The sequence below is a fragment of the Rutilus rutilus genome, assembly GCF_951802725.1.
Source record: "Rutilus rutilus genome assembly, chromosome: 11".
Lineage (NCBI taxonomy): Eukaryota > Metazoa > Chordata > Actinopteri > Cypriniformes > Leuciscidae > Rutilus > Rutilus rutilus.
Genome location: NC_140216.1, coordinates 36066355 through 36138443, shown reverse-complemented (window position 1 = coordinate 36138443; position 72089 = coordinate 36066355). Strand labels below are relative to the sequence as shown.

The window sequence follows — 72089 nt, the reverse complement described above, 5'->3', positions numbered from 1 at the left end:
TATACATAAACACGCAATACAGCCAAATTGCTCCACGTCATTTATTTTTGTGGAAAGCCAGTGCAGGCCTGAGCGGCGGTCATATTTTGTACCGCCATGCGGTACATCTAGTAATTACTAGGCTACTGTTGAAATTTTATTGAAAAAAGCACGTCTTTAATAATAAAAAAATAATAATAATAATAAAAAAAAAATATATATATATATATATATATATATATATATATATATATATATATATAGATTTATATTAAAAAAAAAATGCATTAACCAAAAATGAAAAAAAAATGGCTCTTTGGTCAAAAAAGGTTCCCGACCCCTGTGCTAAGGTGAATCAATGTTTGCGGGGGAATTTTCCGCATTAGGCCTATAAGTGGTAGACCTGCGGGAATTATTAAAATACTTATTTTGAAGTATTATCTCATATTATTTATTTTAATAGTTCAAAAAGTACAATCAATGTTCCACTTTAGATTTTTTACGAATTGTTGGAAGGTGTCTTTTTAATAAATGCAATACGTTCCCAAAGTCATGTGAAATAATCGTGTTACATAATCGTGATTTCAATACTGACCAAAATAATCGTGATTATGATTTTTTCCATAATCGAGCAGCCCTAGCTGACATGCTAAATTTTTTAATCATAAAAAAAAAAAAAAAAAAAACACTATTAGAAACATCACCTTTGACTCGATCATCCAGGGAATCTTAATCTTCTCATGTGTTCCGGTGAATTTGTAAGCTGAGAAAAGAGGGATCCTCTTTGTTGTATCGTAGAGTGTTGCAAATCATATTCTTTCCTTATATTTTTGACAGATTATTTTGTAACAGTTATCCTGTGCAGCCGAATCCTTTAGAATACCAGGGATAACTGGAGGCTTTTTTTTTTTTTTTTTTAAGTCACTGCATTTACTGAATTTGTCTACAAGTGCATGAAAAACGCAGCACCAGCAGCGCAGAGACGCTCACGATAAACAGACGCATCTTTACTTCAAATCTTCACTGCTTTTATGCTCTCAAGGTCCCGCAACACAAACTGTGTCTCTGCATGGCCCTCTCTATACTTGCAGATCTGCAGTAGAAACAATGGTCTTGAACACTGATACACATTACACACACAAACACACGCACTAATCTAATCAGGGTTCCCACACCTTGGTTAACTTCAAATTCAAGGACTTTTCAAGGACTTTCCAGGTCCAATACCCTCAAATTGAAGGACTTAATGTGGGGACAGATTTGGAGTGAGAGCAAGGTTACAGAGCAATGTGTACCGTGTAAGATAACTTTAACAATGTTTCATGTGTCAAACAAAACTATGCAAAAAAGCTTTTTATTTTGCATTTATTTTTGGCCATATGACAGAGATCTGATATTGTATTTGTCATATTTCTGTTTTGCATAAAACTGAAGAATATTCGGTACATCCTATACTGTATTCTAAAATGATCTGATATTAACTTTTGCATGGATTTTATTGAAAAGAGCTTAGGCTCATGTAACCAGAAGTTAAGATATATGAATATATTGTGTAGATCCAGCTGCATGACTTAAAAGAGCCACTTCTCCCATGCTATCCACTTTGATAGATTGACAACAGGCTCTGCACTGGCCAAGTGATGGTCCTTTGGATCTCTGGCAAGTAGGGTTGCCACCTTCAGTGAGGCAAAATAAAGGAAACCCATACACGACCCCCCATAACTTAAATAATCTGTCTAATAACATCTACAAATATAATAGTTACCTGTCTACCAAGCTCAAAAAAATTATGGAAAATTATATTAAGAGATTATCCAAAAAAAAAACAAAAAAAAACAATAGGCATATAGCCTACCTTTAAAAGCACGGACATTTCGCGTCCCGTATTGAATGATGCGTAGCCTACCTTTAAATTTAAAAACGATTCTGTATTTTACAGGACGGGTGGCAACCTTACGGACAAGCCATTCTTTGTAATCTTCTTTGGTGAGCCAAATATCTCGAACCTTGCATTTTCCAGGCATCACGTTTCAGCGGTTTCAGCCTATTTTTGCAATGTTTCAAGGTGCCAGTGAAACGTTGAGGTACCATCATAGTAGTTTTGTGTGCGTGTGAATGTCATGGCAATGTACAACACTAAGTAGGCTACCTCACGCGGGAAACACTGAACGTAATGAGTAAATGCACATAACTAATATAAATCAAGCAAGCTAGTATGCATAGGCGACGAAGTGTTGGCGAAATAACATTAGCGCTAGCGGACTGGAGGGAATAATATGGAATTTTTTTCCAGAAAACTTTTTGCACAAAATAAATTCAAGGACCTTGAATTTTTTTTTTTTTTTTTTTGATTCACAAACTTTCAAGGATTTCAAGGATTTCAAGGACCCGTGGGAACCCTGTCTAATTCTGTGAACTCAAGTCTCGTACACTTTCTGAGAAACAGAGTCATGGTATCACACATAATATCAGCGTTAAGTTTCTTTCACACCCTCTGACATGCGAAACGACAATAAATATCCACAATTGCTCTAGTGTTTTCGTATCTTGCACTAGGGTGCTCTTCTCAGCACTCGAGGCCTCTTTACAGCATGCTGGAATCTTCTTGCCATGCAGTTTTAATTGTTTTCTGAATTGCTAAAACAACTCCATTCTCTGAACCAATTTGTCGAATAAATCACTGTTTCAGTAAAACATTAAACAAGTTCAGGTTAAGACACCTTTTGCAGATCTCATGGACTCTTTTTGCAAAAATCTAAACATTCTCACTCACTACATTTCACACTGTGATGCACGTGACGTGTGTTTCAAAACTCTAAACACAGACAGGCAAAAGTTAAACACAACTACAACACTGTTGTCATCGTTTACACACAACAAATCAAAATTGTTCACACTTATTTCTAATGATGTGGCCAAACCAACTGGACATACAAGTCAGTTCAGAGTGCCAAAACTGACTCAAAATGTATGATACCAACAATGGATGGAAACAATATAAGAAGGAGAGGAGGAAGTGTATGTGTATAAGAGTGAACAAGGAGGAAGAGGACGAGGAAGAGCAGATGTGGAGAATGTTGTCAAGGCTGGATCTGCTTTAGGGTTTTTCCCTTTGCCTGCAGAGACGACATTGCTTGTGACGTGACAAAGTCCTCAGGCCGGACCCAACATGAAGACATGATGCTGAAGCAGAATGAATCTCTCACTGACCTTGATTTTGCAGTTGCACAACTCTTCTGAGTGTACTTTACTGTAACATGCTCTCATTTAGAGTTTTTTAACCTTTTTGGCTTTTGCAATTGTGTCTCTGTGTTTTCACAGTATGCAAGTGCTGAATATACAGACATTCAACCGGCCTACTATACAATATTCGGTACAATACTATACTTGCAGTGCATACAGTATACAATTTATTTACCTTACTACTCTAAGTTGTGATTACTATACTTTTTAACGTAATTGCAAAATCAGTTTACTTCCTTACAATATACTTTTTTTTTGTAACTGCATGCTTTGGATTCTGTGCTCTCCATTTTTTTGATGTAGTGTCTAATGAATGATCTGTAGTGTTTATAATATTGACTCATTGTGTGTATGATCTGAAAGCAATGTTTGATTTTGAGCACAGATAAAATGATTTTAAGGCAATTGTTTGATTTTGCCAGAAAATTCAGATGTTCTAAATGTTCAGATTTGTCTGTTTAAGGTTTTGAGAAAATGATTGATGGTTTCAAGAAATGTGTTTTAGCAATTCAGATAAACTGTAATAATTATCTATTACGTTATGCACTGCAGTATGATCGTCTCTTGTAAGTTGCTTTACCAAGCGTCTGCCAGTTGAAAACATGTTCTGACACTGGTGGAGACCAGAGAGTTTCAAGAGTTTAAAGACAAGCAAAAATATTTTAGATCTTTTCAATGAAGCAAATGTGTGTGGCTTGGCTGGTTAGCTGTCAATCCCTATAGGTAGATGTCGTAACTACACCATTAAAGGGATTAAACGCCTGTTTTTTCAATGACAGCCTTTCAAATAGTCTCAGCCTCAGACGTCACACACCATGGACCGTTGGCTGAACGTCTGATGCATATTGCACACTTAACTGGAAACACTTCAGGATTTTCGAAGTCGTCCTCTGATTGAACAAAAGGGAACTGGAGCGCTGCTGAAATCCCTTGTATCCTCCGGTGATCTTGGAAGAATAATTTGAAAAAAACTTAGGAAAAAATCCAAGTCCAGGCACTCAGTGGATACAAAAAGTAATAAAAAGTCTTTATTAGAGGGCTAAAAAATAAAAACACCAACGCGTATAGGCCTCTGATTGGTTGTATTCTACAGGATTTCCGGGAGACGTGTGCATTGAGTTCTTCTCTGCCAGGAAACAAACCATCGTGTAAACGGTTTACAATTTTGACAATGTGCGCTTACCAGGATCAACTAAATGCTGGATTTTCAAAAGTATGTGAAGTTCGTGGCTCCATTGTTGCAGTAAACTTGCACAACATTTTTGAATGAATCATTTATTAGATGCACACTGGTCTGTTATCGTAGGGACATTGACTTTACATTTTTCACGCCCCTAAACATGACGTGGAACAAAACGAACTGTGATTGTGTAACAAGTGCCCTCAAAGTAAGTTGGAGCAATGGACCAGTTTCTAGGTTAGTGGAGAACACAATTAATATGGGCAGTAAATAAATCACAGAATCAGGTAAGGAAAATACAAAAAAAAAAAATATTGTACTTAAACAATCACATAAATAACATGAACCAGATTTGGAAATAAAATAATAAAAAAACAATAAAATGTATACAAAAAAAAATATGAGTACTCTGTGTTGTATTTGGTTTCCTTGTCTTATTCTCTTAAGATTTTATTTCCCTTTTATCCTTGAAACAATTTAATCTATATTATCTACTTTATCTCCGTTTACATATAGATTAAAAGACGACTTTTATTTGATTTTGCTGTCATTTGGACCGCTCTTAAGGTTCACTGTCTTTTTAATTTAGAGTTTAGGGTTATAATTCTATTTTGCTTTTAGTATTAGAACTTCCTATACCGTTTAGACAAACCAAATATTCCCTTAAACAAGGTACAGTGCCATATAACCACAATTCAACCCAACTGAAACTTATGTCATGCTGAAATGATCAATAATAAATCCAAATTTTACATCTGACTCACATTCAATAATATTCAATAAACAATACCCTCGTTAGAACTGTCTTTTGAATATCGTCCAGAAAGTCCTTTACAGCAAAAGTGTCTCTTCCCAGGTTCAGAAATCAGCATTCAATGTTTCTGGTGGCTCGCCATCTCAAATCCATGAGAGAGATTTCCAACTCAAGCAATAAACCTGACCTGTTTTACCAAAACAGTGTCATTAACATTCAATATTATTTCTTTATAATTTTTTTATCTTTAAACTGAGTGTTTAAACATCCATCTCAACCTTCATGACAAACGTATGTTACCTTGACATATTGAGAATGTGCAAATTAATATTATTCCAATCCACAGTAGTCGATTGTCGAGTTCACGACAATAGTGCTAAACCTATGCTCGTGAACTCGACAATCGATTACTGTGGACTTCGACCGAAAACAGGATGTAAATACAGGTATGGCTGGCTGAATAAACATCATTTTTATATATTTCTTTCACATCTACTGCAGTCAGATTCACCCGTGTTCACTCCGAAGGAATCACTCACATGACCTGTGCACTTTAATGACACATCAAGGATGTTAAGAGGCTAAAAGCAGGTTTAAAACTTGCCCCATTGAAGTCAACAAGGTGCAAATTTTAAAACGAGGATAACACGGTGTAGGCAACACCGATTTGTGTTGTTCTCTGTACTGACAGCACTCCAAATTTACAAAAAAATGAGCTCAATGTTAAAGGTGCTGTATGTAGGATCCAGCGGCCTCTAGCGGTGATGTTTCAGATTGCAACAACAGCGCTCGTGCTCGTGAAAAGCAATAAAGTTACAACTGTAGTCTTTCACATCAGATAACGTTAGCAAATGGTCAGCGTTAGCTGGCGAACTAATGATGTCTAACTTGAGCCAACTAAAGCACAAAATCACAATATATTTTACATGCTTTGAAGTATTGTTAGCTTACCTGTCCAAAAGGTGAAAGCCTTAGAAAGGGTCTGTTTTTATACCTAAAACAAAGCGGAGGTCTCTCCATAATTCAAACGCTCTGCCAATGTTGATCCGTGTTTTCGTCCTGAGTCGATCCGATTGACGTTTTTTTTTTTTTGGAGTTTGTGTTGGAGTCTGTGTTGTGCTGGAGGCAGGTCGTTTTTTGGTGTTATCAGACTCCATGTCGTTAGCTGCAGCGCCGTCGCAATAGACTGTAAATATAAAACGGAGAGGCTCGGGAGCGCGCATGCACGTCACATCCGGTGGATTTCGCAGAAAATCCGACCCGGAGACTTCACATAAAAATAGGAATACTGGCCTTCAGAGGTAATAGCAAAACGCGAAAAGTGGATCATTGTAATGTGTGATTACAACCCCTTCACAGACGGGCAATAAAAAAAGGATTCATTTTATAAAAAAAGTTACATACAGCACCTTTAAAATTGACCGGAGTTCTCCTTTAAACTCTCACTTCAGATTCAGAGGAACTTCACAATCGGCTAACATCCGCGATTAAATCAGCAATCATCATTCTAAAATGATTTATCATCATCAACCATAAAGTATTATAAAGTTGCTAATAACAATTTTAAATTAACAATATAAACCTTTTTAATCCCGTCTGCATCACTCTCATCTCGTATTCAACGCGTCTCTCGCACTTCCGTGAGTCATCCGCTGACGTCTAGTGTACGTGTAATTGGCCTACTACATCACATGGTCTGCGCTCAATTATCATACTTATTATTTCTATTTATGGATAGTTAATTCACAATGTTTATCAATAGATCGTTTCAACTTTTTAATGAAAACTATAACTATTAGAATATACAATTATATTCGGTAATGAAACAAGGTTGAGTTTTCCTTTGAGACGCTGTGGAACTATTTTTGCTGCTGAAATAGAACAAAAAATTCCAATATTGTGTCTAAAATTCAACTGACTTAATATTAATTACTTGTTTATTGAATTGTAATATGAAATCAGTGTCGCATTTTCAATCGTGATGGCATTCAGCGCTCTTGGTCGTGTGATGTTGCTTAACTTTATCATAGGCTATGTTATAATGTTTCATTTGTTTTCAAATTAGGCGCGCACAACCGTGTTATCGTCAGTTGCCTACATTATATATTATATTAGGCTATTGTATTCACTATCAGTCGCAACTTACTCTAAATGAATGCAGAATAGTTTTTTTTTTTTTTTTGTTATTGACGTTTTAATCAGGCTATTTGTCCGGTCGGGCAAGTAAAATTCTTTCACGTGCCCCTTCAAAAAAATCCACTTGTCCTGGACAAGCGTAAATGTCATCCACATGTAAGAGGGAATGTTCACTTTCTCATTTAGTTTATTGTTTCCAGGTATTGCTCCGGTCAGCACACATGGGCTAAAACTTTATTATTATTGTCATAGCAATGTTTGATGTATTTAGTTTCATTTTCAAGACAAAATTGATAGACTAGATGTAAAATCGGCACTGAATATACAGATGTATACTAAAACTGCAGAATCAATGGTTAAAGGAAAAGAAATGTTGCACTTACAGAAGAAAAGTAAATGATAGATTACTGTAATGTGTGTAAATTCATCATGATAACTGACGACATACTGTACAGTAACGCTCTGGCACAACACATGTGATACATGACATGTTCTCTGAAACATAAAAAACAAGCTATGGAAATCATCACCTGAGGCTCAACCATCCATGAACTCCTTGGTCTTCTGAAATTTCCTCTCCCAGTATATTTGTAAGCTGAGAAAACAGGGATCATATTTGTTGTATCAGAGAGTTGCAAACATATATCCTGAACCTACATTTTCTTTTTCTTTGGAAGTATATTTTTGACAGATTTTCTTGTAACGATCATTCTCAGAGCGTGGATTCAGGATGCCAGGAATCACCGAGGCTGTCCTCTAAAGAAAAACTCGCTACATTTATCAAAAGTTTTTAGAAGTTCAGACGTGAGGAATGTTCACGCATATTCACGCAGAGCTGAATAACAAACAAAAATAAATGTTGTAGAAAGTAAAAGTGGTTGTAGAAAGGTTAATGTTTTTTTAAAGCAAACTTTAGTTCCACAAAAAGTCTCGCAGTTCAGTCAGCCTCTGTTCTCGCACACTTAAATAGTTTAGCAGCAAAAATTATGATTTTTAATACACTGAAAAAAATTATTAATTGAATTTAATAAAAAAATGTATGGTAAGTGGTTGCACACAATTGATTTCAGCTATTTAAACAAATGCAGTAAGTTGAACTTAATTTTAGTTCAACTTAATGCATTTGTTTAAATGTAGCTAAAATCAATTGTGTGCAACCACTTACCATACATTTTTTTTATTAAATTCAACGAATCATTTTTTTCAGTGTACTCATGTTCACACATCTAAACCTGTGAATCCACAGACTGAAGTGTGAGTGTGAGTCTCACACATTATGCTCCACTACAAGCCCTGCAACATAGTCATATTTCACTAGAACTGACCTAAGCCCTAGAGTTTCCATTTGACTTGTCTTTTGTGACCTGGTCTGTGTGTTTTACAACTAATATTGGCAGTATTCATATAGCATTCTAGTATCTTTGGTTCACTTCTTGAGTTATGCCAAAATCACTGAGACGGTTGATGTGACATGTTCAACACATAAATAACCCATAGAGACATGGTTTATTTTGCTGATTTGAAAGCATTTATTTGAATGGCTTTGTAGTAGTCAAAGAAAGTAGTGACATAACAGAAATCTGTTATACTTGTTATTTCATGACAACTCTACATTTGGAAAAGATCAATAATAGCGATGTAACCAGGCCCAAAATGCTGCTGGTAAATTTCTAATGGTGGACCACTATGATTATTCCTCGACATCTGGCTCATCATCACCATCTGCTTCTAGAGGTGGACTTACATCTGCTTTTAAAAGATCCAAACAGTCACCGTTAAACAGTGAGATTTCTTTATTATATTTGCTCTTCAGAAAGTCCTGTAATTCCTCCAGGGTCTTCACACTGATAGTTTTGCCTTTCTCGTTTGTCTCATCTATGTTTTCAGCCCAGTGAGCTTGATACACCCATGTGTTGCTCGTACTGTTATAGCAGCAGAGCACTGTCCACATGTGTGAGGGAATGTTTACTCTGTTATTCAATAAATCTGGTGGTGTTTTAGTGTTCGGCACAGCTCCTGTCAACACATAGGCCAAGATATTCCCAGTTTTTTTTTTTCATCACTACAGTGAGAATTCATGATCTCTCTAACTGTTTGCTCCATGCGGCTCCAGCTGCCACCGTTAAAGTTTATGTACTGTAGGTGTCATTAAATGTACTGAATACTGATGACCTAATTTTGCGTTCTTTCTATTCAACTTTGACTTCTCTTTCATTGTCATTCTGTCTGTTTCTGTGTATCTGTACTGTTGTGCAGTTGGCATTTTCACTTTTATACATGGACAGTGCATTTATTTTGTTGATCAAAATGACTGAAATTTATGTTTTATGTTTTGTATACCCCATCACTCCTCAAACCCCACCCCATGTAATATTAGCATTTTAATTAAAAAAGGTAAAAAAAAAAAAAGAAAGAAAACATTTTCATGTAAATGAGTGTCGACATGCTGAAATGAGCACCAAGGATTAAGTTGTACAGTAGTTATTGATTTATGAGATAAATAAATCCTGAATAATGCACTATCCAGTCGGTATGTTAGAGAAACATAAGAATCTTCTCTGACATATTTTATGGGACATTCAGTGGCGAATAACCTGAGAGGTGTTTTGGGATGCTGTTCTTATGCACTTTGCTTTTATGTTCTATCTTTGTCTGTAGCTCTATTAAGTCTGTGACATGTAATATTGAGATGTTATGCCAAAAGCATTGACCAGAAGATGATTCACGTGTCATGTTCAACAGTCAGATAACGCTACCAGGGCTATATCATTTTGCAGGATTTAAAAGCATTTGTTTTGTTTTGTGTTACACAGTGGTCAAAGAAATAACCGGTGCAGAGATTATAAGAGACATATGTTTCTGTTATTCTCTCATACTATCTTCACATTTAGACAAGCTCAACTGTTAATGACTTTAAGGATCATTTAGCTGAATAACCAGGTCCAAAATGATGCTGGAAATTATTTGATTAAGAACCACCATGATTCTTGCTCATTGTCTTTATTATGTGTCCAGAGGCTGACCTATGGCAAAGTCCCTTTCAAGGAAAGTCTGTTCACTCGGATGCCATATTTTCAAAGCCTCCAGGCAGCTATTTCGGCCATACAAGACCAAGTCCTGTCTTTTGAATGGGGGGATCCTGGAATCTCAAAAACTGCTTGCCGAACTCACAATTACAGTTTTTCTCGATTGCTTAAACACTATAACCAGGCTTTTGAACTAAAATTTCAAAACCATAATGCCATTTATCAAAAAGCACACCCATTTCACTAAACTATAAACACTATTCCCTGTTTTGACACATGAGTCAAATTTGTTGAACTGTCACTGCAAAACTCTACACACAAATCCCTTCATTTCTCATTGCCTACACCATGTTGTCATGTATAAAGCACTAGCACTCAATATTGTTCACTCAAGTCAGCACAGCTTCAGCTCAGTTAGCACACAATTACCCAGGTGGAAACACTAAGAGTCAAAATTTAACACACATCAATCAGATCCTTCAATAGATAGATAAGGGGGCCCAAATCAGTTTATTGAGTTTTGGAACAATGGATCCAGAAAGACATGAAGGAAGAGATCGAGGAGGGATAAGGAGGAGGAGGAGGACGAAGGGCAAGAAGACAAGCAGTCTCAGATGAAATTCAAGCCACTCTAGTTGCCCATGTCTTTGTCAATGGTATTACTATGAGGGAGGCTGGGCTACGAGTAAGGCCAAATTTGAGTTGCTTTACCGTCGCCTTGAGAACCTTCAGGGAGGTGTGGTGGCGAACAGAATTATATCACTGAATAAGAAACAAACATTTCCAATAGTCTTTGATGAGGTTTATTTTCTTGCAAGAAAAGGCCAGCAGTCGTACAGTAACACAGAGTGATACAGAGTGTGACAGTGAAGGGAGGGCATCCTTCATCCTTTATAGTCTTGACTCCCAGAATGTTATCTTTCTAGGCCAATGATGGCATTTGGAACATTCTTAGATGTGTTCATTATTGTCTCCTTGAGTGGAGGCCCTCCTGTCACCTACCAACACTATTTACCATTCCAATACACTTCCATATTAGAATAAGGTTTGTGTGTGCTCTTTCACTGTCATATGATGGTCACACACATCTTACAGTAAATATGAAAAAAAAAAAAAAAATTGAGAGAAAAAAAAAAGAGTAAATTTTTTGTGTGTGTGTGTGTGTGTGTGTGTGTAGTACATGAATGAATAAAAATGTGCCAATGTATCCATTGGTTGTGTCTTTTGTGTTCATCATGTGAAAAGGTTTGTGAGGGGGGGAACCACAAGCAACATAACTTACCAGTTTTGGAAATGTTGTTTTGAATTTATTGCACCAGTGTGTTGGACTATGTTGTAGTGTGTGTGATTTTGAGGGCTTGTGTGTCCAGTCTGAGGGCAAAGTTTGGTTTTTCAGCCAGAATGAATGGTTTTGAGTGTAGAGCTTCATTTTGACCTGAAAATAGGATGTTTGGGGAATTGGGTGAGACGTTATGGATTTGTGTTTACAGTTTTGAGAATACGAGGCATAGTTTCAAGAAATGTGTTTAAGCAATCAAGAAAAACTGTAAATAATATATATCAAATCAGCATAAAAAAAGTGTATCTTTTCAGGCTAGACCAGCCAATGTGCAATCAGGTTTCTATGGGAACCGGAGCTTGTAACAACAGCTGAAGTGACCATGACTTTAGAAGACGGGACTATTCTGCCAAATTGCACGTTGCAGTTTCTCCCATTCATAAGTAATAGGAGTGAACCGTCTTTCTATATCTATAGTCTTTGCCTAAGGTCACTGAGCAATCCATTATGTTCAAGTGAAAAGTGTTTAATTTACGAAGATGTAAATCGTTCATTTAACTTCAGTCAATGATGTCAGTGTGTGCACATGACCAGTCCAATACAAATTCACTCCCTCATATTTGCTTATGAAAAATGTAAATGACTGGAGGTCAGTTATGTTCTGTTAGCTTTATGGAAATGAACAAACTTTGTGGACTGCACATGAGATCTTATTGTAAAACGATCGCCGTTATGAATATATCACTCAGGTGAGACTATCCTGCTGACAGATATTGAAGCTCTGAGACTGGCAAGAGCAGCTAACAAATCATTAGTATAGGCCTACTCATCTAGCTGGATCTGTCTGCTGCACTTAATCTCCAGATCCTCCTGTCAACCCTCAAGACGACCGGCATCTCAGGAACCTCAATCCAGTGGTTCAAGTCTTGCCTCTCAGGTAGGACCTTCAGAGTTGTAGGGTTGCCAAGCCCATGGGTAACCCACTCAATAAACACAAACTTTTTCTCCCTGTTCCATGGGAGCTTAGCCAAATAGTAACAAAATGAAATCCATCACATCATATAAATGAGCTAAAATGGCCACTCTGCCTTCATATAGTCTTTAAAGAGACTAAATTAAATGAATAGGCATTTGAAATCTAACAAAGAAAAAAGATAAACAGCGAATGTGCATTTCATCAGCTCTGAGCCAAAAAACTTTTTCATATTCAAATGTATTGACATGAGAACAAGCAGAGATTTGACCATGCGCTCAGCATGTGCTTGCAGTTCATTGGGTGTTAACAACAGATTTCCTCATTGGCTTTCACCATTGCTGTATATACAATGCACGTGCCAGTACAGCTTTGACTGCAGGGCCAAATCAAAAGAATCGCCTTTTGCAAAAACGAACACTTTGACAACTAAAGCCACGTTTCCACTGCAGGAACTTTCCCCAGGAAGCAGGAACTTTGGGGTGGTACTCAGGGTGTTTACACCGCAGGAAACAGGGTCTAAATGAAGTTGCGGGTAAATAATTCCCCCTCTGAAAGTCCCTGCTGGCGAAGTAGTACTTTTTCAAAGTTCAGGAACTTTCAGGGATGGGACTTGTGCGCTGAACATGTTGATTGGTTGAGTTCACGCTGCATTTTGATTGGTTGACTCCACGCAGCATTTTATTTTAACGGGCATGTATTGACCAGGGGGGCAGGGTTTTCTATTATTTTGAAGGTACCCCCGGGCGCCGCCATTGGCTATAGGACCCCCACCTGCTGTTAGCATCCCATTGACTCCCATTCATTTTGGCGTCACTTTGACAGCGAATAACTTCACATCTGAGGCGTTTAAAGACTCCATTTGTCCATTATTTATTTCTAAAGAAACACGAAAATGTATAAAAGGCTCCATTACCTTGTAGCTTCCGTTATGGCCCCGTAGAAGCAATTTTTGTAAAAATAGGCTAACGATTGCGTCATAACCACGCGACTCTCTGTCGCACAGTAGAGAATTACCGTATGGACAGGAGGAGAAGCTCGCGCGCAATCGGGGGGACGTGGAGGCAAAGTGACAAAATAATTAATCAGAATACATAGCAAACGTTTCTCCTGCTCCTAGCTCATGGACAGCTCCTACTCACACTCTCCGTCTCTGCGAGTTTCGGAAGGGAATGATTCAGATTTCTCTTTGCATAGCTACTACAAGACAGACGGGTTGCTCACGTCACATCTACGTCGTCAAGCTCAGTTTGAGTCTGCGCAGTACGCTCGACCCCCAGGAAGTAAGAGTTTCTAATTGACTTCACTTTGTCTCCGTTGAATCCAATGGGGTCACTGTGTCCATTTCTTTTACTGTCTATGGTATTGACGAGGCTCACTCACCGAGTACTGTTATCAGAATGCTTTTATTCTGTTCAATAACACAGTGTTGAACTTGGCTAACTGCCGCTTTATACTGCCATCTAGTGGCCCAGTTAGCATGGAACACATATCAATACATCTTCCCTTCTTTTTTCTTTTTTTTCTTCTTTTTTTTTAACTTCATACACAAACAATATTTGATGCTCCTTCAAAATAATGCAAATAACTCTTTATATTCCATAATTTACAATTCTTAGTTGTCTTCACTTAAATGTGAAACTTTAACAAAATTCTTCCCATATAATCTCTGCTTACCCTGGTTTAAAAAAAAAGAAAAAAAAGATCTGTTATCTGAATACATCTTCACATTTCTTCTATCAGCCTTTGTGGTCTTTTAATTTGTATTTTTGGACTTTCTGTCTGAGTCTCAACGTCTTTCTCTTTATCAGTCTCTGATAACTTGCCTTGCAGTTTTGATTGTTCACATTGCTTTGAGATTTCCAGGTCATGTGAGTCACTTTCCTTGATTCTTATGTCTCTCTGAGGCACTTTCAGCAGGTGTCTTCTGTTCCGCCTCATTATCTTTCCATCTTCTGTCAACACTTCGTATGACCTGGGTGTAGTCTCTTTTACCACTTTGGCCAGCTGTCCATCACATCTAACCCGCACTACTTCTTCCTGAGCTAGTGGACTCAGCGGTTTGGCTGTTCTGTTGTAATGCCTCACCTGCCTCTCATTCGCAGAATTCAGTGTACTCTGTACCTTGTGATGCTTCACTGATGGAAGCTTTGTCCGCAGTTTCCTATTCATGAGCATTTCTGCCGGTGAAAGGCCATTCAACCGAGCATCACCATTGGAGAATGGCCTTTCACCGGCAGAAATGCTCATCAGGCCACTCAGCAGGCCACTCCCACGCCAAGCCTACAGTTAAACAACAAGACTAGGCTACTAGTGAGTCTCCGTGACGAGCCTGCCCGGGATTTCGAGATCGCCCAAAATGTCCGGGATTCGGCTTTTGCGTTCTACACTCGCCATTCATTATGTTTACTGTGGCGAGCAGGACGAGGCGCGAGGCCGGTAGCCCCTACTACTGGCTGTAGTCTTTTGCCTCTGGCCAAAAAATCCTCCGATGACGCAAAATGACGATTTTTGCATCATCTGAGGATTTTTTCCAGACAAAAAATACATAAATCTCTCGTCTCAGGGGGATATGAGGGAGGAAAGCACGGTAATTCAAAAACACTACGGGTTTTCTACTGATACAAAGCTTAATGCTAAATCCTGAAGTATCCCTTTAAGGGTAGGTGACAGAGCAGTCGGTGGGAACTTGGTTGAACCAAGGAACAACCCCCATACAGTGCTGTTTCAGTGTTTTCCCATTGGAACACACTCACACACCACTGTGTGTCTCTGTCAGGAATGCATTGCTTACTTTTAGAGTCATCTTTGAGTAATTGATGTCATGTATTTATTATTTCTGAATTGGCTTTTAATCATTTGCTTGTGTAATTGGCATGATACATTTTTACCTGACAAATAAATGTTACATCTGTTTTATAAATGTCACAACATTTGTTACAACTACATTAATGTGAATTTAAAATGAACAGTACTTCTATAATTTATTGGTAATGTAAATTCTAACATTTACCACTGCATTTTTAAAATAAAAAGTAGTATGATTTCAGCATGAAATGGAAGTTGTGACATTATAAAATGCACTGTGAACTAACATGAACAAACAATGAACAATTGTATTTTTATTAACTAACCAAAAATGAATAATGAAAGAAAGAAAAAAAAATTGCTATAGCTATACTAATGTTAACAAATTAGCTGTTTATACAGACTTTGAAATAGTCTATCAAAGGTGCCGTTGACCGTCGGTGAGATTACATCACTTTCACCATGTTCAACATAATTTGTCACTTGTTTTTGCTGTCCTCATGTTTAGCATCAAAGTGTGTGTCATTTTGGACACAGGTACACAGATCCTGATCTTTATCTCCTGAGTTTCACTAAACAGGAGGGATTCATCACAGAGGTCAAAGTCATTAACCTGACTGCTGAAACACACACCAGGAGTGTGAGCCAACACGGCATTCCCTACACCGAAGACACCAGAGGATCACGTACCAAAACCACAACACACAGACACATACACTTTTTGTTGTGGCACAATTGGGTGAAGGTCATTTCCTGCCGGTATTGAGACTCAAACCTGCAACCTTCAGGTTACCAGTCTGATACTCTAACCATTAGGCCACGACTGCCCCACATTTGAATGTTTAAATATGCCATAGCCTCTATAAAAAGATGTAAAATGATATGTTTGTATTCTCCAAGAGAGAAGAATGAGGCTGTCTACTATTGGTTTACAAGTACATCCACAACATTAAGCATAAAATCTCATATTGTTGGCATTTAGATTTTGCTGCAGTAGATTTGCCACCTTAAAAAATAACAAAAAATTCACCATATGGACAGGACAATACTGCACTTATATGAAGAGGAAGTGTTTAGGGTTTATATGTCCAGTGATCCCCTACTGGTAGATGCTGGAACTGCACTATTATCAGAACAATATTCTCATTTGACAGCATTTATAGTTGTGCATTCTGACTTTTATTTTATTTTGCAAATGTTATATTAATAGCAAAAATGTATCATATTATAGTAGATGTTTGACCCAGAACCCCGCATGTGGACGGGTGAACTGCTAATATTTGATGTAACGGGTGGAATAAATGTGTCATTTGCAGTGTGGGTGCGGGACGGGAATCGATAGGCACAGGCGGACTGCGGGTCCGATAGCCGAGACTATTTATACTCAGTTCGGTACCCACTGATATATGCAGCTGCTTTTGAACAGTCCTGTGCTTATTTGTGTTCATCTTCTTTAGTCTGAAGACCATCAAAGGTTTCTATTTACAACACAGTTTGCTGCGTTGATATATATTTATATCAATATATATATATTTTTCATGCTGCTGAGGACGAATGGCCATGTGTACACTATAACTATTTGTTTTGGAGGCTCTTAAAAGTGTGAAATAGTATTCTGACCTTGAGTCACAGCTCAGAATAATGGGTTGAAGGGTTTAACACGGTCTGTGTTCTTGTGGTGCCATCAGCCAGTTTTGTGAACTAACATTATACTCTATATATTACACCAAGTTGTTCCCAACCAGGATTTTTTTAAGGTTAGAATTATGGCCAGTGGCAAACTTGACCCAGATGTTTCATGCTACATCTGTGGTTTTCCAAACAGTGAGATAAAATGAAATAATTTATTTAAATGTCAGTGATATTTAAAATGAGGAATGAGGATTCTGAACACTCAATTTGAGGAGATTCCCCTTTCCATATGTAAAGTGCTTAAGTACCCAGAAAAGCGTGTTTTGGAGAAGTGTTGAAACTAAACTCGAGCTTGAGACCCTGTACTTGACTCTTGCTTTTGACCATTACACAATGGTTTTCAGAGGCACTTTTTTTTTAATGGCGTATCAAAAAAGTTCAACTTTTATAAATGCGTCTCTTTACCCTGTACGTTTTTCCGTCCACTATATTGTACTCTAAAAGTACTATTGTACTTTAAAAGAAAAAAAGCGATGTGTGAACTGTTCATTCAGCGTTAGTTCTATTTAGCTCTAAACGCTAAATCTACCTCTTCCAGCGCACTGCTATCAAATGACTACTGTAAATGACATACTGTCACAAAACTATTACATTCTCATTGAATCGCAGGAAACATCCATAGCAAAAGAAAAGTCAGCCCGTTTCTAATCGGAACGCATATTGAAATGCTGGTGATGTCAGGGTACGCATGTGTGTACTTTGCATCCAGGCAGGGGTGCCTTTACATGCATGTCTTTTGTTTCACAACAGTTGGTTTGAGTAAATGACAGAGTGCTAACTTTTGGGTGAACTATTCAGGAGGGATGAATTAAACTGCGGCAGCAGCTTCACACACAAATCTTTTCTCTTGGAAACAGAAGGCATCCGTCCAGAAATCCGTCTCTCCCTCTGGATGTCCCAGACTAGCACAGTCTTCACCGGCAGGATGGCCTTTAGTCCAGTTATCAGGCTCACTGACTCCATCCTCTCGTTTCATCCAGAATCTGCAGGACGAAAAACAAACAAATTGCTTCTGTTTGGCAGCAACCTGCTGATTATTGATGTATTGTTAGTTTTAATGCAGAGGTTGTATTGTCAAGATTAATGAAGCTCTTACTCTGCTGAATCATTTAGTGGCTGGTTGTTCACCCAGACCCAGTGTCCCTCAGTGTCCAAATCATTAAGACCAATCCAGTGCGTCACTTTAACTTTAGAGGTCAGAAAATCCTGATGGAGAAAAACATGTTTTTGTCCTGTGATATATTATAATGCACATAAGGTTTGGAGCAGAGAAATGTGTAGCCTAATATTTAATGTCAGTGGGAAAACAAAATTGAATATTCATTGGATTTATTGAGAATGATTAATCAGGGCATGTTATTCTAAATCAAGTGTTGTTTGTTTTTTTGTTTTTTGGTAATCTTTAAAAATAACACTACTTTCTTTTTTTAGATATCATGCATCAAATTTAAGGCTTTTGAAATGTTTGCTCGGTGAACAAGCCAAGAACAAGATTATAACTTTCACCCAATCTTCTTAGACCATCAGAGACTAAATTTAACCATGATCATCAGCTTGAGGAAAAAAATATTTCTTTCTCTACTATTCTGTAGTAGCCAAATTTATACTGTACTTGGCATTGTGTACAGCAAATGTAGTCACACTGACAAATTGTTATGGGATGTTTCTAATTTCCAAGTAACTGGAAAAACTGCCTACCTATTTTGTTTACCTCAGAAATACATCATGTTACAGAAGTAAAAGGAATTAATATACTGTAAATGAAGTGTTGAAGTGAACACACCTGCTCTGCTTGGCTGTTTATGATCACTAGATGTCCTCCTCGACTCACACAGTGATCTCGACTCTGTGTCCAGTTCATCTTGACCATAGAGAAGTAGTAGCACTTTCCCCCAGAATAAATCCAGTTTACGGCACAAAGTGCACAACCTGTGCTGGCTTTTGAGAAAGAGAGACAATTCAGTTATTCATTATTTCACTCATTTTTAGTAACTGTGCTTATTTATAGTACAGTATGTGTGTAATGAATGTCTTTTAACTTTGCACAAGGCTCAAATCTGAAGACATACAATTTAATCTGTTCAGCTTTCTAACAGTTATGAAAAAGGAAGAAAACAAATGGTTGGAGAAATGTGTTCAAATGACTGACTTGTAATTATAGAACAAAAAGAACTGAGATACATTTTGATATGTATGAATCTGAACATTACTTAACTTACTGGTGTAGTTGGCTGTAAGTTCCTCAAGCTCTCTCGCCATGGCTGGTACAGAAACCGTTATGAAGAGAATGGTGGAGAAAAGAAAACAGACAAAGTCACTCTCATATTCATGTATCTTTGTGCACAGTTAATGTTGCTGTACTGGTGCATTAAAATATATTTTACTCACTTGTACCATTCGTTTGTTGGGCAGACAGTTTGACTGAAACACTGATCCATTCCGCCTCATCATATTTAAGCAAGGATATTGACAGGCAAGTTTGTCAGTACCTAGCCGAAATAAGAAATGATGGGCCTCGCTGTTGGTATGTTCAACTCTTTGGTGATATCCAGTGAATTTCTGTCAGTAACTATTCGTGAATTTTAACATGCAGTCTTTAAAAAAGAAATGGGATGAGATTTGCAAACGGTGTCTGTAATATTTTACAGAAAGAGTGATTTATTCGACAAATTGGTTTAGGCTTTTGAGAATTTGGTTCAGAGAATGGGATTTAGTGTTTTAGCAATTCAGAAAAACTGTAAAAAATTAAAATAAAAATTATACATACATATATATATATATATATATATATATATATATATATATGTGTGTGTGTGTGTGTGTGTGTGTGTGTGTGTGTGTGTGTGTGTGTGTGTGAATGCTAATTTGAAAGATGTATAAATAATGATAAATAATCTTTAGTTTAGCTCACATGATGTCGTGTGCATTGTGTGAAGAGTTGAAAAAGTGACCTATAGGAAACGTGTCTTCGCGAATGTAAAAAATAAATAAAATTATGGCATTTTTTTATTGGCAACACAATTATTATTATTTTATTTTTTGCCAGGTCAATAATTGCCACGTACACAGTATGTTCATTTTATTATTTTTATTTGCTTTCCTGAGAAAAAATCTGCCAACTGAAGACATATGTAAATTTATATGTAAATTCAAGACAAGAGCTTAAAGTTGAGAAAAATTTCTCAATACATGAGATGCATGTAACAGACCATAGGTAACAGACAATGGGCCCTATTTTAACAATCTGAAACGCAAGTATCAAGCACGAAATGCAAGTAACTTTGTGGGCGGGTCTTGGGCGCTGTTGCTATTATACCGGCGGGATAAATGACTCTTGCGCCCGACGCAAATCTAAAATGGGTTGGTCTGAAGTAGCTTCATTATTCATAGGTGTGGTTTGGGCGTAACGTGAAATAAACCAATCAGAGCGACATCTCACATTCCCTTTAAGAGTAGGTGCGCTTGTTCCATGGCGGATTGCTATTATAACGGCGGATTTGCCAGGTGCACACCAGGAGCGGTTCACAGCCGAGGAGACCGACGTTCTCGTCAGGGCCGTAAAACACAGAGAAGTGACATTGTATGGGGATGGGAGAAACCCACCCAAATTAGCTTCGGTTAAACAGGCCTATACAATTTTGGGTAAATGTGTAAGCTAGATTTATGCCTATTTTTTCACATCTTCATGGACACAACAATGATTTCCCTCATGTGTTAATATTTGTCCTTGTAATAATGTATGGTTTTCTAAAAATGAAAACTGCTGCGTCTGTGTGTAGATGAGATAAGCAAAGTGCATGCGCATTGTGCACACGCTACATTGATTATGGCCAAGCATGCGCCCTTAAAATTGCATATGAATAACATGCGCAAAGCGCCACTGACTTTAGACTAGGTTGTTCCTGGTCAGTGGCGGTATTGTTTTCTAAACCTGCAAAATAGCACCAGGGAACGTTTGCGCCGGAACACGCCTCCTCTTTGCGCTGAACCGCCCCCAGGGAGCGCAAGTTCATTCCGTAATTTACCAACGTGCGTCTGTGGAGGGAAAAGTCCACTGTGCGCGGGTGCAAAATAGGAATGATACATGCGTCGGTGTACAGAGTCAATTGTGCTGGGTGCAAGATAGGGCCCAAGGTCAGGATTTGGCAGGTTAGCATGGTCTAGTCGTCCCCTACTGGTGGATGTTGTAACTACACCATTGTGGGGACATAAAACACCTGATTTTCAGTGACAGCCCATGTGTATTGTGACTGAGCAAATACCAAGCTTTTAACTAATGCCAGAAGCTTTGAACTGTTCAACAGCTAATGTGAGTTTATGTAAACTCTTGAGATTAGGCAACCTGTACCTCCAACACTACACCCCAAAACTCCTCTTTCCCTTCAGTTAGTGAGATGACTCTGATATGTGAACATTTACATAAGCTTTATTAGAGAAAATACAGTTTACACATAGTCCAACAGAACATGATTACAGACACATTTCTTAATGGGAGCGCTAAAGTGGTAGAGCTTAATAATTGCAAAAGTTTAGTTTTAAATTAATTTTACAAACAGATGAAATGATAATGTGATGCTAGATTCTGCTCCGACTGAAGAAGGCTGTTATCTGGTTGTAATGTAAAATTACAGACAGTCGTTGTAAAACAGCTTTACCTGTTTCCCCCATCTTTCATTCAAGAATGTTTGCACATTTTCCAGGGTCCCGCTTCCCCCTTCATCTTGCTTTGTGTTCCGGGCCCAGTAAGCTTTGGAGACCCATGAGCTTTCATTAACACTATAGCAGCAAAATGCTGTCCACATGTAAGAGGGAATGTTACTAATAAGATAAACGGTAACACTTTAGAATACTGTATCTTACTTACTGCATAACTAATAAGGAATTATTGAGGAACTAATAGATAATTATTTATTAACACTTAAGTCACTACTGTTAACTACTAAGGAAGATGTGTTAACTAATTAGTATGTAATAGAATTGTATGATTGTGTTAAGTTTCAGTTAGTTAATCAATAACTAATGAATTATGTCATAACTCTTGAAGAACTATTATTAATTATCTATTAATTAATGTGCAAGAAAAATAACTAAGAAGTAACTACTAATGAACAGTCATACACAGTGGTTACTACAATAAAGCGTTTTATTTTAGCAGTGGAGTGGTGGATGAAGTACACAAATCAAGTACTTGAGTAAAAGTACAGATAACCCAATAAAATATTACTCCAGTAAAATGATAAACTATTGGCCTATTCATTTTCAAAATTAGCTTAGTAAATGTACAAAGGTAATTACTTGAAAAGTAAAAAGCACTGATCAATGTTTTTTATTTCATTTTCTAGCCAGTTTTAGTCATTCTTCAGCACTAATAAGAAAGATAAGTGCAGACATTTACTAGGCTATATATTGATCTGCAAATAAGCAAACTTTTTATTTAATTAGCAAAATGTATCATAATGTATGATAACTTATCTATTTTACAAAGGTTTAGATAATACCGTTAATAATGTGTTTTTTTACAGTAAGTTTGATTTGAGTCAGAAGTATGTGGTAATTATTTATTAATTACTAATGAGTTTCCTATATTCTCACTTTAGAATACTGTTCCAGGTTCCAAGTAATTCCTGAAGAATTATCTAATAATTATTTGTTAATTACCAATTAATTTCCTTATATGTTCACTTTAGAATACTGTTTCAGGTTATAAGTAGCCTAATTCCTGGATAATTATTTGATAATTATTTATTAATTACTAATGAGTTCCCTATATTCTCACTTTAGAATACTGTTCCAGGTTCTAAGTAATTCCTGCAGAATTATTTGATAATTATTTATGAATTACTAATAAGTTCCCTATATTTTCAGTTTCCCTCAGTCATTGCCTCAAACATGAATTTACTCAATGGCATTCTATGCTGAGGAAAACAGACACACACAGTACTGTATGAGGTTAGTTTTGTATGACTGTTAATTAGTAGTTACTTCTTAGTTATTTTTCTTGAACCTTAATTAGTAGATAATTAGTAGTTCTTCAAGAGTTATGACAGAATTCATTATTTATTGATTAACTAACTGTTACTTAACACAATCATAAAAATATATTACATACTGATTAGTTAACACATCTTCCTTAGTAGTTAACAGTAGTGAAGAAGTAGTTAATGAATAATTACCTATTAGTTCTTCAATAATTACTTATTAGTTATGCAGTAAGTAAGATACAGTATTCTAAAGTGTTACCGAAAAAACATTGATCAGTTGCTTTTTACTTTTTAAGTAATTACCTTTGTACTTTTACTAAGGTAATTTTGAAAATGAATAGGCCAATATTTTATCATTTTACTGGAGTAATATTTTATTGTGGTATCTGTACTTTTACTCAAGTACTTGATTTTATACTTCAATCACCACTCCACTGCTAAAATAAAACTGATTATTGTAGTAACCACTGTGTATGACTGTTCATTAGTAGTTACTTTTTAGTTATTTTTCTTGAACCTTTATTAATAGATAATTAATAAAAGTTCTTCAGGAGTTATTACAGAATTAATTAGTTATTGTTTAACAAACTGAAACTTAACACAATCATAAAATTCTATTACATACTAATTAGTTAACACATCTTCCTTAGTAGTTAACAGTAGTGACTTAAGTGTTAATAAAGAATTACCTATTAGTTCTCCAATAATTCCTTATTAGTTATGCAGTAAGTAAGATACAGTATTCTAAAGTGTTACCCCATGGGGTTACAGTGAAACAATACTTGACAAAGACACATGGCAAACATGAGGGCTTAAATTCACAAGACTGATGACTAGACAAGGGACACATGTGAACAATGAAACAATGAACCAATAAAAACATGACAACACAGAACACATGGCAGGATCACATGAACCAAAAACATGAAACAAAACCAAAACGTGACTGATAGAGAAAATAGACAATGATGCGACACAAAAACAGAAAGAAATCCCCAAACGCCTCTTGTGTTCACCAATGAATGTCACAAAATCATAATTTTTCTTCTTCCAGGAAATACAAAATGAGATTTTAGACAGAATGTCTGAGCAGCTCTAAAACTCGTGTATTATTAGTGGATAATTCGTAGCTCAAAAAAGGACAAAAATCACCAAAAAATATCTCATAGGAGATCTTTATGTTTCTCTGACATTGGGCTGCCCTCCACGGCTAACCTGGGCTGCGTCCGAAATCGCGTAGGCTACTATGTGAGTAGGTAGCCTACTACATATAGGCCGTGGGCCGGACACCGAAATTGTGAATTTCACTGATCCCTGCCAATGAACTAAGTAATTTGTTTACAGGTGGCATGTAAAAATTATTTTAAGTAGTGTAAGCATTGTTTCCAACAATGATGTGTGCACATTTGATGAAGATATCGATCTAAAATCTTAAATTTTTAAACGGGCAAATTTGTAGGACTACTAAATCGTAGCATCAGAAAACGTAAACAAATCACCCGTCTCCTTGACAACCTGTCACGTCTCCATGACAACCAGCATAGTTGATACCGTAACGTTGCTCTCTTGATAACGAAATCATATTAAAATAGGCTTTATATACTTTTTGTCTACACGAGCTGTATACTATACATTGTGCACTTACCGTCAGAAGACTCTAACGTTATTGATCACCCGTGGGTGGGCTTTTGTCACCTAATTTATTTACATAGACCGCATAACAAGGCGGGACGTGATTGACAGCCGGTATGCTACAATATGAAGTGCACATGTTGCTTCTAGGCAAAAAGCCCAATAACCTTATTTTCTCAAACAAGTTGGGCATCATTTGTTCAGTGTGCCCAGAAATGGGTTAACCTCAACACTGCTGAGAGTTTAATAGCTGAAAAAGCCATAGCAACATTTAATTTAACAGAAACCTGGAAAGACCAAGATGTGCCAGTTAATGTGGGCTTCCATATAGGGAATGCTACATGCTCTTCACTAATAAAGATCACATTGCAAGAGCATGTAGGAGAGAAAAGGCAGCCACAGATACTGAAGTTATGCATCAAATCCATCAATTCTACTAATTCTCTATTAAGATAATTGTGTATTGGTGCATCATGTAGGCTATTATGTCAAGTCAAGTATATTTGTATAGCGCTTTTCACAATACAAATTGTATCAAAGCAGCTTCACAGTATTAAATTAAAATACAAGGTTTGTTTTTAGTGAAATTTATTGATAAAATTAAATTAAATATTCCCAAAATATCCCCAACTGAGCAAGCCAAAGGCAACAAATATGTGTGTATTGTAGGTAGTTTAAAAATGTATGTTAAATAAACCTCACAATACCAGTGAATCTTAATCTTAATTACACAATGTGATTTTTAATTAATGTATATTTTAACACTTTGTATCTTAAAATTTGTATTGAAAAGCTGGACATTTAACAAGGGCAAAAAGCATAGATTAAATATAAGATTACAGAATAGTGTAAGGTTGACAATGAATTGAACACAAAAGTCATTGTTTTTTTTTTAAGAATGTTTTATTTGAAACAAAGACATTACATGGTATTCTTCCATATCTAAACAGTGAGATTACTAGATTAAAAGTAACAAACTCGGATAAACACATTCTTTGTCCCCTTTGTTCTGTCCCCTACCTGGTGTCCCATAACCATGTAGATAAAGCCCAACTGCTGCCAGAGGAAGTCAGTGATGACACTGCAGCCAAGGTTCAGGTTTTGCGTTCTGCATCAGATGGCCCAAGCCTCCCAAAAAGAGCTTCCCATCTCCTACCAGTACAAAGCACCAGTTACCATGCACAGACATGTGTCTATGTAGGAACTGCTCCGATGCTGTCTAAGGACGCAACACACAACAATGTGAGAGTGCAGCCATGGCCTAAGTGCATGTTTAAATAACATTACACTTATAAAGTTAATCTGGTTCAAGTTTCATTTTTTTGTGTGGTGTTGTTAATTCACTAAATAGCCCTAGTTAGCCGTTGATAATCTAACTCAGGGGTTTTCAAAGTGTGAGACGGGCCTCCCTAGGGGGGCTCCAAACAGTTTCAGGGGAGGATCAATGGAAGTGAAACAATATTACATTACATTACTTATTGCATTAGTTATCAAAAGGAGATCACACAGAATAGCCTACATGTGTGAGAGTTCAGAGAAACAGTAGTTTTTGGGAACTGTTTTACCCCCATCAGTCAGAAACTAATAAATGCCTTAGGACAGACCTTTGTTTATAACTATATGGTGTAGTAAGAAGTTTCAGTGATATTAGGCTATTTTGGCTAAAATGTTTAGTGTCTATGGGATCAAAAAATATAATTATTAAAAATATAATTATGATCCCATAGGCATCCAGGAATTGAGCGAAATTTACCAAATAAAATAAAGATGTGGTGGTGGGGGGCTTTGGCTGAAGGCACGCAGTCTCAGACTTTGAAAACCCCTGATCTAACGTTTGCCTTACTGTAACGTTAGCCAACTATACAAAACAAATCCCACCTGGACGTTGCCTCATGGAGATACCGTTAATACGTTGCCTACTTCACCCAAGTGAGGTGTTCCAAGAGCGTCTGCCTTCTGCCCTCCAGATGTAGGCTCCACTCCATAGACTGTATATAAAAAGCTACACTCTAAGGTCGGCTCCACCGTCAGGAGAGGAAACGCATGCAAAATATACAAAATACAATGTGCGATTAGACAGGAAACAGGAGATAACGTAAGCTAACTATATGACTGTGTGTGTTTTAGATCTCTCCCTGCCCCAACATAGCTAATTCAAACTGTCAACTCATTATGAACACCAGAAGCTGTTTAAATCATCTGTGTTGGAGCAGGGAGATGTCTAAAACAGGCATGACAACGTGTACTGTAACTTACTCCTGGAGAAGTTTGGGAAACACTGTCGCAGTACATAAGCTTTACTTCAAATAAGATTAATTAATTCAGCTAGTCTAACGTTACACGGAATTAAGGGGCTGAACGATGGAAAAAACTTTAAATCTTAACTTTATCAGTTACCTACCGTTTCCACGATGTGTGGTGCAGCCATACGCTGTAGCCAAAAATTATGTCCAACGGAGAACTCGCCACTGACCGGCCGCCGCGCCCGCGACTTCAGGTCACATCTCGCTAGCGAGATTATATCTACGTTATATTTCTAATGTGCAACAATTGACGTTGGAAACAAGCAGTAATGTGCTCAACAACAATTTCTATAGCCAGTTATAAAAAATGAACCAGTTCCCTGGAGGAGATAGATCAAATCGAAAACTAAAGGAGATTAACAGACTTGGCCCACAGCCTAATAGACGTCCCCGCACTTTTAGAAACAGGGGATTCTGTCCCCCGCACTTATTTTGACCCAGCGCCAATATTTCCGCCCGTGTTCTCTGATTTTTTACTTAGACTTGAGTGAACTAACATTCAGCCAATCACAGCGCGAATCATCTCTTGGGCGTGTCTGTCATGAGCTTCAAATCTCTTGTTGCTCTTGCGAATTTTTGTTCGTTTAGTCCCTTTGCTGTTTGGCCATCTGGGGTAAGATGCACCCCAGAAAAAAGCAGAGGACGATTACATGCTTTTTTCAAACACACACTGTAAGTATAATGTATGTCGCGATGACATGAATCACACGTAAAGTTTCATTGTTATGATTTAACCTACTGTAACGCAGTAGACGTGTAAAGGCCCTTTCACACCGGATGCGTAACGGAAAAGCGAATAGTTCGTGTGCGAATAGTTCGCGCCAAAACCCATCACATGAGCCGCGTAAACACGGTCTCTATCTCTATCTTTGATGATTAGCTTTCTATCCCAAATGTAGTTTAGCCTGCTAGCCTACACAGCACAGGACTATTACAACAACTAAAACTATCATACAACATACTCAGAGTCGTGATAACCGAGTTGGTTGGCAATGTTACGCCACACAATCATTGTCCTTGTAGTATGCGTTTGGCTGAAGCCTTTTCTGTCGTTTTCTGTCGAAACGAAAAAAATAAAAGTCGTTTTTTCGCCGCAGCACATTCGCGTTCGGTGTGAAAGCACTCATTACACAAACAGCTGATCAAAAAATAAAACCATCGCGCGAATTATTCGTGCGTCAAAATCGCGTCCAGTGTGAAAGGGCCTTAAGACAACAGAACCCGTATGGACCTCGTCACGCCAACGAGGTCATAATAAATATTGTAAATATCATAAAATATATTTATTTCATACAAATAAAGTATATACATCCACAGTGGTCTGAAAGTCCCAAGTCCTGCAGTATTTTTTTATTTTGAGTATGATTTCACAAAAATAGGTTGCTGTAAGCTACATGTATCATGGCATGTTCCCAAAATTGCCACTAGGGTGCAGTAAAATGCCAATTGCTATTCTATCTTGAATGTATTATTATGAACCAAACCTTTGGGTCACATCACCATACAGCTTTTGCTGTTCTCTGGTTGTGTTAAAATTACTGACAGTTGTTGTAAAACAACTTTACTTAATTCCCCCTTTTTCCATTCAAGAATATTTGCAATTTTTCCAGGGTCCCATTTCCCCTTGTAATTTGTAATTTGTTCAGGGCCCAGTAAGCTTTGGAGACCCAAGATCTTTCACTAATATTATAGCAACAAAATGCTGTCCACATGTAAGAGGGAATGTTCACTCTCTTATTCAGTTTATCATTGCCAGGTACAGCTCCTGTCAACACATAGGCTGAGACTATATTGTGGTTTTTAGGGTCACGACAGTAATTGCTCATATTTGTACTAGTCTGTTGTTCAATGCGACTCCATCTACCATTCCTTAAGCTCTTCTTCTGTGGAACGCTGTTGGTGAGTGTGAATGTAGATTTAGCAGTTTCTCTATCAGCTGCATGACAGACTGGAAATAGCTGACCGGCACTCACATTTGGATGTTTGTTGTAATCTTCATTGATAGCCTGATTGACGAATGGCACACGAGCCTCAGCACTTGAAGGTTCAAGCTATAGGACAAAAAATTGAAAGAGACACAGTCCATTGAACAATAAGAACTTTACAAAATAAGAGATTCATTAATTTCTGGACTGCAGATATAGCGCTGACATGCTACATTTTTTTATCATAAAAAAACACTATTTGAAATATCACCTTTGCCTCGATCATCCAGGGAATCTTAATCATCTCATGTGTTCCGGTGAATTTGTAAGCTGAGAAAAGAGGGATCTTCTTCGTTGTATCATAGAGTGTTGCAAATCTTATTATTTCCTTATATTTTTGACAGATTAGTTTGTAACAGTTATCCTGCGCAGCCGAATCCTTCAGAATACCAGGGATATCCATGGCTGGACTGGCCATTGGGCATACCGGGATTTTTCCAGTGGGCCGACGTGCTTTTTGGGCCGATACATCTCATACTCATATATACGTTTTAGGGGTTCAAGCACGAAGTGCTGAAACCCTATTGTAATTGTAAGAATTTTTATTATTATTCTTCTGCCGTAAAACGCGTCGTGCAGCCCAAACCGTAAGTGCTGGAGACTTGAAACTTTGCCAGATGGTAGTACAAAAATCGAGGAAAGGTTGACAAAGTATGACCCCGATTGGCCAATAGGTGGCGCTATAGCAAGCAAAAGTATGAAATCGCTAATAACTCCTAGACGGTTTGTCATAGAATCAAGTGTCTTATATCACTGTAATCCTTGGCTCAAGACGGTCAAAACGTATATCTCCGATTTCATTTCTGCCTGGGAAAATTTTCCGCCATTTTGAATTTAGTCAAAAACCTACTTTTGCGAACTAGTCCTAGGTTTTTCGTCCGATCGGAACCAAACCAGTGCAGAAATGTTCTCTGGAGTCTGAAGAAATCCCCAAATTGAAATTTCGATTCACGGTCGCTAAGGGGCGCCAAAATGTAAGTTGTGGGAGGAGCCTATTTGACTAAAACGACTCATCACCTATTTGACTAAAACGACTCATTCAAACGACTCATCACCACAGGTACTCACAAATCAGGCAACCAACTGGACCTGGTTTACACACGCAATTGCATCACAGACAACATCCTGGTGAGACCTCTCCATGTTTCAGATCATTTCCTCATTACTTTCAGTCTACATCTCTCTACCCCTTCACCACCAACACCCCCACCAGTCACTTTCAGGCGAAACCTGCGCTCCCTTTCTCCCTTCCATCTTTCCTCTGCCGTGTCATCTTCTCTTCCCCCACCCTCACAATTCTCATCTCTGGATGTGAACACAGCAACGGACACCTTATGCTCCACTCTAACCTCTTCTCTAAACATTATCTGCCCTCTCTCCTCCAGGCCAGCACGCGCTACTCCTTCTAACCCCTGGTTATCTGAGGTTCTTCGGGAACACCGGACTGAACTAAGGGCAGCAGAGAGGAAATGGCACAAATCAAAAGACGCATCTGACCTGAGTAGGTATCAATCTCTCCTCTCTTCCTTTTCTGTGGATGTTCATGCTGCAAAATCTTCATACTTCCACAACAAGATCAACAGCTCCTCCAACACACGTTCACTTTTCAAGACATTCAACTCTCTCCTCTGCCCACCTCCACCACCGCCCGCCTCCTCCTTAACTGCTGACGATTTTGCGAACTTCTTCACCAGCAAAACAACATCTATCAGCAGTCAGTTTTCAGCTCCACACACACAGGAACCCAGACTGACCGCTTCCACAGCCAATATCCCGCCGTTCTCCTTCTCCTCGCTAACCGAGGAAGAAGTATCTACACTTCTCCTCTCCAGTCATCCTACCACCTGCCCTCTAGACCCCATCCCCTCACACCTTCTACAAGCCATCTCTCCCACACTTCTACCATCACTCACACACATAATCAACTCATCCCTCCATACTGGCACCTTCCCTACAGCATTCAAGCAGGCTCGGGTCACTCCACTGCTTAAAAAAACAACACTAAACACATCATCTGTAGAGAATTACAGACCTATCTCTCTCCTACCATTCATTGCGAAGACACTGTCTTGCGAAGAGCTGTTTTCAACCAAATAACATCCTTTTTGTCTCTAAACAACCAGCTAGATGTCAACCAATCTGGCTTCAAGAAAGGGCATTCAACAGAAACTGCATTACTGTCAGTCACAGAAGCCCTGCGGAATCGCAAAAGCTGCTTCCAAATCCTCAGTCCTCATTCTCCTGGATCTGTCTGCTGCCTTCGACACTGTGAATCATCAGATCCTTATGTCCAGCCTCTCATCACTGGGCATCACAGGAACTTCACTCCACTGGTTTGAGTCCTATCTCACAGGTAGGTCCTTCAAGGTCGCATGGAGAGGTGAGGTATCCAGAGCACATCAACTGACCACAGGGGTTCCCCAGGGTTCAGTTCTTGGTCCCCTCCTCTTCTCCATCTACACTACATCACTGGGACACATCATACAGGCACACGGCTTCTCCTACCACTGCTATGCTGATGACACACAGCTCTTCCTCTCGTTTCAACCAGATGATCCCACAGTAGCTGCACGGGTCTCAAGCTGTCTGGCGGACATCTCCACATGGATGAAGGAACATCACCTGCAGCTCAACCTGGCAAAGACTGAGCTTCTCGTCCTCCCTGCCAATCCGTCTATACAACACGACTTCACCATCCAGCTAGAGTCATCATCAATCACCCCATCAAGGTCGGTCAGAAATCTCGGAGTAACGCTTGATGACCAGCTGTCCTGCACAGATCACATTTCAAAGACAGCTCGATCATGCAGGTTTGCACTGCACAACATCAGGAAGATCAGGCCTTTCCTAACTGAGCATGCAACACAACTTCTCGTCCAGGCCCTGGTCATCTCTAGGCTTGACTACTGTAATGCTCTTTTGGCCGGACTTCCAGCATGTGCAACAAAACCTCTACAGATGATCCAAAATGCTGCAGCTCGTCTTGTCTTCAACGAGCCCAAGAGGGCCCACGTCACTCCTCTGTTCATCTCTCTGCACTGGCTACCTCTCGCTGCTCGCATCAAATTCAAGGCATTGACGCTTGCTTACAGATCTATCACAGGCTCAGCTCCCTCCTACTTTCACTCACTCCTACGAGTCTACATCCCTACCAGACGCCTACGATCGATCAACGAGCGACGCCTCGTGGTTCCATCACAGAGAGCCACAAAATCACTTTCCAGAACATTCTCATTCACAGCTCCATGCTGGTGGAACGCTCTCCCCGGCCTCATCCGGAATGCAGAATCACTGGCAACATTAAAAAAACAGCTGAAAACCCATCTCTTCCGTGAGCACTTAACCTTATAAAAAAAAAATTTAAAAAAAAACCTTCGAAACATCACTTATCAGGCTTATGCTACTCTGAATAATGCCTGAACTTTGTATTCTGAGCACTTCTTGCGTTGTTGTTGTTTTTGCCTCTTCATGATGACTCGCTTAATTTAGTCCTAATTTGTAAGTCGCTTTGGATAAAAGCGTCTGCTAAATGACTAAATGTAAATGTAAATGTAAATGTAAAACGGCTATAACTCCAGAAGTAAATGAGGTATCTTCACCAAACTCGGTACACATGTGTAATAGTTCAATTTGAGGTCACAGTAAAAAAATCGCGACGATTGAACACTAGGTGGTGCTATAACTTGAAAAAAACATGAAAAGGGCTATAACCACCTGACCATTTGTCCGATTGACTTGAAAATTGGTATGCAGTGTCTTGGTCCAAGGTGCCATGTATGCCTATGAGGACATTGACGTATCTCAAAAAACATGGCCGTCATCGGCCAATGAAGTTTGAGCACCTATTAGACAAGGTTAACGGAGGCTGATCGGAACGAAACTCGATGGGCATGTTCGACTCATGGCCCAAGAGGTCTGTAAGAATTTTGAAAGAAATCGGCCACTAGTTGGCGCTAACGAGTTTTTTGGCTCTGTAATCACGTGGTGTTACACTTATCGTAACAAAATGTATATCATTTGATAGACCTGCTCATGGTGAACAACTTTGCCTCAAGAACCATTGCTGTCAATCAAACCGTTCATTAAATATTCACTAATATGTCTAAAACCTACTTTTGCAAACTAGTCCTAGGTTTTTTGCCCGATCGGAACCAGACCAGTCTAGGACAATTCTCTGGACTCTCTAGATCAATAATTATCAAAAAAAAAGTTGAACTTTTGCATTTGGATGGCTGTAATAGGGTCTTTTATAAAATGGGTGTGGCAAAATACACTCAAAAGCCTATAAATCATAAATGAAAACTTCACAAAAATTGGTCAGCATATGTGACATAACATCATTAACAAGCATGCAAAATTTTATGGAGATCGGACGATAGGTGGCGCTATAACTGTTAAAAAGCTTTAAAACCATATATTTCCTATGGTAAACTGCCTGTATTGGCTGTAAATGGTATTTTCCATCTCTGATCATATAATTTTCATATCATAATGTTCAAAACTAGTGCAATATAATTCTCTGGACTCACTAGAACAATAATTGTCAGAAAAAGTTGAACTACTTCATTTGGATATAATAGGTTCACTTCAAAATGTGGCCTTTACCAAGTGTCTCCGAAAGCCTATATCTCTTTAATGAATGTTCAAACCTTCTTAAAAACAAGTCAGAACATGTGAAATATCACTCTGAACATACATGAAAAATTTCAGACAGATCGGACAAAATTTGCCTCTATAACAGTTAAAAAGGTGAAAATGATATGATTATAATGGCATGTTAAGCCAATAAGTGGTATTTTACTGCCCCCTGCTGTTTAAAATAGTAATTTTGTCATATTGTTCTATAATTTATATTTAGACTTTATAAAATCACTATTTTAACATTTGCAATTACATTTAGTCAAAATCCATCTGTTAAAGTATTAGTATTGACAGTCTGATCACATCATATAGTTCAAATGTCTGTATCTACAACATAATGTGTGTGTGTAGTCTTAGGTTTCTGAATAAATTCTGAATCATCTGATTAATAGCTTACAAAGACTTTGTGAAATGTTTATAGACCATTCAAATATATTTTCATTATGACATATCCCAATAGCATTGAAAAAACAACAACAACAACAACAACATTTGTCTGTGTTTGTGTGTGTGTGTGCGTGTGTGTGTGTGTGTAAGCATGCATTATTGAGTTAACATGGAAAAACTGGTTTGATTTAGTGCAGAAAACTGGTAAAAATAATGAAATTTAAAGTGAAACTGAGCCAATAAGTGGTCTTCTAGTGCCCTCTGCTGGCCATTCTACTTATGAAGTCTTTTCACATGTGCTTTGTGCAATTAACTTATATAACAATAACTATTATAACAAAATCATATTTTGTCAGTGTTTATCACTTCATTTGCACTGACACTTCACATAATTGCTAGTAATGTGGTAAATCATGCTAGAAACATGGTAAATCATAGTAAATCATACTAGAATGTGGTGTATCAAGGTAAATCATGCTAGAATCCTGGTAAATCATTCTAGAACGTGATATATCACAGTAAATCATGCTAGAACAGGGTAAATCATGGTAAACCATCATGATAAACTATGGTAAATCATGCTAGAATGTGGTATATCATGGTAAATCATGCTAGAACATGGTAAATCAAGGTAAACTAAGATAAATTCATGGTAAACTATGCTAGAACAGGGTAAATCATGGTAAACCATGGTATATCATGATATACTATGGTAAATCATGCTAGAATGTGGTATATCATGGTAAATTATGCTAGAACATGGTAAATCAAGGTAAACTAAGATAAATTCATGGTAAACTATGCTAGAACAGGGTAAATCATGGTAAACCATGGTATATCATGATATACTATGGTAAATCATGCTAGAATGTGGTATATCACAGTAAATCATGCTAGAACAGGGTAAATCATGGTAAACCATCATGATAAACTATGGTAAATCATGCTAGAATGTGGTATATCATGGTAAATTATGCTAGAACATGGTAAATCAAGGTAAACTAAGATAAATTCATGGTAAACTACACTGAAAAAATATTTTCATTCATCCAATTAAAATTTTTTAGGGTAATGGTTCACATCTATATTTTATAACTTGAGCCAATGAAAAATAAATAACTTGCCCTTACCAATATTTTCTATGTCAATGAAAACTGTTTTATAACACTTGGCACAAAGCATATTTTTCTTGTTGAAAAAAATCAATTAATTTAAATTCTATTTTTGATCTAAACAAAAATATATAGATTTAATCAAAACAAAAATTCTCATTTAATAAATATGTATCAGAAATTATTTGTTTTCTCCAATTAAATAGATATTGATTTAATAATACAATTATTTCTCTTTTTTAAAAATACAAGTTAATAGAAATTATTTATTTTAAACAAACAAAAAGATATGGATCCAATAAAACATATTTCCCATTAAGGAACATTAATTAATCTTGTCCAAAATCAAATAAAAAAGACACATAATTTTCATTAAATCGATATTTATTGAATTATTATATACAGTACATTACTTCCACACATCCACAATTTCGTGTCAGATTTTCAACATTTGCGATAGACGGCAAGTCCCTCAGAACCTCTTGACCCTCAAGTATGATTCCAATGTTTGTGGGTATACAGCTTGTGCATCTCTGATAACAAAGATTTCCATGGTTTCTGCTGAAGAGTTTTTTTCAGCCTCTTCCTTCTCCAACACCTGGAAAAGAATTTAGGAAGGAGAAAAGAAAAAGAAAAAAAGAATAAGGAATCAATACAGCTTGGGTTTCCCCCCAAATTAGTTTACATAATACTAATACTTCTAACTAATTATAAAATTTACTCCAATTTGTTGTTGACATAAATATAAGTTGCACAAACTTTCCAGCACATGGGACTCTGATTTTAGCTGAAAGTAATTGTTTCTATATTTGAAATTAGCCTTCAGACTGTTTTCAGACATATATCTGAACATAGTCTGATGGCTAATTTTGAAGTGGACAGCCATATCTAGCGTTTTCACATCTCTAAAGTAATCTGGCCTTACCAGGAAATCTTTGATGAGGGTCCTCCACTGTTTCTCCCATGTAAAGGATGAGATATTTAAGTGCTCTTTGTAGCGGTGTCAGTATCCTGCATCAAGATAGTACAAATTTGGCATGAGGGTACATTATGGTCAACAAACTTTAGCACAATATACGTTATCAGTTGATATAATAATCATTACAATACATGATTCAATAGTGTGTCAATCCTATTACTAACGCCACGAAAAAATGTCTGCCCCCCAGTGTCCTCTGGCTAGTACTACACTTTTTTGAAAACCAACTGACATCAACCGATTGGCGCCAATGCAGCAATACTTCCATAAATAAAAAGCATACAATCCATAAATAAATGACCATTGTGAGTGTCGACAGTCATAAGTTTTAGTTAACGTTACCATTAATCACAAGTGAACGCCAGTCCTTTTACATGTAAGTTAACGTTAACTGTTAGCTCCTTAGTTGTTGATCAGGTTTCTACGGTTTTAACCAGAGAACGTCATTCTTATGACGCTGCATCGAGATAACGTTATGTTCAATTATTAAACGTTCACGTTAATTACCATTGTAAAATCAAAATAAGCCAGGGGTAAACGTATATGTTCCCTTTTGCAATCGGTCAGGAATTGATTAACGTCGACACATTAACGTTAACTTGCCTAGTGTAAACTAAGCAAGCTAACACATTTTTAAACTAATGTAAGTTACATAACGATATCTACCAGATAAATTGGCAGAGCAACATGTCTTGTACAGGCTACTAAATATACAGCAGCACATTTAAATGGTTGTTTGTTTCACTTACTTCAGTTTATCCGCGATGAAATCTGATTCTCTCTGGAGCAGCAAAGTGATCCACGGAACGTAGAAGAGCGGTTACATCGGTCTGCTGACTGGTCGTGGTCGTCGAAAAGATTTGTGTTTAATGCCCATGCGCAATCCTGTGTGTAACCTTGAAATTGTACATTCGTCGAAACAAATATTTCTTATTTGAGCTCTTAATGAAAAATATTTATATTTAACTATGTTTTGAACGAAAAAAATATTATTTGAAAAGTAAAACAAATAATGGTAAACTGAATTGAAAGACAAATTATTAATTGGATGAAATACTGCTTGAAAACCTTTTTACAGTGTATGCTAGAACAGGGTAAATCATGGTAAACCATGGTAAATCAAGATAAACTATGGTAAATCATGCTAGAATGTGGTATATCATGGTAAATCATGCTAGAACATGGTAAATCAAGGTAAACTGAGATAAATTCATGGTAAACTACGCTAGAACAAGGTAAATCATGGTAAACCATGGTAAATCATGATAAACTATGGTAAATCATGCTAGAATGTGGTATATCATGGTAAATCATGCTAGAACATGGTAAATCAAGATAAACTGAGATAAATTCATGGTAAATCATGGTAAACCATGGTATATCATGATATACTATGGTAAATCATACTAGAATGTGGTATATCATGGTAAATGATGCTAGAACATGGTCTTTTCCATCTATGATGTCAGTGGTTACATGTGTTGGAGAATTTTCCTTTGATCCATGTCTAAGTATGATGTAATGAAACAAAACAAAAAATGATGACAAGCATGAAAAAATAGGCCTGAAGAAGGATGAGAGAATGGAAAATAACCAGTATGCATCAGCAATATGAAGTGTCAAAACAAAGTATGAAACAGAGCACCATTGTGTGAGGTTTGACCAATAGAGAAGACATGTCTAACTGTGCCAAGGTCACCAGGCGTGACAGAGGGGAAGAAATAGAGTATCCATTGGGCACCTAGCGATAAGAAAAAGTATAAGACATGAACACTGGCCAATGTAACCTGAGATGTCCGGACGGCCGGCCGGCTTCTCACTTTGTTGCTTGTCAATAAAGTTAATTCTTCTGACCTGGAACCTCGACTCTGAGAAACTTCTTAGAGACCTGAACCAAAAAGAACTATGAATTTGCCACAACACATGCTTGCTAAATAAAACTTTATAACTTTTGATGCTTTTGTGCTTAAAGTCCTTAACGGCCTTAACTGCTTGAACCCCGATAAATGCTGCTTGCAGCTTTAATTTTTTTTTTTTTTTTTTTTTTTTTAACGGCCCATAAAATTTGTACATCGGCGGCCCATTCGTTTTGTTTTGTTTTGCTTAATTGGCGGTGCTGGGTTTGTGCCGGTGTAATGCATTGGTCAAAAAAAGTCAGCGTTAGTTTTTTTTTTCTGACAGACCAGCCCATGAAACACGTAGATCAGCGGGCTCTTTTCTTGATTGACACTGGGCTGGCCCAATCACAACTTTAAACGAGTGAGTGAGCGTGCAGCAGTGTCAGTGTGTATCTGTCAAAATAGTCAGCGAGATGGAGAAGAAACGCAAGGAATGTGCAGAGAAATAGCGTGAAAAAATAGAACCAGGCCCTTAAAGCAGACGCTTTATGTGTCAAAATATATGTTTTCTGACCTTCATCAGCTCCTGCGGCAGATGAGGATAGTGAGGAGGATCAGGAGAGAGACGAGAAAGTGTAGAGCCTGCGGTAAGCAGAACTACTTTCAAAACACTTAGGCCATGTCATGAGTGTAGGAACCCATAACCCAGTTACAGATTATTTCCACATCTGCATAGTTGACGATTACCGCAATTCACCAGAAATTTAATGAGAGGCGTTTGTAAACCATGTTTTCCGCCAAAATAAAAGCTTGATGCAGTTTGCGTCAAAATAAAAGATCATGTGCTTATCTCTTTCAAGTATAGAAATTGGTACAACACTAATTATGAAAGTGTCCTTTATTTTTTAGTGCATTTGTTTTACAAAATATGGCTATTACTGTCATTGGATTAATGTTATAACTATTATTATGTAGTAGGTGTAATGTAAATAGACACTGTAACTAAAAGAGGTTTGAATTTTTCTTTGTTTAATTTGCACACTGAATATGGGTTGGAGCTTTTAATTTTGAACTCTCAAAGTGCACCAGATTGATGAATTTAACATTAAAATGCACAAAATTTTCTCACGGTAGAGCATGTCCCCGAACCCCCCTAGAAGGACTGAGGTCCCACCACCATAGTTTTAACAAAAATCCTGTGAGAAAAACTTGTATTGCTATGCCAATGCAGCTTATAGCTTGTTTCAGGATTCATCACTGTGGAGTATAGTTCAACTGTATTAATAAATGTCAAATTTTTACTTATTTCATCTGTTAACTCTCACTCGTTCCTATACTCACTCATTACATGGCATTAGTGGTTTTAATGAATAGGAGTTGGTATGCATATAATTAAGGGCGTGCAAAGATGGGTGGTGTTTATGATCATATAGTGGGCCGGTCTGGACCAAAATGCCCGGGCCGATTTTTTGTCCCAGTCCAGCCCTGGGGATATCTGGAGGCTCTGCTTTAAAAAAAAAGTCACTGCATTTACTGAATTTGTCTACAAGTTCAGACGTGAAGCATGAAAAACCCAGCACCAGCAGCGCAGAGACGCTCACGATAAACAGACGCATCTTTACTTCAAATCTTCACTGCTTTTATGCTCTCAAGGTCCCGCAACACAAACTGTGTCTCTGCTTGCACTTAAATCTCCCTCCCTACACATGCAGGTTGTTCTGCAGTAAAAAAGAATGGTCTTGAACACTGATACACACACACACACACACACACGCGCGCGCGCACACACTAATTATGTGCTCTCAAGTCTCACGCACTTTCTGAGAAACAGAGTCATGGTATCACATGTGATATCAGCGTTAAAGGGATAGTTCACTTTGAAATTAATTTTTGATATGTTTTAGCTTACCTTAAAGGCATCCAAGATATAGGTGTCTTTGTTTCCGCAGTAGTTTCAATTTTGATATTTTTAGGTCAAACCGTTCTTGTCTGTCAGTCATATAATGCATGTCGATGGTCACTGGCTCAAAACACAAGCACAGAGTCCAAATTAAAACAATTCCCCATCGTCCAAATGAAACAATTCCCCATCATAAGTACACATTCAACCTGGTCTCACAGGATTCCGTGAAATGTCCACGGGCCCTTAACTCAAAATCCGTGTAGCCATCACGGAATCGCCCCAAATTCCGTGATGCAGCCACGGATATTACTCCAATGCAAGTCAATGACACTGACCTTCCGTGGTCCACACACGGATAACCGTTTCAATGACGGAGTACAGATCTCACTCAACGGATGTGCTTTCTCATTTGGAAACGCAACATTTGAAGTATTTGTTTCTTTTCCAACATTAAATGCCATAATGACGTTAACCTGATCTGTTATTGTAGCTATTGCATTGTCCTGTCATCATAAAATTTCGGTTTGTTTCAGTTAGCCTAATCAAAGTCCCGTGATGACACCACGGACCTCAACAACCTGACCTCGCTCATGGACGTTGTAATGTTGCTGGCTTGTTTAGGAACTTATAAGCTTTAGGTCGACTGTGTTGCAATGGCATGTAATTAACTTGACATTTTGTCTCGTCCTGTCATCATAAAATCCAGTTTGATGGCGTTTTACACCTATTGCTCGCTTGTCAGATCTAAAATCTGTGACAGGAGCACGGAGTGAGTCTGTGGTGAGACCACGGATAACTCCAACGCGCAAGTCAATGACACTCATCTTCCGTGGTCCACACACGGATACCCGTTTCAATGACAGAGAACAGATCTCACTCAACGGACGTGCTTTCTCATTTGGAAACACAACATTTTAAGTATTTATTTCTTTTCCAACACCAAATACCATAAAGACTTTAACCTCTCTGTTATTGTAGCTATATTGCATTGTCCTGCCATCATACAAATTCAGTCTGATTTTGTTAGCCTAACTGAAGTCCCGTGATGGCACCACGGACCTCAACAACCTGACCTCACTCACTGGATGTTGTAATGTTGCTCACTTGTTTAGACACTTGAAAGCTTTATGTCGACTGTGTTGCAATTTTGTCTTGTCCTGTCATCATAAAATCCAGTTTGATGGCGTTTTACACCTATTGCTCGCTTGGCTATAGTCAGATCTAAAATCTGTGATAGGAGCACGGATTGAGTCTGTGGTGAGACCACGGATAACTCCAACGTTCGTGATATGGTCACGTAATTTAATCTCTTGATTCGTGCCACGGACACGTTTATTTCGTTATTTTTCGTCTTTCGTGATCACAGCTCGATTCTTTCTGCCTGTCGGCTGCAGCCTGCAGCAAGCTGTTTAATCAACATTTATTCACGAGATCTTATCTTATCGTGGTTTATGTATTTTTTTTTTTTTTTTATGTTATTATTTCGGTCTTATTGCCAGGGAAGCTGGATTGCTTTGCTGTTTATTTATATATATTTTTTTAATTATATTTTATCAGTAGGAAATCGCGCTGAAGAAGTCTCGTTCCGAACACATCGCGATATTTGGCATCAGTTCACGTGTGTCAGCTGTTGGTAAGTAGCCTAGTAAATAAATACCTAAATACGCTGTCCTAATAATGTGTGATATAATGTCTTTTCTGTTTGTCGATATTAATCTGCCATTATATCTGCCATTTCCACGGAGACTTTGCTTCATTGCTTTCTAATTCAAAATAGGGTGATTAAACACTGCCTGTCACGTGACGTGCTATAGGCCTAGATATTCATATCAGATTAAAAATAGTACAATTAGTTCCAAAGTTGTATTTGTAGTAGAAGCACAGTAAAAACAACACTTACCATGCTTTTACCACAGTAACATTAGTTTTGCTGTGATAAGTGTAGTAAAAAGACAGTAATCACAAAACTTACCATGCTTTTACCACACTATTGGTAGTTTTAATGTGATACTTATTGTAAATGCACAGTAACCACAACACTTACCATGCTTTTACCACAGTAACCCTAGTTTTACTGTGATAGGGTGTGGTAAAAGGACAGTAACCACAAAACTTACCATGCTTTAAACCTCAGTAACCTTAGTTTTACTGTGATTGGTGTAGTAAAGGACAGTAATCACAAAATTTACCATGCTTTTACCTCTGTATTGATAGTTTTAAAGTGATATTTGTTGTAAATGCATATTAACCACTACACTTGCCATGCTTTTAATGCTTTATAATGTAACATCCAATATTTGTAAGGTAAATCATTACTTTTTCCTTTAAATAATCCTATATATTATACATAATGATATTTTATTTTCTCTTTTTTCAGCTGAAAAGACCAAAAGGACCTGGAAGTAAACGGAGGAGACGGACAGCTGCAAAGGCAAATATTCACAATGGTATGTATGTGTTGGTTTTAACCCTAAATCAAACATTTTATCAAGCATTTGTTGTTTCTTAAAAAACCCATAGCCCAGTCAGTACAAACATAGTCTGAAAGTCTTAATAATTCACAAGATTTAACAAGTTGTCAAATTCGTATGATACTCGTACATATTTGTATACTCGTACACAATCCTGCAGCTTTTACTCCTAGTGCTGTCATTGGCTACTGCCTCAAATTCCTGTACATATTTATCGCGATATTTGTAAATCAGTTGCGCCCCTTCTTGGAAAGTTTCCCCGTCTGTTTATGTTCCAGTGATACATGATGTCTCTCCACACCTCATAACCTACTGTACCTCTGTTTGCAAGAGTGGAAAAGCTTATCTGACTTGTCACATGACATCAGATACTCGGTTATTTTGTCATAATCAGATCAGTTACACTGCTGATAACTGTCCCGTTTGCATGTAAATCATTTTCATATGATTATTGCTTGCTATTAAAGACATGCTTTTATTCATAGAAATGCCCACATATCAGTGAACTTATAACATAAAAATGCTTTTAGCATTTAATTATGCAACACTCTTTACAGAAAACATATCCTACAGTTATAAACTGACTATTTCCAAGTAATGTATTAAAATGACCTTCCTTTCTGTTTTGCAGGATTGCTTAGTACTTTTTTTTAAAGCTCTACCAATATCAAACTCAACAGCTCTTTTAAGAGCCAACCATTACAAGAGCTACTAGTGAGTCGCAGCGAATCTTGCCGTGATCAGCCCTTCCCAGGTGAAGTTTCTAGAATATTGCAATCAGTATTTACTCATCAAATGTTCTCTCCTGAATCATATGGTAAATTAACTTATTTAATACTGTCTTAATTTATGTTTCAGGAACAATAGTAATTGCACATAGAGTAAGTCGAGACTTTCTTGTTTTACAGCAGAGAAGGAAGACCAGTCCTTATATCAACGCAAGCTAATCGAATAAGTCCTTTGTTTCGGGTGAGGAAGGAACAGCTGGTGCCCAAAGAAGACAGAAAGCTGCGCGAGTCCATTGGTATGTCTTGTATTGAAACAATGCTGTAATATATAGTACATAATTTGATGTTGACAATTTTACATTGTACAGGTTATCACTTGGTTTTTGACCAAGTGAAGCTCTTGAAACAATTGACAGAAGAGTATGTTGTCTGGAAAGAAATCAAGCATCACTGGCAAAGGCTCAAAAGAGACAATGCCTTTCTTAAAAATCTTTTAAAATATGTTGCTGTTGATATGGGTAAAACTGTTTTTGTTCAGTACTTAGCTTATATTATGTGCTCCAATATTATATTTTATATATATATATATATATATATATATATATATATATATATATACTTCAATGTGTATATTATATAATGTACTGACTGCTGCTTTGTAAATTTATGTAAGGAACAGGCAACTCTGGCCCTTTGCATTCTACTTTTTGAGGTTAATTAAGAGTTAACCTCCAACCCTAATCGAGCACATCTGAAAATTTTAACCAAAGACTTCAGGTTTATTTCTAGACAATAGGCTGGTGGGTTTGTGGTCGGAGCTAAATCTGCAGGACAGTGGATGCTGAGGGCCAGAGTAAACCATCACTGCTTTAAATCATGCAGAACATAAGCTGACCCGACTATCCATTAAACAACTTCATTTGAATGGTTTCTGTTTTCTGTTTTACTTTCAGACCAGGACTGGAGAACGCCTGACAATGGGATATTGAGACTTCTTCCTCTGGCTGAGAAAAAGCTACACCACATCAGTGATCACATCTTCTGTTCTTCAACTGAACAAACTGTTTAGAACATGAACACGATAGAGACATGTACAGGGAAGAACAAGAAACCAGTTTAGCTGTGATAATGAATCATTATTTTCCAACACAATATCAAATCTGTTTTCTGTAGGTGACTAAATATGATTCTCTGGCACTAATTTTATGGCTTCAGTAGCTGTGAATGGACTATTATGATGTTAATGTATTTTTGAAGACACATTTTTATTTATCTTGAATCTCATTTGTCTTTTTGCTACTTTATTAACTTTATGCTTTGTCCTCCAATAAAGTGTTGTTTAATAAAGTATGGTGACTATTGTGTATTGAAAGTGGTGTTTGGTACAGTAAATAGACATTTTTATTTGAGAAATTTTAATTTCTTATTTCTTTAGTTTAATTAATTAAAAAATAACTAGGCCTACATATAATTAATAACTTATAAATTACTACATATAATTAATGACCATGATTCTTTTACTTGGGACATAAAAACATTTAGATCTGGTTAATGATATCTGGGACAACAATGCAACAAAAGTTGCACGTACTTGCATGCATGCCAGTTTGCAGTGAAATAAAAGGAAGCTATGTGAATAACAAGAGGCTGCAGTGGGCTATCTTGCTATAAATACTTAACGCTTAATTGAAGATGATCCATGTTGATCATTCTAGTACATCTACTGCTTTTCGAATGAAAGCATATATCACTGATGTCAGGCATATAAGCAGCAATCAGAGGGGGTGAAAAGGAAATGTTGGCACTGTTTTTTTGTTGTTTTACTGAATGGTGCATTACCCTTGTGTAATAGTAATAGTGTGTGTAGATCTGTGTAGATTGTACAGCCCAGCAACGGCCCCCAGAAGAGCAAACAAATGCACATTTCAAATGGCTGTAACTCGAAGTCCGGTTAGTGTATCAAAGAGAAAATCGGCAGGACGACTGCTTATGCTATGTATAATAAATAATGTTGGCCACAGTTTTCAGATATATATGGAAAGCTGGCATAAAGGTTATTTTTAAAGTGCTCACAGTAAAATATCAAATTTTAGCCTGTCCCTCATATATGTCATAAAGGTTTGCACAATGAAGATATCCAGTTGTCCATTAAATATATTATTTATTTAACATTTATTGTTTTATTACTAAACGTTTTATACTACATTACCCACATATCTCTGTCATTCTATCAGTGGAACAGGAAACACTGTCCTGTAGTTCATTGAAATGTGCAGACATGCTTAGGGTTAGGGTTAGGATCTCGGTAAAGGAGTAATTTCTCACATTATAGAGACACTTAATAGTTAGCTTAATGTATAACTAATGTAATAATAACACCAAACCATACTTTGTATCATGAAGCGCCAGTTTATATGGGTTAAACGATTGTCCAATCACAGCAAGTTCTGCGATAAAGTCACAGCCAATAAAAACCCAGCTGAACAAATGCGTCACACTTACAGTACATGCCCATTTATGGTAAATGATGACAGATCTCTTCTGGTTCTGGCTGCAGGGATAGATAAATATGTAATATTTAGGCTGTTAAACATGTATTATTTCTAATTAAATTATAAAGCTCATATTTAAAAACAAAAGACTTCTTTGTGTGGTTACCATCCAAAAACGAGGTCACATGATCAATGACACAAATTTGCTCATTTGATTAGACTGATGCATAAAAACATTTGAAAGATAAACTTTTTTCTAAGCAATGTCCTACAGCAGGGGTAGTTTTGCTGTATTTTAAAGATAATTGCATGTAGGCCTACTAAAGTGCTTCTAACATTTACAGTGTATGTATAGTCAAAGATATATCAATTATATTCAAATAAATGTAACAAAAGCACAATGAATGGACACAATTTTGAAAGCTTATTCCAATATTTAATGTCAAACTGTTTAAAGACAAATGTAGTGCCAAAACTACTACACAACAGTATAAAAATCAGTTAATTAAAAATATCCAGATACAGGGGCAATCTATTATAGTGACACATACATTAACGTTAAAAAAAAAATTGCTATGATGAAGTTATATATTTACAAACCAAAAGATGAGATTCAACTTTGTTATGTGAAAATACATTTGTTTTGTCGCTTTAAAGAACAAATAGGCAAAAACATAAGCACAACATTTTACATTCTCAACTTTCATTCTATATCCTTGTGATTATTGGTCACTTGTATTGTAACTATGCAATGAATATGTCCTTTAGCAAAACACCTGATGAACACTGACACTTTTTTATAAAGGCATTAGGCAGAAATCAAGTACAGTTTATGAAGCTGAAAAGAGAAAACAAAATGCTTTAACAATATGGAAAAAGATAAATCACTATATTCAGTATTGGTTCTGCATATATCAAAGAGATCCTGAGGAGGAGTGGGACTCCACATGAAGACTTTCAGAAACTGTGACAGAGCAAAGGGTGCACCTCGCTGGACACATCCTACGCATGCCCAAACAACAACACCCAAACACAGTGATGAAGTGGACACCACCAGGAGGATGCAGGAGACAGGGAAGACCAAGGAAGACACGGAGACAGATGTTTCACGAAGATCTGAAGAATGTCAGAGTCCCATGGGAAGATGTGAAGAACTTGGCCACGGATCGAATACGTTAGAGGACACTTGTTGCCCAATGTGCCCAGCACATGACTTGATGATGACGTTGTGAGTTTATCCATAACCGTGGGATATGTTTTCTGTAAAGAGTGTTGCATAATTAAATGTTAAAAGCATTTTTATGTTATAAGTTCACTGATATGTGGGCATTTCTATGTATAAAAGTATGTCTTTAATAGCAAGCAATAATCATATGAACATGATTTACATGCAAAGGGGACAGTTATCAGCAGTGTAACTGATCTGATTATGACAAAATAATCTAGTATCTGATGTCATGTGACAAGTATCATGTATCACTGGAACATAAACAGACGGGGACCAATTTGCAATTAATATAAACTTTCTGACAGTGTGTGGGACATCCGACAACTTTCCAAGAAGTGGGGCAACTGATTTACAAATATCGCAATAAATATGTACAGGAATTGAGGCAGTAGCCAATGACAGCACTAGGAGTAAAAGCTGCAGGATTGTACGAGTATACAAATATACATATTTGTATACTCGTACAATCGAGTATCATACGAATTTGACAACTTGTTAAATCTCGTAAATTATTAAAACTTGCAGACTATGTTTGTACTGGTTGGGCTATGGGTTTTGTGAGAAAAGTTTTAAGAAACAACAAATGCTTGATAAAATGTTTGATTTAGGGTTAAAACCCAACACATACATACCATTGTGAATATTTGCCTTTGCAGCTGTCCGTCTTCTCCGTTTACTTCCAGGTCCTTTTGGTCTTTTCAGCTGAAAAAAGAGAAAATAAAATATCATTATGTATAATATATAGGATTATTTAAAGGAAAAAGTAATGATTTACCTTACAAATATTGGATGTTACATTATAAAGCATTAAAAGCATGGCAAGTGTTGTGGTTAATATGCATTTACAACAAATATCACTTTAAAACTATCAATACAGAGGTAAAAGCATGGTAAATTTTGTGATTACTGTCCTTTACTACACCAATCACAGTAAAACTAAGGTTACTGAGGTTTAAAGCATGGTAAGTTTTGTGGTTACTGTCCTTTTACCACACCCTATCACAGTAAAACTAGGGTTACTGTGGTAAAAGCATGGTAAGTGTTGTGGTTACTGTGCATTTGCAATAAGTATCACATTAAAACTACCAATAGTGTGGTAAAAGCACGGTAAGTTTTGTGATTACTGTCTTTTTACTACACTTTATCACAGCAAAACTAATGTTACTGTGGTAAAAGCATGGTAAGTGTTGTTTTTACTGTGCTTCTACTACAAATACAACTTTGGAACTAATTGTACTATTTTTAATCTGATATGAATATCTAGGCCTATAGCACGTCACGTGACAGGCAGTGTTTAATCACCCTATTTTGAATTAGAAAGCAATGAAGCAAAGTCTCCGTGGAAATGGCAGATATAATGGCAGATTAATATCGACAAATAGAAAAGAATTTAGGCCTATATCACACATTATTAGGACAGCGTATTTAGGTATTTATTTACTAGGCTACTTACCAACAGCTGACACACGTGAACTGATGCCAAATATCGCGATGTGTTCGGAACGAGACTTCTTCAGCGCGATTTCCTACTGATAAAATATCATTTTAAAAAAATATAAATAAACAGCAAAGCAATCCAGCTTCCCTGGCAATAAGACCGAAATAATAACATAGGCCTAATATAAAAAAAATAATAATAATAATACATAAACCACGATAAGATAAGATCTCGTGAATAAATGTTGATTAAACAGCTTGCTGCAGCCGACAGGCAGAAAGAATCGAGCTGTGATCACGAAAGACGAAAAATAACGAAATAAACGTGTCCGTGGCACGAATCAAGAGATTAAATTACGTGATAGTGGTGGAAATTTTGATTCTTTCCAGAGACTCGTTCATTTTCAGTTCGTTCACCAAAATGATTCGTTCAGATTCGTTCACTGATTCGTTCAGTGACAATTTCTTCATAAATACTGCAGCAGGTGGCAAAAAAGAGTGTATTTTATGATATGTTTTAACGAACGTATTTACTTGTTAAAAAAAAAAAAAGATTTGGCTTTGTTAAAATGTGTGCCTTATTTACTAAATTAATAAAATAAGTCATAAATAAGAGGTTCAGATGACCAAACCAAGGTTTTCTTGCATAATTAACATTTTAATTGTTTGGTCAGACATACACATTCATAAATCTGGGATTATATTAAACGTTGAGTTATGTATGTTAAATATGATAAACAATTATACGCACATGCACACCTATAACTGCGCTTTGAATGAGATTGAATCACATGCTAAATGACCGATCTACCCAGTACTCTCATTCACGAACGAAAGTAGCCTACCAGTTTGATCAATTCGTTCACGAACGAGATCTCTCTCTCTCGTTCAGACTCGAAACAGAGCGATCTCGGTCAGTGACGGGCGTATTCGTTCATTAGATCCAACCAATTACATGCCCCTTCATAGCCCGAACTGAAATGTTATTTGCTGACGTTACGCAAATGAGACCTAACCAATACCGTCATATTTTTTGGTTTGTTTTAGTTTTTAGAGAAGTGCATATGACATGAATAAAATGTAATTAATTCATTTTTGATCATACAAAATGAACACAAGTAGTAAAGTACATTTTTCAAAGTGCAAAATAGGCTACCACAAAACTAAGTCTAAAACACACAAACAATAGAAAAGAAAAGCAGGTAAAGAGAAGGGTAAATTTAAATCAAGTAAACCGTCAAGTACAAAATGACAATGTTAATTTGTCTTTGTTATATTTAACCATGCGTGCGTTATTAAACTGTTTTCATTACAATGGTAAAGTGTTAATTTCCTTCTTTGATGCAAATATGCTGACTACACAAACCCAGCTCTATCGGTTCGCCACCATTATCGTTCAAACAACTGGTTCTTTTCGTTCACGAACGACATGTACCAGTTCGTTCACGAGAAGATCTCTCTCTCGTTCAGACTCAAAACAAAAGCAACTCGGTCACAGTCAGTGAAGGGCGTATTCGTTCACTACATCCAACAAATCACATGCTCCGTCACATCTCATACTCGAACGCTATTGGCTCGAGGTTTAGTCATTCTTGACAGGTTGAAAACACAGAGCTATCCGGTTCACTGAGCTGCGCATGCGCTGCAATAGCGCCGCGCGGCGGTGGAGGGAGGAATTTCAGTGAACGAGAAATATGAGTCAATGGATTACGTGAACGAGAACGATTCGTTCACCTAAAAGATTCGTTCAAAAAGAACGATTCGTTCACGAACGTAACATCACTATTACGTGACCATATCACGAACGTTGGAGTTATCCGTGGTCTCACCACAGACTCAATCCGTGCTCCTATCACAGATTTTAGATCTGACTATAGCCAAGCGAGCAATAGGTGTAAAACGCCATCAAACTGGATTTTATGATGACAGGACAAGACAAAATTGCAACACAGTCGACATAAAGCTTTCAAGTGTCTAAACAAGTGAGCAACATTACAACATCCAGTGAGTGAGGTCAGGTTGTTGAGGTCCGTGGTGCCATCACGGGACTTCAGTTAGGCTAACAAAATCAGACTGAATTTGTATGATGGCAGGACAATGCAATATAGCTACAATAACAGAGAGGTTAAAGTCTTTATGGTATTTGGTGTTGGAAAAGAAATAAATACTTAAAATGTTGTGTTTCCAAATGAGAAAGCACGTCCGTTGAGTGAGATCTGTTCTCTGTCATTGAAACGGGTATCCGTGTGTGGACCACGGAAGATGAGTGTCATTGACTTGCGCGTTGGAGTTATCCGTGGTCTCACCACAGACTCACTCCGTGCTCCTGTCACAGATTTTAGATCTGACAAGCGAGCAATAGGTGTAAAACGCCATCAAACTGGATTTTATGATGACAGGACGAGACAAAATGTCAAGTTAATTACATGCCATTGCAACACAGTCGACCTAAAGCTTATAAGTTCCTAAACAAGCCAGCAACATTACAACGTCCATGAGCGAGGTCAGGTTGTTGAGGTCCGTGGTGTCATCACGGGACTTTGATTAGGCTAACTGAAACAAACCGAAATTTTATGATGACAGGACAATGCAATAGCTACAATAACAGATCAGGTTAACGTCATTATGGCATTTAATGTTGGAAAAGAAACAAATACTTCAAATGTTGCGTTTCCAAATGAGAAAGCACATCCGTTGAGTGAGATCTGTACTCCGTCATTGAAACGGTTATCCGTGTGTGGACCACGGAAGGTCAGTGTCATTGACTTGCATTGGAGTAATATCCGTGGCTGCATCACGGAATTTGGGGCGATTCCGTGATGGCTACACGGATTTTGAGTTAAGGGCCCGTGGACATTTCACGGAATCCTGTGAGACCAGGTTGACACATTGATGGCCTAAAACACGAAACGAGCGGTTTGTGTGAGAAAACGAACAGTATTTATATCGTTGTTATCTCTTGAAAACAGCACACGTCCAAATGATCTGACGGCGCGGGCGGGTATAGATATATACATAGATGTCGCTTGGCTACGGTTTCGTTCCAATGAACTGCAGTAGCCAAGGCGACATCTATGTATATATCTATACCCGTCCGCGCCGTCAGATCATTTGGACGTGTGCTGTTTTCAAGAGATAACAACGATATAAATACTGTTCGTTTTCTCACTCAAACCGCTCGTTTCGTGTCTTAGGCCATCAATGTGTACTTATGATGGGGAATTGTTTCATTTGGACGATGGGGAATTGTTTTAATTTGGACTCTGTGCTTGTGTTTTGAGCCAGTGACCATCGACATGCATTATATGACTGACAGACAAGAACGGTTTGACCTAAAAATATCAAAATTGAAACTACTGCGGAAACAAAGACACCTACATCTTGGATGCCCTTGAGGTAAGCTAAAACATATCAAAAATTAATTTCAAAGTGAACTATCCCTTTAAGTTTCTTTCACACCCTCTGACATGCGAAACGACAATAAATATCCACAACTGCTCTAGTGTTTTCGTATCTTGCACTATAGGGTGCTCTTCTCAGCACTTGAGGACTCTTTACAGCATACATGAATCTTCTTGCCATGCAGTTTTAATTTTTTTTCTGAATTGCTAAAACAACTCCATTCTCTGAACCAATTTGTCGAATAAATCACTCTTTCAGTAAAAAATTAAACAAGTTCAGGTGTATATTGTTTCCATCCATTGTTGGTATCAACATTCAGTGCAACATTTTGAGTCAGTTTTGGCACTCTGAACTGACTTGTACTGGTTTGATCACATCACTAGAAATAAGTGTGAACAATTTTGAATCGTTGTGTGTAAACGAACAAAAGTGTTGTAGTTGTGTTCAACTTTTGCCTTTAGTTTTTTGAAACATAAAAGTATGTGAAGGTCGTGGCTCCATTGTTGCAGTAAACTTGCACAACATTTTTGAATTACTAATTTATTAGATGCACACTGGTCTGTTATCGTAGGGACATTGACTTTACATTTTCACGCCCCTAAACATGACGTGGAACAAAATGAACTGTGATTGGTTGCGTTACATGTCAGTCAGACGTCCTCTTGGATGGTTTATGGCCAATCCAGACCAGACTACCCTTCAAATGTAGCCATGTATTGTGACTTAATACTTTACTTTTTGTTGCAAAAAACATAATTTGCAAATGTTGTAGTAATCATAGATGTTTAAATCTGGCTCTTAAAAGCACGAAATGGATATTATATATATACACAAAGGGTTTTGATGATGAATGTGAATGCTAATGGAAAGCTCTATCCAATTGTAAAACACTTAAAGTGATTTAAATCATAATTGTTATAGCATACACACAGTATCATGTATTCATATATTTCTTGGTGATAGGCAACACATCCAAATCTTTGAACTGTTCCAGACTACAGTGAAATGGATGGTGTTTGTGTTAACTCTTGAGATTATGATGATTTTACTGGACCTGTACTTTCCACTCTACACTCCACCCATAGATACTAACGTGTCCTAATTTCCCTGTAAACATTAAAATAACTCTGAGATGCTCTGATAACTTTTGCACAAGCTTTATTAGAGAAAAGACAGTTTACACACAGTCCCATTTATAACACGCTCTGGACTTAAGACTAGTGATCGACCGATATATCGGTTGGCCGATAAATCGGGCCGATATTTGCGGGTTTGACGTGTATCGGCATCGGCCAATACGCGGCTGATGCGTTCGCCGATAGTTTTTTCCCGGCATTAATTACAGACAGGCGTCCGCAGGCAGCTCTGTGTTGCTGGAGATGCTGCAGTTCACGTGCAGCCATAGACAGTATAAGAAGTGGACAGAGTCATCTCATTGGAACTCAATTGAGACAAGTAAAGCCCATTTTTAGCGATTTTTTTGGACTTCCGTTCCTGACGCACAGACTCAAACAGAGCTTGACGACGTAGATGTGACGTGAGCAACCCGTCTGTCTTCTAGTGGCTGTGGCACGAGAAATCTGAATCATTCCCTTCCGAAACTTGCAGAGACGGAGAGTGTGAGTAGGAGGTGTCCATGATCTTGGAGCAGGAGAAACTTTTGCTAAGTATTCTGATTAATTATTTCGTCATTTTGCCTCCACGTCCCCCCGATTGCCCGCGAGCTTCTCCTCCTGTCCATACGGTAATTTCTCTACTGTGCAACAGAGAGTCGCGTGGTTGTGACGCAATCGTTAGCCTACTTTTACAAAAACTGCTTCTACGGGGCCATAACATAAGCTAGAAGGTATATGAAGCATTTTATACATTGTCGTGTTTCTTTAGAAATAAATAATGGACAAATGGAGTCTTCAAACGCCTCAGATGTAAAGTTATTCGCTGCCAAAGTGACGCCAAAATGAATTGGAGTCAATGGGATGCTAACAGCAGGTGAAGTTCTGCTACAGGATGGTGGCACGCGGCCGGCTTCAACTTCCGGTCGACTTCCTTCCCGCTTGCGTGCAGCCTGTCGCTACTCGGTCCGTACCGTAACACGATCTGTACTGCGCATGTGCGAGAACTAAGTTTTTCTGCCACTTCCTGTCATCGTGAATGTTTTTACGACAACGTCTCTGTCACTACTCGATCCGTACTTTACTGTAACGATTTGTACTGTACTGTCCTGCATGTGCGAAATAAACATGGATTCTTTTGCATTTTATGTGAAAGTTCAACAATTTCTCTTAAAAGGAGAAATGCCTGACAATCACGAAGAGCGTTGGAAAGTGAGACGGTCGTCTGCGAATTTTATCATCAAATGTAACTATGACAAGGCAAGACTAATCCAGGATTTGGCCTTAGTTCAATTGTGTTGTGTAACAATATATCGTGCCACAATATATCGTAATACAAAAATGCAACAATACGTATCGTGGATAGTTCACCCAAAATAAAAATTACTGTGTGAGGAAAAAAATGGATGTTTTTGTGTAAGTACTACATTAATACATTAAACTACTATATAATGTTGATTATAATGTATAATAATGCAATGGGGAATATTTGTGGGTCCTGATAATGCCAAACGTCTTATGTTAAAAATATTAGTCTAAAATAATTCAGTATTTTCAGCTTCGGAATCATGAATATTTGTATTCTGGTGGCACCATTGTCCTTGGGTTACAAGCACCAAGTCCAAGCCTATTCATTTAAACCCACAATGTAATATCAAAGTTAGCATTTTAATCAACACTGCATTTTGTGTTAACCTTTTATAATATTTCTTTATAATATAATATTTCTTTCTTTCTTATTTATTTTAATGTATGCGTGTTCAGTAACTTATAATGTTCTTTCCATAAGGGAAAAGATGTTCACATTGTGGACCTCTATGTTGTTCCCACCTGGAAAGACCAAAATGTGGACCCAGTGCATTGTTTGCCTGCAAGTGTTTTTTTTTTTTTTGCTATCATATACTCATCAACCAAGAAATAACTCTTTTGGGAACAGACACAGAAGTTTATGATTATTGAATAATATTTTGTTCCAATACTATTAGGAAACCGTGAGGTCCAAGGATCTCATACTATTTCCAGCTTGGGAGGAGGGGGGAGGGATGGAGGAGAGAGGGAGGGATGGAGGAGAGATGGAGGGATGGAGGAGGAAGGAAGAAGGGAGGGATGGATGGATATAGATGTAGGGGTAGATGGATGGAGGGAGAGATAGATGGAGGGGTAGGTGGATGGAGGGAGAGATAGATGGAGGGGTGGATGGATGGATGGATAGATAGATGGAGGAGGAAGGAAGAAGGGAGGGATGGATGGATATAGATGTAGGGGTAGATGGATGGAGGGAGAGATAGATGGAGGGGTAGATGGATGGAGGGAGAGATAGATGGAGGGGTGGATGGATGGATAGATGGAGGGAGAGATAGATGGAGAGGTAGATAGATGGAGGGGTAGATAGATGGAGGGAGAGATGGAGAGGTAGATAGATGGAGGGGTAGATGGATGGAGGGAGAGATAGATGGAGTGGATGGATAGATGGAGGGAGGGAGAGATAGATAGATGGAGGGAGAGATGGATGGATGATAGATGGAGAGATGGAGGTAAGTATGGATGAATTCATTTATTAATAAATAATTTTATCCTGTGTGTTTGTGTTTTCTTGAGTGCAGACATTTGTTAAAGTATGCTGAAAAAAGTAGAACAAACCTTTACCAAATTACATGTAGTAATATCGTAAATATTACAATATATTACTTCTGCAGAGGAGGCTGATCGCACACTACAACCATCATAATGCCCACACTTAATGCACATCTGTATTTCCCATACATAAACTATTTAATTCTCCATTTATTTAATTTAATCAATCAATTTAATGTAACCTTGATATATAGATATATATATATATATATATATATATATATATATATATATATATATATATATATATATATATATATATATATATATATATATATATATATATATATATATGTGTGTTATGAAGTGGAGGACGCAGTAAGATCCATTTGCAGCTTTATTAGAATAATCAACAGGCAGGGTAAATCAGGGGCAGTCAGAACAATGGAGATAATCTCAAAGCAGAAACAGATAACAGGCAAGGGTCGAGGCAGGCGGCAGGAATCACAGTCCAAAGAACAATCCGGGTCGAGACAGGCAGCAGAAGAATCAGAAGTCAGTATAAACAATCCAAGGTCAGTAACAGTTCAGCAAACACAGGGAAAACGCTCAGAGATTGTACGCCGGGGCAATGCAATACTTCGCAGAGAAGTGGAGTGTGGAAGTGGCTTTTATGTGTGTGAATGAGGTGCAGGTGTGTGTAATCAGTGCAGTGCAGGTGTATGAAGTAATCAGTCCAGGTAGATGCAGGATGGGAAATGTAGTCTGTGAGTGAATATGATAGTCCGGTGTGGAGTGCCCTCTGGTGGCTCTCAAGGGCACTCCAGCTGGTGACCGTTACATAGCCCCTCCCCAAAGAGCGGCTTCCAGACGCTCCAAAAACAGTCCAGGAGGGAGGTGGAGCGGAGGCGGATCCGGGGGCGGGATGGAGGGCCAGGTCCGTGGGGCAGAAAAAGACCTGTAGATTGCAGCAGAACAGATGTCCAGGGTGGATCAGGCTGTGCAGGCGACCAGGGCGGATCAGGCTGTGCAGGCGACCAGGGCGGAGCAGGCTGTGCAGGCGACCAGGGAGGAGACGACCCTTCAGGCGTCCAGGGCGGAGACGACCCTTCAGGCGGCCAGGGCACAGGAACAGACACCGGCTCGGGAACAGGAACAGACACCGGCTCAGGAACAGACAGCGTGACAGCGGCCATCTCTGTTGAGGGCTCAGGTTCAGGCGTGTCGGCGACTATCTCTGCTGAGGGCTCAGTCGACGTGGCAGCGGCCATTTTGTCCAGAGACACTGGCTCGGTGGTGGCCATCTTGTCTGGAGACACTGGCTTGGCGGCGGCCATTTTGTCTGGAGACACTGGCTTGGCGGCGGCCATCTTGTCCGGAGACACTGGTTCGGCATACGTGACTTGAACAGACTCTGGATCGGCGGCGGCCATCTTGTCCGGAGACACTGGCTCGGCGGCGGTCATCTTGTCCGGAGACACTGGCTCGGCAGACGTGACTTGAACAGACACTGGATCTTTGGAGGCCATCTTGTCCTGAGACACTGGCTCGGCAGTGGCCATCTTGTCCGAAGACACAGGCATGCAGTCGGCCATCTTGTCCGAAGACACAGGCATGGAGTCGGCCATCTTGTCCGAAGACACAGGCGCAGAAAGAGGAAGAGATTCAGGCTCAGGCTCAGGATCAGTATCAGGAACAGATTCAGTCTCGGCGGGACGAGACTCTGGAAGGGCGGACGCGACGTGAAGCTCTGGCTCGGCAGGACTGACGTGAAGCTCTGGCTCTGGCTCGGCAGGACTGACGTGAAGCTCTGGCTCTGGCTCTGGCTCTGGCTCGGCAGGACTGACGTGAAGCTCTGGCTCTGGCTCTGGCTCTGGCTTTGGCTCTGCAGGACTGACGTGAAGCTCTGGCTCTGGCTCTGGCTCTGGCTCTGGCTCGGCAGGACTGACGTGAAGCTCTGGCTCTGGCTCTGGCTCTGGCTCGGCAGGACTGACGTGAAGCTCTGGCTCTGGCTCTGGCTCTGGCTCTGGCTCTGGCTCTGGCTCGGCAGGACTGACGTGAAGCTCTGGCTCTGGCTCTGGCTCTGGCTCTGGCTCTGGCTCGGCAGGACTGACGTGAAGCTCTGGCTCTGGCTCTGGCTCGGCAGGACTGACGTGAAGCTCTGGCTCTGGCTCTGGCTCTGGCTCTGGCTCTGGCTCTGGCTCGGCAGGACTGACGTGAAGCTCTGGCTCTGGCTCGGCAGGACTGACGTGAAGCTCTGGCTCTGGCTCTGGCTCGGCAGGACTGACGTGAAGCTCTGGCTCTGGCTCTGGCTCTGGCTCTGGCTCTGGCTCGGCAGGACTGACGTGAAGCTCTGGCTCTGGCTCTGGCTCTGGCTCGGCAGGACTGACGTGAAGCTCTGGCTCTGGCTCTGGCTCTGGCTCTGGCTCGGCAGGACTGACGTGAAGCTCTGGCTCTGGCTCTGGCTCTGGCTCTGGCTCGGCAGGACTGACGTGAAGCTCTGGCTCTGGCTCTGGCTCTGGCTCGGCAGGACTGACGTGAAGCTCTGGCTCTGGCTCTGGCTCTGGCTCTGGCTCTGGCTCGGCAGGACTGACGTGAAGCTCTGGCTCTGGCTCTGGCTCTGGCTCGGCAGGACTGACGTGAAGCTCTGGCTCTGGCTCTGGCTCTGGCTCTGGCTCTGGCTCTGGCTCGGCAGGACTGACGTGAAGCTCTGGCTCTGGCTCTGGCTCTGGCTCTGGCTCTGGCTCTGGCTCGGCAGGACTGACGTGAAGCTCTGGCTCTGGCTCTGGCTCTGGCTCTGGCTCTGGCTCTGGCTCTGGCTCTGGCTCTGGCTCGGCAGGACTGACGTGAAGCTCTGGCTCTGGCTCTGGCTCTGGCTCTGGCTCTGGCTCTGGCTCTGGCTCTGGCTCTGGCTCTGGCTCGGCAGGACTGACGTGAAGCTCTGGCTCTGGCTCTGGCTCTGGCTCGGCAGGACTGACGTGAAGCTCTGGCTCTGGCTCTGGCTCTGGCTCTGGCTCGGCAGGACTGACGTGAAGCTCTGGCTCTGGCTCTGGCTCGGCAGGACTGACGTGAAGCTCTGGCTCTGGCTCTGGCTCTGGCTCTGGCTCGGCAGGACTGACGTGAAGCTCTGGCTCTGGCTCTGGCTCTGGCTCTGGCTCTGGCTCGGCAGGACTGACGTGAAGCTCTGGCTCTGGCTCTGGCTCTGGCTCTGGCTCGGCAGGACTGACGTGAAGCTCTGGCTCTGGCTCTGGCTCTGGCTCTGGCTCTGGCTCTGGCTCTGGCTCTGGCTCTGGCTCTGGCTCGGCAGGACTGACGTGAAGCTCTGGCTCTGGCTCTGGCTCTGGCTCGGCAGGACTGACGTGAAGCTCTGGCTCTGGCTCTGGCTCTGGCTCTGGCTCTGGCTCTGGCTCGGCAGGACTGACGTGAAGCTCTGGCTCTGGCTCTGGCTCTGGCTCTGGCTCTGGCTCTGGCTCTGGCTCTGGCTCTGGCTCTGGCTCGGCAGGACTGACGTGAAGCTCTGGCTCTGGCTCGGCAGGACTGACGTGAAGCTCTGGCTCTGGCTCTGGCTCTGGCTCTGGCTCTGGCTCGGCAGGACTGACGTGAAGCTCTGGCTCTGGCTCTGGCTCTGGCTCTGGCTCGGCAGGACTGACGTGAAGCTCTGGCTCTGGCTCTGGCTCTGGCTCTGGCTCGGCAGGACTGACGTGAAGCTCTGGCTCTGGCTCTGGCTCTGGCTCTGGCTCGGCAGGACTGACGTGAAGCTCTGGCTCTGGCTCTGGCTCTGGCTCTGGCTCGGCAGGACTGACGTGAAGCTATGGCTCTGGCTCGGCAGGACTGACGTGAAGCTCTGGCTCTGGCTCTGGCTCTGGCTCTGGCTCTGGCTCGGCAGGACTGACGTGAAGCTCTGGCTCTGGCTCTGGCTCTGGCTCTGGCTCGGCAGGACTGACGTGAAGCTCTGGCTCTGGCTCTGGCTCTGGCTCTGGCTCGGCAGGACTGACGTGAAGCTCTGGCTCTGGCTCTGGCTCTGGCTCTGGCTCGGCAGGACTGACGTGAAGCTCTGGCTCTGGCTCTGGCTCTGGCTCTGGCTCGGCAGGACTGACGTGAAGCTCTGGCTCTGGCTCTGGCTCTGGCTCTGGCTCGGCAGGACTGACGTGAAAGCTCTGGCTCTGGCTCGGCAGGACTGACGTGAAGCTCTGGCTCGGCAGGACTGACGTGAAGCTCTGGCTCGGCAGGACTGACGTGAAGCTCTGGCTCGGCAGGACTGACGTGAAGCTCTGGCTCGGCAGGACTGACGTGAAGCTCTGGCTCGGCAGGACTGACGTGAAGCTCTGGCTCGGCAGGACTGACGTGAAGCTCTGGCTCGGCAGGACTGACGTGAAGCTCTGGCTCGGCAGGACTGACGTGAAGCTCTGGCTCGGCAGGACTGACGTGAAGCTCTGGCTCGGCAGGACTGACGTGAAGCTCTGGCTCTGGCTCGGCAGGACTGACGTGAAGCTCTGGCTCTGGCTCGGCAGGACTGACTTGAAGCTCTGGCTCTGGCTCGGCAGGACTGACGTGAAGCTCTGGCTCGGCAGGACTGACGTGAAGCTCTGGCTCTGGCTCGGCAGGACTGACGTGAAGCTCTGGCTCTGGCTCGGCAGGACTGACGTGAAGCTCTGGCTCGGCAGGACTGACGTGAAGCTCTGGCTCGGCAGGACTGACGTGAAGCTCTGGCTCTGGCTCGGCAGGACTGACGTGAAGCTCTGGCTCTGGCTCGGCAGGACTGACGTGAAGCTCTGGCTCTGGCTCGGCAGGACTGACGTGAAGCTCTGGCTCGGCAGGACTGACGTGAAGCTCTGGCTCTGGCTCGGCAGGACTGACGTGAAGCTCTGGCTCGGCAGGACTGACGTGAAGCTCTGGCTCGGCAGGACTGATGTGAAGCTCTGGCTCTGGATCAGCGCGCTCTGAGCTGGGCAGGACCAGCGGCGAAGAGGTCTCTGAGCTGGGCAGGACCAGCGGCGAAGAGGTCTCTGAGCTGGGCAGGACCAGCGGCGAAGAGGGCTCTGAGCTGGGCAGGACCAGCGGCGAAGAGGGCTCTGAGCTGGGCAGGACCAGCGGCGAAGAGGGCTCTGAGCTGGGCAGGACCAGCGGCGAAGAGGGCTCTGAGCTGGGCAGGACCAGCGGTGAACACAGCTCTGGACTGGCGTGAAGTGCAGGCTCGACTGGACTGGCGTGAAGTGCAGGCTCGGCTGGACTGGCGTGAAGTGCAGGCTCGGCTGGACTGGCGTGAAGTGCAGGCTCGGCAGGAAGATATCCAGGCAGGAAGGTCTCGGTGAAACATGATTTATGCAGGATAGTCTCGGCAGGACGAGACTCCTGCACGATGGCCCCTATGGCAACACGTACTGACCTCAGCGGGGAATCGGCCACACTGGATACCAGTCCTGGACGATAATAGACCGATCCGGTGACTAACTTGATGGCTGGCGTGACGGGAACAGTCTCTGGAAACGCCCCCTCAGCAGTAGAGGGCTCGGGGAATTCTGCCAAGACGTAACGAGGCTCTGGACAGTCTGCTGAGACGTGACAGGGCTCTGGACGATCTGCTGAGACGTGACAAGGCTCTGGGAGATCTGCTGAGAAGTGACCGGGCTCTGGAAATTCTGCTAAGATGTAACGAGAGTACGGGGAGGTATAGCAGAATTCTGGTTCAACGGGTGTGGTAAGTTCATGGGAACCCTCATCCACTGGGCCCGCAGAAAAGGATGATCTGCTTAACCTCAGAGCGAATTCAATATATTGACATAGAGTCCATTGAGGGGTGTTGTCAGGCATGAGATAATTTAACATGTCCTCAAGCCCATATCGGAAACTATCCTTTAAGACTGCCTCGTCCAAGTCTACCCCATGGCAGAGCTCACAAAATTGTTCAACATATTCCTTTATAGATTGGTTACCTTGACTGAGGCGGAAGAGACTGATTAGTGGGTCCATGGTGGGTCTCGGTCTTCTCTCAGCTGCTGGATCTGAAGCGGCGAAGTATTCTGTTATGAAGTGGAGGACGCAGTAAGATCCATTTGCAGCTTTATTAGAATAATCAACAGGCAGGGTAAATCAGGGGCAGTCAGAACAATGGAGATAATCTCAGAGCAGAAACAGATAACAGGCAAGGGTCGAGGCAGGCGGCAGGAATCACAGTCCAAAGAACAATCCGGGTCGAGACAGGCAGCAGAAGAATCAGAAGTCAGTATAAACAATCCAAGGTCAATAACAGTTCAGCAAACACAGGGAAACCGCTCAGAGATTGTACGCCAGGGCAAGGCAATACTTCGCAGAGAAGTGGAGTGTGGAAGTGGCTTTTATGTGTGTGTGAATGAGGTGCAGGTGTGTGTAATCAGTGCAGTGCAGGTGTATGAAGTAATCAGTCCAGGTAGATGCAGGATGGGAAATGTAGTCTGTGAGTGAATATGATAGTCCGGTGTGGAGTGCCCTCTAGTGGCTCTCAAGGGCACTCCGGCTGGTGACCGTTACAATATGTATGTATATATATATATATATGTTAAGATAATCACTAGTAAATAACTATTTCCGATATGGATCTTTTTTTTTTTTTTTTTATGTAAAATTTACAACAATAACTGGCTTATACAATTGACAAAAATATGAGTGTGAACAGGAAACAGAGCACGTAGAATAACACACAACTTTAGGGAGAAGAAAATAAATTAAAGTTAAAATAAAATAAATAAACAAACAATAAATAACATGACAAAGGATAAATAAGAAAATAAATTAAAGTTAAAATAAAATAAATAAACAAACAATAAATAACATGACAAAGGATAAATAAAAGTAATAAAAGTCAGTTAAGGGGCTTCAGTTACGATACGGATCGTGTAGTGTCGAACAACAACTGCCGTAAATGGTTTCGACATCAGACAGGAAGGAGACGCGTTCTCGCACATGCGCAGTACAGATCGTGTTTCCGGTACGGATCGAGTAGCGACACAGCCCATGCAATGCCCCTCCCACACTAGCAGAATGCTGGAAGCCTCTTCAAGACAGCGGTTAGTTTTAAACTTTCAAAGCATCTTTTTAACTGTTAGCTGAAATATTGCCATATACTTTGAAAGTGGAAACACGTTGCTCTATATGTGCGTGCAACTATAGCTAAGCAAGTTTGTGGGTCCAAATGGAAAACGCGAATGCCGAATGCCTCATCTATAAAACTGCTTGCCATTGTATTTAGGGAGCTGCAAATAGCTAAGGCTATCCATATGTATACGGCAGCTGTTACAAACACTGGTCATAGACAAAGAATGTCATATAAAGATATAGTGGGGTCTTTGGCATTAAGACATGAGTACGTTGTAAGTGAAAGACACATGAAGCGCATTTGATTTAGCAGTTTATTTAAATAAATATCAAAAATCTAAAAGGTGTGCATCATACATGAGACCTGGGTGAACAATGTACAGTTGGTTTTATGACTGTAAGTCATTATCTTCAAATGCAATTGAAGTTAGAAATGTTTATGCCAATGTCGCATGTAATTTTGAGACGGTCCCTAAATATGCGTGCGACAAAAAAGTCTAAGAATGCGCTTCATGTGTCTTCACTTACAACGTACTCATGTCTTAATGCCACAGACCCCACTATATCTTTATATGACATTCCTAATTTAAAGTAAAATGTTATTTCTTCTGTCATCTCCATCTCTGCTGTAGACCAGTCTATGCTATGGTACGGTTACAGTATTGGCCGCTGTGGCTCCCTCAACTCGTGGCCACGACAAATAGATGTCGTTCTCTCAAAATATAAAGCCACGAGAAAAATATATCGTTCCCTCAACATATCATCGCGTGGCCACGACATCATGTTACCTCAACAAAATGATCTCGTGGCCACGACTTAATATGACGTTCCCACGAGATATTATGACGTTCCCAGGACTTAATATCACGTTCCCACGAGTTTATATGTTGTGGCCACGACAAAAATAAGTGAACCCAACATGTCCCCTCCCGGTCACCATAGTCATCGGCTAAGGCTGATGAAAAAAAATCGGTATCGGCACTAAAAAAATCCATATCGGTTGATCCCTACTTAAGGCATATGTATCAAAAATGTAAATGTTAAAAATGGCGTATGACAGCCTTCTAATCCTACAAACATAACTGAATTCAATGATTTTGAATCCTTATGCTTCTTTAAGTATGTTAGTTTTTTGTACAGTTGCTCTCAAACAACTGTACATTTTTCACCCATTCTTTACTCAGAAATTCCTGTAAGTCCTTCAGACTCTTTTTACTGATTGTTTTCTTTTCATATTTTATTTCGCGTTTATTTAAGGCCCAGTAAGCTTGAGACCCATGACGTATTTCTACTGTTGTAACAGGAGAATGCCATCCAAGAGGGAATGTTCACTTTCTCATTTAGTTTATTGTTTCCAGGTAGGCTATTGCTCCAGTCAGCACATGAGCTAAAACTTTATTATTATTATAGCAATATGTATTCATGATGTCTTTAGTCTCATTTTCCATGTGATTCCAACTGCCTTCATTAAAGCTCTCCTTCTGTGGCACTACGTTGGTCAGTGTGAATGTAGATTCAGCAGTGAGTTCATCAGCTGCATGACAGCAGGGAAACAAGTGACCACTACTCACATTGTAGCTGTTATTGAAGAAGTCTCCATTGATGGCCTGATTTGCATATGGAACAGTCATCTCACCAACAGGAAAATCAAGCTACTGTGGCGTTGCAGAGAGCAAACAGTACTGAGGAGGTTATAGTCTAGGTGGAACCTGCCCAAAAAACACTGACTATACGCCACCCTGGGAATTTCACCCAGAGAATGATTTTCTTTATTTCCTAATTGCAATACTATTGATTCACTTAAGGACACACAGGTAAGAAAACAATTCAGCCAGAGACGAGGTTCTATTTTTAAAAGAGATAAATTTTATTCAATAATTAAAAAAAACACAATTTAAAACACGTTCATACTTGCTGTTGAGGCTTACCGGTGGAGGAGAAAGGAGTCACAAAGGCACAAAGGAATCCCAGGAACAGTGTTGGGGAAGTTACTTTTAAAAAGTAGTGTTTGCTCGTTACTCGTTACTTTAAAAAAAAGTAATCCGTTACTTTACTTAGTTACCCCATTTGGAAAGTAACTTTTTACGTTTACTCGTTACTTTTACGTTACTTTTATGTTGCTTGACTTTGGGCAGAACCCAATATCTGTTCCTAAATATCAGGGCTTAAAGGAGAACTCTGGTCAATTTTAACATTGAGCTCATTTTTTTGTACATTTGGAGTGCTGTCAATACAGAGAACAACGACAAAAATCGGTGTTGCCTATACCGAGTTATTCTATTTTTAAAATTTGCACCCTGTTGACTTCAATGGGGCAAGTACTAAACCTGCTTTTAGCCTCTTAACATCCTTAATGTGTTATTACAAGTGCCCAGCCAATGTGAGTGATTCCTTCCGAGTGAACACGGTTGAATCTGACTGCAGTAGATGTGAGAGATATTAATAAAAATGAAGTTAATTCAGCCAGCGCACAAACCTGTGTTTTCATCCTGTTTTCGGTTGAAGTCCAAAGTAGTCGATTGTCGAGTTCACGCGCATAGGTTTAGTTACCTATGATCACGCGCGTGAACTCAACAATCGATTACTATGGCCTAAACTTGTTGTACAAGTTGAGATTGCTGTTAGCCTCGATCGTTTCACTCAGGGGAAAAATTTCAAAAAGACAGGAAAGTTTTTAAACAAAAGAAAAACTCCAAGGCACTCTCCTGGAATATTAAAAAATGCCTTTATTTTATGGCATAGTCAAAAGAGACTATGACTATCTTTTGACTATGCCATAAAATAAAGGCATTTTTTAATATTCCAGGAGAGTGCCTTGGAGTTTTTCTTTTGTTTAAAATCTACTCTACCTCTTCCAAAGAGCACCTCTACCAAGATAAGTGAGTCCGGGAAGCGCTCCTGATCTACATGTTTTAAGACAGGAAAGTTTGCTTAACTTTTTCAAATACGCTGACCAGTCAGATCCCAAACAAGCAAAAATCGTTTCTGCTGATCAAAAAGCCAAGGAGACCACGGTGGACACAGTAGCCTAGTATCAACATAATATCTCGTTATTTCGACATAATAAGGGGACATTCTAATCTGCATTAAGCCACATTAAGCGTTCTTATAGGCTAATGGTTTTCTATGGGAGGAAAATGCTTAACGTGTAAATGCGTTCATATTATGGGCTCATCAGATTTTTTTGTACATAGCATAGCCTATTTGTTAGGATTTTAGTATCATAATGATTAATAAATGCACGCACAATTATCCATGAACTTGATTTGAACAAATGCCTTTCAACTTGTGCAAAATTCAGAATTAAATTAATGTGCAGAAATTTGTACAAATAGAGAGTATGTAGGCATACTATTGTAGCCATTAAAAAAGCGCATTTAGTTTCATATTTGTTAAAATATTATAATGTTATTTTTTTCCCATTTATGTTGATTTTATGAAAAGTGAACAGCACGACTGAGTAAGATAGGATGCGCAATATGAGACATGGAGCGGGTCAGACATGATTTTGACCGTTGAAGTTGAAGTTGTTTTGTAGAAAGCCTTTATTTAAAGTGAATTTCGTTTTGTATAAATTGTATCTTAATTTTAATAAATTTTTCATCAACCAATTGTCTGTATTTAATGAATATGCCTACGAAACAAATTTAACGGAGCCGCCCACGCACTCACTTGCATTGCATTGCATTCAATTTGATTGAATGCTGAATGTTGCGCTTGTTCAATTTAATAAAATTAAAACTTTAATTGTGATCATTAACATAACTGAATATTAATATTTAGTGGCCAAGTTTTCCGCAGCTCCCCGTCAATGATCTAGCACCAGGGACGGACTGGGGCTAAAAAACAGCCCTGGACTTTTCTCCCAAATAGGCCCATCATCCGGCCATTCGCCTCTAGCCGTGTGGGACAGACACTAGCCAGGATGTCCTGATACTCTGCCACAATACTGTAGCCTATCAGACAGGTATTCACAGCAAGTAACATCTCAAAACCAATGATGATAATTGGGGTTGTGTTTATTAATGAAGCCTCAGCCTTCAAATAAAAACAAAAAATGTACAATGCCATAAAATACAAATAATGAAATGTCACTGGCTACTGCAGTAACCCAAATTACACAAACTTGTAATTATAAAACATATAGGCTAGTTAGGCTACTGTATACCAGGGATCTCCAACCTTTTTGTGTGCAAGGGCTACATCTAGAAGGAATTTTTATTTGTTATACTCCAATATTTATTATACATAACATGGTGAAGCTTTTTTACTTTTCACCATCATATGGGAAATAATAAAATATCTTGATATTCTGGTTCAGACTTAAAAGCGTTTAAAAAAAAATCCTGAAAACTTATGAAAATTATTTTTTTTGTTTAGTTTTTTTTTGTTGATTTTCTATAAACCTATTGTACGTGTTATCAAAAACAGTAGCCCAAACATTTAGTATAAATATAAATGAAAAAAATAAAAAAATTAAAAATAATAAACTGCCATAACTTCTAAACAAAAACATTACTGCATTACATTTAATACATTTATACATAACTGTATTAATATAACAGCATTTTTAATAGTTAATTTATAGGATTTGGTGTGTAATGTCTTCTAACTGGTTTGTTCTCGGAACAATGTTTCGCCTGTTTTTTTTTTTTTTTTTTTTTTTTTTTTGCGTCAATATGTTGAGAATATCAGCGCTGTTTCATCTGGCTTTACAAGCTTAAATCACATAGTCATTTGTGGTTTATAATAGAGATAGAGAATTCTGCGCTGAATTGAAATGCTTCTCAGTGGATCGCGCAGCTCTGTGTAATAATGTTCGAGTGATCGAGATCAGCTTTGTCCGCGATCGCTGTTTTTTGGGCCGAGCTGATAATGCGCTGCTCAGATCAAACAAGTTTTGTTCCGCTTTTTAAGCGTTTGCCATTTGATGTTTCTCATACGCAACGCAAATGACAGCATACAAAGAGAGTTGGGTAATTTTGTAGAGGCAAAAGTTCAAATTGAAACGTTTAGTTGAAAAGGTCGCAAAATTATACCATTTATTCGAAGTCTGGAACCCCCGACGGCAAGCCCGACGGGGCTATTTATAGAATGTGTTTAGCGGGCAACTCACAGGCACCACATTGGAGACCACAGCTATTCAAATATAATGTAAGCAAATTTAAAAGTGCAGCCTTAAAATGTCAGTGGCTATAGGCCGACTCTTCTTCCTCAGTTGTTGTTTTTTACACGTAGCATAAGTGATCATATTAGTGCCCCTGCTGTTGGCTGTTAATACTGCTTTATTAGACTTTTTTTTTTTTTTTGTGCCGACGGCCCTCGGTTGGACGGCCGTTCTGGACTTTTCCAGAACGCACAGATTGTCAATCCGTCCCTGTCTAGCACCCACTCAGCACATGCGTTAAAAATTCTCTGGCGACTGGCGCTGTCCCTGCAGAGAAGCTACGTATAGGCAGTGTAATTATTATTATTATTTTTTTCCATTACCTCCAACCCCCGTTTTGAGTTGCCGAATCACCACTTCTCTCCGCTCCGCTCCCCCTATCCACCGAACTTTAAATTTCGGCAACAGCCAATAAAGCTTCCCTGCTCTCTAACACCGGTGCGAATCGCGTCTTGATAGCATAGGACAAAATGATATAGAAGACATAAGCTAGTTTTCAGACATACGACTCACTCTATTAGGAGAAAAAAAAAATAGATTTTAAGAGAAAAAAATATATTTTGTTTAAAAGTACACATATTCAAGCTTTCTATATATTTATCAGGTCTGTGAGACAAGTATAGCTTATCTGAGTTTCGGTTCATTTACAGTATGGAGACGAGCTCCAGTTCACGCGCTGGTGCCGTCATGATTTTGTATGCCATATTTACTTATTTATTAAATTCAGGCAATTAATTGGTTGGTAAAACATTGATTAAAATTAAGATACAATTTATACAAAACGAAATTCGTTTTAAAGAAAGTCTTTCTACAAAAACAAACTTAATAAAGTGGTCTAAATCATGTCTGCCCACTCCATTTGTCTCCCAATAGCCTATATTGCGCAAATTTTTTATTTAATTTAATTTAAACATAAATATAAAACTAAATCGTTTTCTTCAGTTCTCAACCGTTCTTCTCTCTCAAGCGCGCAGCTGAGGCAGTGTCACTGTCAAATATATCCATGGGAAAAGTAACGTTGCGCCGAATTGAAAAAGGAACTACGTTTCGTTACCAAATTTTTAGTAGTAACGCGTTACACTACTTTTTACCCGAAAAAGTAGTTACGTTACTGTAACGCCCAGGAAAGGTCACCACGTGAACACACAAACACTGAAAAACACAACAGTGAACAGCAAAGAAAACGGGGTAGACAACACAGCACGCAGGAAGGGGATACCACCACCCAGACACCAACACCACCACCTTTGGCTCTCAGCAACTGAAACGGTCACAAACACACACGATCAAAGGGGATTCACTCAACAGAAAGAAAATCAATGTAATATAAAAAAAAAAAAAAAAAAAAATCAGTAATAAGACAGAATAAGACAAAATTTAAACGCATTAACTGGATTAGTTTATCTAAATGAGAAGTTTTATCTAAATGAGAAACTAAAGCCACTGATAAAGAAACAAACAATAATGCAAATTTTAACTAAATTGAAAACAAAATAATGAAAAGGAAAATAAACCTCTTAACCAAATTATAACTATAAAGAAACAACCCCTTTAGCTGCATTCAAACAGTTTAAAATACTGGCCCACGTCAAACTACCCAGCAAGCAATTTTGCGTCTAATAGACGTCTAATAGCCGTCTAAACACAGCCCAGACGTCTAGGCTAAAACGAGGCTAATTTTGGGCTGTCAGTGAAAATCTAATAGACGTCTAAACATAGCCAAAGAATAGACAGCTATTGAATGACTACATGTATACGTCTAATAGACGTCTAACCATAGCCCAAGAATAGACAATCAGACAGCTATTGAATGACTATATTTATACGTCTAATAGACGTCTAACCATAACCCAAGAATAGACTAGTCATCAATTAGACAGCTATTAAACGACTACATATATACGTCTAATAGACGTCTAACCATAGCCCAAAAATAGACCAGTCATCAATTAGACAGCTATTAAACGACTACATATATACGTCTAATAGACAGGCAATATGGGTCTAGGCTAAAACAAGGCTGATTTTGGGCTGTCAGTGAAAATCTAATAGACGTCTAACCATAGCCCAAGAATAGACTAGTCATCAATTACACTACATATACATGTAATAGACAACAAAATGATGCATAAGGATTCTTTTCACTCAAATATAACAGGTTCTCATAAAGGAAAATCCATCCAAACTAATTGAATATAAAGGATTTATTTAGAACAATTATATTAACAACTTAGACAACATTCAAACATAAAAATTAACAAATAAAATATTGGAAAATATGTAAAACAACTTAAGATACTACATTTTTTAAGAATGAATTATTAGCTTTATATCCAAAACCACCACCCCCATCTCTTCCTGGTGCTTGTTTAAAATGACCAGAAATTGCATTTTTTTATTTCCCATTCAGTCGCCGAAGGAAAGTTGGTCATCACTGCGTCTGCCAAATGAGAAAAAGAAAAAAATTATTGCTCAAGAAAAGCATTGTTGACAATCATTTTTAACTAATTACAGTCATTCACTTTTGCTAGGATGCACACTAGAGCTGGCCAATATAGAGTTAACGGAATATAGATTGAGACTATATAATTTATATCAATATTATTAATAAATTAATATCAATAATTAAACATTTTTGCCTGCATAATGGTGATGCACTAATTATATATATATATATATATATATACACGCACATATATTTTAGGGGTGTAACGATACACGTATTGAACCATTCTGTACGAGGCTTTCGGTTCGATTTCAGTACGTATTTTTAAACAGAACTGTTCGTTAGACAATTTTTCCTGCTGACCAAAATTTTTTAATTACAAATGTAGGCACGTCAAAAAGCGCGCTCAATGTAAGAGAAATCATAACAAATCGTGACAACAATCGTGCTCTTTCAGGTAGTGACCATATAGACCTGCATTATATGACTGACTGACAGACAAGAACAGTTTGACCTAAAAATATCAAAATTTAAACTACTTCAGAAACAAAGACACCTACATCTTGGATGCCCTTAAGGTAAGCTAAAACATGACAAAATTTAATTTCAAAGTGAACTATCCCTATAAATCATTCTTTATCACTTACTCATATAACTCTAATGAACATAAAAAGATACTTATAGGGGTAGTTCACTAAAAAAAAAATCATGTAAGCATTTACTCACTTTCACTTGGTTCCAAACATGTATGGCTTTCTTCTGTTGAACACACACAAAAATATATATATTTTGAAGAATGTTGGTAACAAGACATTTAATGGTAGTCATTGACAAGTGTTCTGTATATTCAATTGCTGTACTTTGTTGACTGATTGCTGGATAATTTGCGATAAACAGTGTCTTGAAATCGAATAAAGTGGATTACATCATTCCAGTTCTGAGGTTTTTACACTGGCTATATGTCTGTCAAACAACTCATATCAAAATACTACAGCTGGTTATTAAATTAACATTTTAAGGCCAAAGTAAAATCTTCTGATGCATTATGAACCATCCAGAGCAGACCTCTCAGGTCATCTGGGACAGTAGCCAGCTACTTTTATATCAAATTTATAAGTCAAAATTAAAAAAGAAAAGTCAAAACAAAACATGGAGAAGCAGCATTGCGGTTTTTATGCACCATATATCTGAAACAAATTCACTGAAAAATGAATGTATGCTGCATATTTTAATTCTTTTAAATAAAGTTTAAAGACTTTACTGTTTGCCACTACCTTTTATTAATTGGAAAGGAAAAAATATTTTTTTATAATTTCTTTTCATGTTGCACTATGTTGCTGTTAAGTTTTATGTAAAGTATACTTTGAAAATTTGCATTAAATCAAAAACTATTATTTCTTACTCCAATCTAAAAACAAAAATATATTGGTATCTTTAATAGTAATAAAAAATAGTAATGATAAGTTTCATAGTTTCATGCTTACCACCTTGAATTTAGATACATTTTAGATTAAGGGCACACAGTTGCAATAACACGTGCAAGTAACGTTAACTTGTTGGAGAAAAATAGTACTCTGCAATGGTAATGTTAAAATGTCACGGTTTCTACACATTATAACAACTAACTAATTTAAACAATGAACATAACAAAAATAACACGCATACTTACAAGACCGAAGTAGAAATTTGAAGGTTTTCAGAGTGTTGCTCGCCCGTTGCTCTCTGACTGCAGCCTCGTGTAAAATAAAATTGAAAATGGAGGAAATGTTTATCGCGAGATCTGGCTAAAGTGATCTAGTCGCGCAATGCCAGTAGTCCCAGTAGTCATGTCTCAGTAGTGTTTCGATTGTGCCATCTAGCGGTTGAGAAATGCAATTGCATTTGATTTAATTTGAAATGAGTCATATCGTAGATTGTGTATGAATGTTGTTTATGTGTGACAGCAAACATTAAGCTGTGTGAGCGAAAACATTTTTAAGACTAATATTCTTATACTAGCTCGCTGGTCTGAATCAGGGCTATAGCCAAGCCGTACGTAGACCAGATTGCTTTGATTTCGCCAGGTGGGCTAAAGCAGACCGCATATAGCCCGTCCAATTTGGAGCTAAATCGTGACACATTGTCACATTG

General features: G+C 39.1%; 1 protein-coding gene and 4 long non-coding RNA genes across 6 annotated transcripts; 2 read left to right on the top strand and 3 right to left on the bottom strand.

Annotated features, from left to right (window-relative positions):
- Positions 1 to 17843: 17843 nt before the first annotated feature.
- On the bottom strand, positions 17844 to 19157 carry LOC311299767 (C-type lectin domain family 6 member A-like). The gene is made up of 4 exons (XM_084423577.1): positions 19140 to 19157; positions 18854 to 19008; positions 18167 to 18276; positions 17844 to 18053 (listed from the first exon to the last, which is right to left on the bottom strand). Exons 2-4 carry the CDS (start codon positions 18938 to 18940, stop codon positions 17879 to 17881), a joined length of 372 nt encoding a protein of 123 aa, XP_084279703.1. The 5' UTR covers positions 18941 to 19008; positions 19140 to 19157; the 3' UTR covers positions 17844 to 17878.
- Positions 19158 to 35572: 16415 nt separating this feature from the next.
- On the bottom strand, positions 35573 to 37038 carry LOC311300204. The gene is made up of 3 exons (XR_014629239.1): positions 36840 to 37038; positions 36037 to 36122; positions 35573 to 35709 (listed from the first exon to the last, which is right to left on the bottom strand). It is a non-coding gene; the product is annotated as an uncharacterized lncRNA (long non-coding RNA).
- Positions 37039 to 40039: 3001 nt separating this feature from the next.
- LOC311299765 lies at positions 40040 to 42881 on the top strand. The gene is made up of 3 exons (XR_014629194.1): positions 40040 to 40260; positions 41389 to 41464; positions 42209 to 42881. It is a non-coding gene; the product is annotated as an uncharacterized lncRNA (long non-coding RNA).
- A 52-nt stretch (positions 42882 to 42933) lies between these two features.
- LOC311299766 lies at positions 42934 to 44521 on the top strand. Of its 2 annotated transcripts, none has more exons than XR_014629195.1 (3): positions 42934 to 43056; positions 43214 to 43326; positions 43984 to 44521. It is a non-coding gene; the product is annotated as an uncharacterized lncRNA (long non-coding RNA). The 2 variants fall into 2 exon arrangements; XR_014629196.1 differs by having other exon boundaries at positions 42952 to 43056; positions 43211 to 43326.
- Positions 44522 to 45942: 1421 nt separating this feature from the next.
- On the bottom strand, positions 45943 to 48527 carry LOC311299340. The gene is made up of 3 exons (XR_014629107.1): positions 48204 to 48527; positions 47383 to 47452; positions 45943 to 46782 (listed from the first exon to the last, which is right to left on the bottom strand). It is a non-coding gene; the product is annotated as an uncharacterized lncRNA (long non-coding RNA).
- Between the last annotated feature and the right edge of the window lie 23562 nt (positions 48528 to 72089).

Excerpts from the sequence above, each read along its gene's own strand:
- LOC311299767 (XM_084423577.1), bottom strand. The coding sequence starts at position 18,940 with ATGGTCAAGATGAACTGGACACAGAGTCGAGATCACTGTGTGAGTCGA. Across the intron at positions 18,277-18,853 it reads TAAACAGCCAAGCAGAGCAG|GATTTTCTGACCTCTAAAGT; the intron begins GTGTGTTCACTT and ends TTTCTCCATCAG. Across the intron at positions 18,054-18,166 it reads CCACTAAATGATTCAGCAGA|ATTCTGGATGAAACGAGAGG; the intron begins GTAAGAGCTTCA and ends TTCGTCCTGCAG.